Source organism: Spinacia oleracea, chromosome 6, assembly GCF_020520425.1.
Source record: "Spinacia oleracea cultivar Varoflay chromosome 6, BTI_SOV_V1, whole genome shotgun sequence".
Classification (NCBI taxonomy): domain Eukaryota; kingdom Viridiplantae; phylum Streptophyta; class Magnoliopsida; order Caryophyllales; family Amaranthaceae; genus Spinacia; species Spinacia oleracea.
In genome coordinates, this window is record NC_079492.1 from 103079311 (window position 1) to 103151399 (window position 72089).

Here is a 72089-nt window from a genome sequence, read left to right on the forward strand (position 1 = left end):
TTGTGCGTGCAACATTAATGAGCGTTTTTATAAAAATTTAAAATTTTTAATTCAAAATTAATCACAAATTAATAAAACATATTAATTTCATAATTTTAGGGCGAAAAATCGAAAATTTATTAATCAATTAATTTCCGATTAATATGGATTCAAATCTAGGTCATAAAAATTAAAATTTTAACATAAATTAACAATTTTTATGGTGGATTTTAATCATAGATACCTAATTAAATTATTAATTAATTATGAAAATCAAATTAAATCTAAATTGTTCGAATTTCAACAAATTAATCATAATTATAAATTAGGTTGTATATTTAACAAGGCTAGGCATTCAAACTTGTTAAACATATACTGTAGGTCAATCAAAAATCAAGATTTATCAACAAGAATCGCAAATATTTAATTTAACATCTTAAATTTACAAACTTTTGCGTTCGAAAAACTAAAACCTCCAAAAAATTTAGAATGCCTTTTACATGCGGAATTGACACAAAAATCACTCGATTTGGATGAGTAACGAAGAAACTGCCGAAAAACTGCGTACATATAATTAAATAAACGCAATTTGCAATTAATTAACAATTACGAAAATTAATCACCCCTTTTAATTACTTGCAAATTTGTGAAATTTAACCATGTTTATGCAATTTAGATTATGAAAATAATAAGAGGCTCGTGATACCACTGTTAGGTTATGACAAAACATAAATCATGCGGAAAAACCATAAAGCCAGGAAAGCATATTATTTACACATAATCATTTAGCATAGTTTAGATGCATACACTTTGTTGCGTGCCCTCCCTAGCTGCGCCCGAACCGAACAAGAACAAGTCTTTAGGACTCCAAGTGTCGTCCCTCCGTAGATAGTCCACAGCACGTCCGGATCCGCCTTAAGCTTGACCAACTAGATTCGCCCTTAAGGTACTTAGAATTTTCGGCTATTGTAGGCAAATATGTGACTGAATTTTTGCTCTCAAAAATCACTTTGAATACTTGAATACTCGATATAAATTATGAGCCCTTAACTCATATTTATAGGCCATGGAATAAGTAATCGAATCCTACTAGGATACGAATTAATTAAATTAGAATCCTAGTAGAATTCTTATTTAATTAACTTATCTTTTAGGATTAGGAATTTAATCATTAAACAAATCCTATACTCTTTAGGTTTCGTATGTGAACACAAACTCTACACGAGCATGACCCGCAAGCGTGTAGGCCATGCCCGCGCAGAGCCCACACGGCCGCTCGGCCCACGCGAGCTACAAGCCCACGCGAGCTGCAGCAATGCTCGCAGCCCACTGCTCGCAGCTGCGCGCGCTGCCACGGCATGCTGGGCCTGGCCTTGCGCTGGTCCTGGCGTGGCCTTGGCTGTTCGTGTGGCGCGCTTGGCTTGCTGGGCGATGGCCCGGCTTCGTGCTGGGCCTTTGTCTAGCAGGCCTCGTCCGATGCTAATTCGTACGATACGCTTCCGATTAAATTCCCGATTCCGGAACTTATTTCCGATACAAACAATATTTAATATTTTCGATTCCGGAATCAATTTCCGTTTCGAACAAATATTTAATATTTCCGTTTCCGGAATTATTTTCCGATTCCGATAATATTTCCGATTCTGACAATATTTCTGTTTCCGGCAATATTTCCGATTCCGGCAATATTTCCATTTCCGATAATATTTTCCGATACGTACCATGTTTCCGTTTCCGGCAACATCTACGACTTGGATAATATTTATATTTCCGATACGATCCATATTTTCGTTTCGGGCAATATCATCGTTTCCGGAGTATTCATTTCTTGCCTGTGACGATCTCAGCTCCCACTGAAACCAAGATCCGTCGATTCCGAATATCCATAGATGGATTATTTAATGCCATTAAATACTTGATCCGTTTACGTACTATTTGTGTGACCCTACGGGTTCAGTCAAGAGTAAGATGTGGATTAATATAATTAATTCCACTTGAACTGAAGCGGCCTCTAGTCAGGCATTCAGCTCACTTGATCTCACTGAATTATTAACTTGTTAATTAATACTGAACCGCATTTATTAGACTTAATATTATATGCATACTTGGACCAAGGGCACTATTTCCTTCAGTCTGGAAAATCATCTAGATTTGATTGAATTTTCTTACAAAAATAGTTACTATGCGAGCATTAAGATGACACCTTTTGAGGCACTGTATGGAAAGAAGTATAGAAATCCCACTTACTGGAATGATTTTCGTGAAAATGTTGTCTTGGGAACAGATTTCGTTCAAGTAGAAATATCCAGAGTTATTCCCTGAGATGAGTTACGAGGGCGTAACTCGTTTTCTTTAAGGGGGGGTAGAATACGATAGAAATTCGCGCTTTTGACCTATTTTTATGGCAATTTTATGCATTTTATGCTCATCTTTAGCAAATTATACATGTTGATGCAAAATAAATAGATTCTCCGGATAAGAAAAGGTTCCCAACTTAGTGAAAAGCTAAAAGGGAACAACAATCAATCGATCTGAATCAATATATATAAAATAATCTAGTGTTCCCAACCAACATGTTTGCATCAATCATCCATACTAACATGTTATAATTCTCATAACGAAATATATGTTCAAAATGTTCATCCAACAATATTAAACATGTAGATTTCAACATAACCAAGTTCATCGACCAATTCAACATGGTTTCAATAATCACACATATCACCAAGCACACAGGTATGTACGTACCTTGTGTAAACAAACTGATTGGCCACTTTAACACTTTCAAAAATCGCCTAAAGAGAATTCTCCGCCTAAAACAACCAACAAGTATTCCCAATCAACTTCTAATCATTCACACCTATAATAGAGCATTCTAAATACATCCTAAACATGTTCAGAACATTCCCCAATATCAAAACTTGAATGTTTAATTTCCTAGCATAACAATTATTGAATTAACTATTGAAATTCGTTGAAAAGTCTTCAAAGCATCATACTTTAAATTTCCAGCAATATAAACTTGTTTAAAACTTCGCCAATGCCAATTTGACATGCCTAGAACGTTGAAACAATAATTTTAATAATCCACAATCGTCCTACCATGATTTAACACCATTAAATCCTTAAAATTCGTACTTTAAATAATTCAGACTCTTATTTCAATCAAGTTATATAATCTGAAAATTAATAATTTAATTATGCAAAACATATAAATATGAAATTCATAATTAAATCATAAAACTATAAATTTAATTCAAGGAAACATAAATTTAATTAATAAAACATAGTTAAAACTCTAACTTAAACATGATTAACAAATCTGAAAATAAATTAGTTTATAATATCAACATATAATTTGAATTCTAAATATAAATTATCAAAACTAATAATTTAAATTATGAAATCCTTAATAAAATTATTAAAACATAAATATTACATTAATTAAATAAAAGGGTAAAGAATTAACCAAAAGAGAGGAGGGCGTCGGCCGGAGGGGGGAACGGCGGCGGTAGGGTCGCGGTTGCGCAGCAGGGGTGCGAAACTGGTGGTCGACACGGCTGGTTGCGGTGGCTGGGAGACGCGTGCCGAGCAAGGAAGAAATAGAGAGGAGGAAAAGGAAAAGCGACGCCTGACTGGGAAGCTACGACGGTGACGTACGGTGCAACAAGGCAGCGCTGCAGGGAGGGTGGCGAAGCGACAACGACCAGGTGGTGGTGGTGGTTGTGCGGGGCTGCCTCAACAAACAGAAACGAATGAGGATGAGAGCAAGGAAACGAAGGAGAAGTAAGAAAGAACGAAGCAAGAGAGAGAGGTTACCGGCGTAAAGGCTGCGGTGAGGGTGGTCGCCGGTGGGCAGTGGCGGCGGCATTGAACAACAACAGCCAGGGAAGCAACGTCGAAGGGAAGGAGGAGGGTTTGAGTTGGTTTGATTGCTTTCACGTGAACTTCGAGCAGGGGTTTTGATTTGTGTCTTTTGTTTTTACGTGAAATAGGAAGAGACGGAAGGGAAGAGTTTTGGGCTTATTATGATGGGCTTCATCCGGTTAGGCTAGCATTAGGTTTGAGGTTGTTTGAATCCAAAAATGGTTAGGATTATTTTTCCAAATTCAATCGAACGTGTTTTCGTAATTCGAATTCTTTTCAACGTAAAATTCTAAAATTATTTTTGATTTCATAAATCCTTAAAATATTTAAAATGCATTTGAATAAATAAATATACATTAAATATGTATGTTTATTAATAAAATTCACCAATATAATTTAAATATCATTAATTATACGTAAAACTATATTAATAAACTTTATAAATATACGGGGGATTACAGTGGTGGTCACGGTGGATGATGTGGTGTTTGTTGTGGTGGCTCGAAATTACAGGAAACAAAAGGGTGAAATTGGGTTTTTTTATTTTTGATTTTAAATTTTGGTGATTGAATTTCACATTCTGAAATGGATTTTGTAGATGAAGAAGAGGAGAAAGAAAACTTGGAGTTTTCCATGTACGTGGATCAATTTCAGGGAAGGAGAGAAGAAGTTAACTTCTTCTTCCTCTGGTTCACGTGAAAAGCGGGAAAAAGAAGGGGAAAAATGGAATTTTGTTCTTGAGGGCATTTCGGTCATTTCACAAGATTAGGCCAAAATTTCTGAAATTTGTTGCTATTTTTGGAAACTACTAAAAATAGAAATGTTTAGCTAAAATAATTTTTTATAAAAATATCGTTAACGAAACATAAATGAATTTTCGTTTATAAATTTATTATTTAAAATAAATCATAAAAACGTTTAAATTAACGAAATTCGATTATTCGTAATTATTTAAAACGAAATCAAGCTAATAAATATTTTTAATTTTAATAAATCAAGTTTAAAAATTTCGGGGTATTACAGGACTCGTCCATCGTAATCTCCATTAGACATGGTTTCTTGCTAGCTTTTTGTTTGAATCCCCACAGACGACGCCAAATTGTTTCGGTAAAAATACAGGGGATCCTTGACTAATGAGTCGTACGGTAAAGACGACGAGAGGTCTTCAAGAGTCTTCTTCCTAAACCGGAGTTAGACGGAGGTTCTGGGCTTAAGTTCCAGAATTAGGTTTAAGGTTTATTGATTGCGTGTCTTCTGATGTGTATCCGGGCCTTATATATAGGAATATAGGATAGAAACCCTAATCTGGTTCCTTGGTCAACACGAACTCTTTGCCTAGCCGACTTCTGTTAGGTTTGGGAGCACATCCATTCGGCGGAGTATACTTGGACGATCTTAATGACTACGGGCCGGCCGGCCCTTGTGGGCCTTCTCCCATGGGTCATCCCTAATATATGTATTTTACCCATGTTAATGTTCGTCAAGGCCTATTGTGTATGGCCCATGTGTCGACGTGTCGTGAGCCGTTTGTATTCCCAAACAAAGATAATAGTTGTTCTTTTTCTTTGAATGGAATGTTTTATGGTTTAGCACAACAAGAAAATGGTCTATATGTGCTAGATACAAGCAAACAAATCTATAACATAAATACTAAAAAGGCTAAAACTGGTGATTCGGATCTCACATATCTGTGGAATTATCGATTAGGCTATATAAACATAAAACGCATGGAAAGACTTCAAAAGAAGGGCATTCTAGAATCACACTACTACAAAAACACCTTATGGAGTCGGACTTTTCGAGTCGCCTCAAACAAGTAGGCGACACATAAGCTTTCAGAGTCCCTTGTTATAGAGCAGGCGACTCATAAGGCTCCATAAATCAAAATAAAAAATCAAATAAAAGGCTTACGTGTCGCCTGTAACGTATTAGGCGACACATAAGCTTTTCGAGTCGCCTTTTATTTAGTAGGCGACTCTAAAAGTAAACGTTTACGAGTCCCCTCCCCCATAAAGTGGGATGCGTATACTTTACGTGTCGCCTTATATGTTGCATGGGACGCATATAGTTTACGTATCGCCTTTGATATTATAGGCGACACTATAGAGTTAATCTTATGTGTCCCCTTCGAATTATAGGCGACTTGTTAGATATAAATTAAGTTTTTTTTTATCATGTTCCCGCCTCAAAGAGACTATTAAGCGCCTATTTTAAAAAAAATATTAAAAATACTTAAAACAAAAAAATTTCCCTCAAAAAAAAAGTCCTACACCTAAACTAATTCTGAGTTAGAAGTTCCCTCATAAAAACCCTCCATCCACCTAAATCTTTCTATCAGAGAAAACCTCCAGTCCTCCACCCACGAAATACTCCAAACCCCACCTCCATCAGCGAAAACCTCCACCCACGATACTCCAGAAATTGAAGCCCGACCTCCATCAAAAAATTGAGGACGAAATTGCTACGAAACTTTCAGACACAATCGGCACCGCACGACCGTCTTCGGTTCGTCCTCTTCCTCTTCTCTATTTGTAATTTGATTTGGTGATTTGGTTTAGTTTTCTAGGATTGTCTTTGTGTTAGTTTGTTAATTATTGCTTCTTATAGAATAGGAGCAATTTTATGATTTGTTGCTGAAAACTTTGAATTTTGAATTTGAATGGATTAATGAGAATTGAGGGGATTAATGACAGTTGATGGTAAACGGCAGTATACTCTAGTACGGACTCAGATTTCTGCTGTCAAACTCAAAACTGATTGCTTAACATCTTGAATAGTTGAATGTCTATATCCAGGCATGATCAGTAAAACAAATGGATTCATCTCAATTTGTTTGATTTGTTTCTTTTGCTTGTTATTTTCCACAGAACTGGTTGCATTTATCCCCAACTAAAATAGGCTTAGTCAACTAATAATTAGAGGTTTAGTTTATAATTAAAAGGTTGAAGATAATTCTCCATAATAACAACGAAACAAGAAGAAACATCTGTTGTATCATTCGTCCTGTGCAGTACTGTGATTGGTACATTATATCAGTTTGTCAGAAAATTGATTATTGGTCGTATTGGATTGTATCAAGTTTGTGGCCGGGTATGAACCTGATGAAATATTTATCACATTGGATCCTTGGACGGTATGAACCAGTGCATAGTTTTTTTTTTTTTGATGAACCAGTGCATAGTTGTCGTGTTGGATTATAGTCTGAGCTTCCTGGCCAGTGATGAACCGATGCATACAATCTGTTACAACTTCTGCAAACTGATATTTTCCTGGGCTGAGTACACTCTTAGGCAGTAGTATTTATTCGGTTGTTCAAAATGAAATTCCAGTACTTGACTAAGTCATTAACTAGGTGTCATACTCACAGTTTGATTTGTCATGTGCTGCAACAAACTGTTGCTTGAGTTTATTACTATGGTGTCATGTACTCAACATATCCCATTGGGCCTATAGGTAAATAACAAAGTTCATTACTTGTATCTTGCAACTGTATTATACTCTGGTACGGAATCAGATTTCTGCTGTCAAAACTGAGTATTTGAAATCTTGAATAGTTGTCAGAGGCGAAATCTCTATCCAGGCATGTTCAAGAAAACAAATGGATTCATCTCAATTTGTTTCTTTTGCATGTTATTTCAAAACTGAGTGCATTTATCCCCAAATAAAATAGGCTTAGTTAACTTATAATTAGAGAAGGTTGAAGATAATTCAACATAATAACAAAGAAAAGAGAAGAAACATCTGTTATATCAACCACCACTGCTAGAACAACCTTATAACTTATTGCTTGTATTCACATATCCAGGCACTCAATTGGTTATTTTTCTTGATGTCTTGCTTGTATTCACATATCCAGGCACTCAATTGGTTATTTTTCTTGATGTCTTGCTTGTATTCACATATCCAGGCACTCAATTGGTTGAAATCTTACTATTGGGATTCTCAGAAGAGTGCAATTCCATACCATAGTGCAAAAGTGAATTATTCGTTGTTGGCAGCCTAATCTGGTAAAGTTTCTTTTATTTTCTCTTCTCCTTTTATTTCTTCTCTTTTGATGATGGTGGTTATTTTACAAGTGTTATTTTAAATATCATTTTATTTAAAATAAAATTATATATCATAATCTCTTATATATGTTCATGATTGGAGTAATAAGGACCAATAAACTAAAAAGTCATGCATTTTGTATGTATGAATTGTTTTTGTGAAATAAGTATGGAGCTGATATATGTGAGATATGTATTTGGTTAGAGATGGACAGAAGTTGGATTTCACGAAAACGTACTACGCCTGAATTTCGTCAAGGGGTTGAGGAATTTATTCAATTTGCATTGAAACACAAAAAGGAGGGGGGTAAAATATGTTGCCCTTGTAGGAATTGTGGCAATATTACTACGGTGTCTACAGAAAGTCAATTACGAGATCATATATTTTGGAATGGGTTTTCTAAGAATTATACCGAATGGATATGGCATGGTGAAGGGATTTCAGGTAGGACAAACAATAACTATGAGGATCCTGTAGAGAATCTAAGTAACGATCATTTATCTTATGAAAATGATGAGTTAGATGATTTTGTGCATGATACGGAGGATAATTTAGAAGAGAGGTCGCATGTTCTTGATAGTTTTTTGAGTGATGCCGAAAAACCTTTGTATGAGGGTTGCACCAAGTATACTAAATTATCTAGTGTGCTAAGTCTGTTCCAGATAAAAGCAGAAGGTGGGTGGACTGATAAAAGTTTTACAAAGTTGATGGCAAAACTAAAAGACATGTTCCCCGAGAACAATGAGCTTGCAAGTTCTACATACCATACTAAAAAAATGTTGTGTCCGATGGGTTTGGATGCAGAGAGGATACACGCTTGCCCTAATGATTGTGTGTTGTATCGAAAAGAGTACAATGAGTTGCAAGAATGTCCAAGATGTGGGGAATCTCGATATAAGGTGAGTGACAATGGTGATGCTACCAATGAACCTGCCAAGGTACTATGGTATCTGCCTATAGTTCCGAGATTGAAACTCTTGTTCGCTAATGCCAAAGATGCTGAAAATTTAACATGGCATGCTGACAAGCGCACAAAAGATGAAATGATTCGACATGTAGCCGATTCCCCACAGTGGAAACATATTGATGATCAATTCGAGGAATTTGGTCGTGAATCAAGGAATTTGAGGTTAGGATTATGTACAGATGGGATCAACCCGTTTGGTAACATGAGTAGCCAACATAGCACATGGCCTGTTTCGCTCGTGATATACAATTTGCCACCTTGTCTAACCATGAAGCGGAAGTACATTATGTTGTCATTGTTGATATCAGGGCCTAAGCAACCTGGGAATGACATAGATGTGTACTTAGCACCACTAATTGAAGACTTAAAAATGTTGTGGGATGAAGGTGTGCCTGTGTTTGATGCATATCGACAAGAGACTTTTACATTGCGTGCCATGATATATTGCACAATTAATGATTTTCCTGCATATGGGAATTTATCCGGTCACGTCACAAAGGGTTATAAAGCATGCCCTATTTGTGAAAATGATACAAAAGCAATTCATTTAGAGAAATGTAATAAGCAGGTATACATGAGCACTAGGGTGTTTTTGCCTCGTAGTCATCCCTATCGCAAACTTCGAAAGGCATTTGATGGAAAACCTGAGCATAGATCTGCCCCTATTCCTCTAACAGGGAAGCAAGTCTATGAACAGGTTAAGGACATCAATTGTGTATTTGGAAAACCATACAAAGCTACGACTGGCCAAGCTTGTTACAAAAAGATGTCTATATTTTGGAGCCTTCCATACTGGGAACATTTGGATGTAAGACATTGTATTGACGTGATGCATGTTGAGAAGAACGTATTTGATAGTCTTATTGGCACGCTTCTAAACATACCAGGTAAAACAAAGGATGGAAAAAATGCAAGGGATGACATGGTTAAATTGGGAATTTGACCGGAGTTGGAAGCTGTAAAGAAGGGAAAACGCGATTATTTACCTCCAGCTTGTTACACTTTATCTAAAAAGGAGAAAAGGGTCTTATGTCGGTCCTTACATAGCGTGAAGGTTCCTCACGGGTATTCCTCCAATATCCAGAGGCTTGTTTCGATGAAAGACTTGAAATTAATAGGCTTCAAATCCCATGATTGTCACACTTTAATGCAAGAGATTTTGCCGATTGCAATTAGGTCTATTTTGCCAAAAAAAAGTAAGACACGCCATAATCCGTTTGTGTTTGTTTTTCAAAGCTTTATGCTCAAGGGTAATTGATCCTGGGAAGTTGGATTCATTGCAAGCGCAAGTAGTTGTCACTTTATGTGAACTTGAGATGTATTTTCCGCCTTCTTTTTTCGACATTATGGTGCATCTAGTAGTTCATTTGGTGAGAGAAGTTAAATTATGTGGCCCAGTTTACCTTAGGTACATGTATCCATTTGAGCGCAATATGAGTGATCTAAAAGGCTATGTGAGGAATCGATCCCGACCTGAAGGTAGCATAATTGAGGGTTACTTGAGTGATGAGGTCCTCGGATATTGTATCGAGCATTTGGCAGAGCTTGAAATGGTTGGGCTCCCTACGCCTCGCCATGATGAAGATACAACACAAGGAAAGGGCACAATTGGGCGTCGAGTCATCACCCTTAGCCCTGAAAAACTAGATCAAGCGTACTTATACATATTACAACAAAGTGCAGAGGTGCATCCTTATTTGGAAGATCATATGGAGACTATCAGATTGGAAAATCCTGGAAAAGGTGAAAAGGTTATAAGAGATGAACACAACCGCACATTCATTAAGTGGTTTCAAAAGAAGGTGACTGACCAGTTACGACATGCACCACATGATGTCACTGATGTCATTAATATGTTAGCATTCGGCCCAAACGCTAAAGTTATATCCTATGAGGGGTATGATATAAATGGGTATTGCTTCTACACCAAGAGAAAGGATAGTACTAGTACCATGCAGAACAGCGGTGTTTCTTTAGAAGCGTCCGGTCTGCATTTTGCGAGTGCCAAGGACACTAGACCACGACATGCGAAGATGTCATACTACGGAGTAATTGAAGACATATTCGAACTTGATTTCAGTGAGTTTAGAGTTCCTATGTTTCATTGCAAGTGGATGGAAATAGGCAAAGGGGTTAAAATGGATGAATTAGGATATACATCAGTAAATTTTGGTAAATTGGGTCACCATGATGAGCCATTCATAATGGCATCACAGGCAAAACAAGTATTTTACATGAGCAATCCATCTGAAAAATCATGGTCGGTAGTTATTCAAGGAAAGAGACATGGTGTTGCGGTTGCTGACCTTGTGCCTGACGAGACAGAATTTAATGAAGTTGATGAGATTCCTACTTTTACAATGTATCAAAATACACCAGTTAGTGTAGACGACTTAACTGGACATTATTTGCGTGATGATCATAATGAAGGCGAATGGGATACACTGAAATGAAATCTAGATAGGTACTTATGTGTTCAAGACATGTTATATGTATATTACATGTGTCTATTACCTTGATCGTATATTAACAAACATGTTACATCTGTCATTTCAGGTACTCTTTTTCTTCTTCTTTGGATTCATCTTAGTACCCGTGTGAAGGACTGATTTCTAAGAGGTAAGATTCCTTTGTCTTTTCCTTGATGAACATGAGCAATATGAGTGCTTATATTCTTCTCTTTTTGCATTCTTGTCTACTGCTTGTGTTTAGGCCAGCTCCCGAGGTTTGATTATCATATTTTCCACGTATAGACTATGCCTTAGTGTCTTATTACTCATAGTTAATTATGTTAGTTACCATTTATCAGTGAAATCACAGATCCTAGCATGAAATTTAAACTACATTACATGTTTATTAGAATAATGCTTGAAATTTGAACTTCCATCTGCCTATAAATGTTGCATTCTGATCTGGTTCAGTTATATTTATGTAGCTGCTGTTGGGTTTTGGGCTTCTGCCTAAGTGGATGCTGGTGAATTGAAGGCTATTAGGGCAGCTTCAGCTAATTTCGTTTACCTCGGTTGACTTAACTAGCTTATTTTTTGTGTTTAGTTTTCTGTTATTTTGAATAGATTTTAGGCTAGCTTTATTCTTTTAAGCTTGCAGCTTGTTGCAGGCCTAAGTGGCAGTTTGAGCTTGTACAAACTTGAAAGCGCTTTTGATTAATATTTTTTCTTATTTACCAAAAAATATTATGGTTATTTATTTTCCTATTTCAATTATGGTTATTTATTTTCCTATTTCATTTTAATACTTGAATTGTACTGTGACTCACCATAAACCAATTCTTTGTTAGGAATTATTAATTTTTATGGCTTCCGGAGAAGATCATCCTCCTTCTCAGGGGGATACACAGGAGAAGACGAAGAAAAGCACAAGTCACAAAAGGAGAGGGCCTACAACGGCGAAGTATATCATGGAAGATGATGATGGACCATATGCTCTTCAGTGGAGTGACGATGGTTCTGCTATTGGAGAATTCATGAATAGGTACATAGCCTATACTGGGTCAATTACTCGTTCAAAGGTGAAGATTCACATTACACACTGGAGCATGGTTGATGAGGAAATAAAGGAAAGATTATGGGTTTGTATCAAGGTACAATGCTTTTACTTTTGTGTTAGCACCCCTTTCCCACGTGTCATTCAATGTCTCCTGTGTACTCTAACATTAAAAAATCATGTTTTTGTAGAAATTATTCTTGTGTGATGACAACAAGAAAGAATTTATGCTGAGGGATTGCAATAAAAGGTGGAAGGATTTCAAGACCAGATTGACGAGCGCGTATTTCAATAAATGCACAAAAAATGAAGTGGACAACCCACCATGGAAGGAATATGCAGGCATTGATGAGGAAGATTGGAAAGTCTTTAAAGAGCAACGTGAATCAGATGAATTCAAGGTGATTAAACTTACTTAATGTGTTTGTTTTAAACTCGGGAACTGTTGCCCCGAAGCAAGAATCAGCCTTATTTGATACTTCATTGTTCTGTGAAGACTTATCTTCTGTTGCTCAGATAGGTGCTGTTACTTTTGAGAATGAGCAGTTTAGTCCACGTCTAGGTTGTGGCAAAGATCCTTTGTCCATGGATAGGTTGGGACTGATATTTGCATTTCTTCCAGTTTTACAGTGCATTCATGAATCTTAATGAATACTTTTAAAACGGAGTATATAATATTGGAAATCTGTCCCAAATCATAAGTTAATTGACTCATTAATGATTAGTGTGAATCTTATCTAACAAAACAACGATACATGCCATATGGTTTAGGACAAATGCGATCAATGAGAAAACGCTCTTCTGGAGAAACATATGGGACTGGCACTGACTTTACACACACAAAAACACACACCTTGTGAACCTCGAACTTTTTTGCACGATTCTTCTCTTTAACTGAAATACTTATGCTGGAAATTTTATTTCTTTTGGCAGGTTACCAGTGAAAGAAATCGAGCTAACCAGGCCAAGAATTTGTATCCCCATCACTTGGGTCGCGGTGGATATGGAAAACTAGAAGAACGATTTGTCCAAGAGCAACTGAAAAAGGCCATGTTGTTTGGTGCATCTTCTTCAAAGGGTGTTAAATCAGGTGAAACACCTGTAGTAACTCCAAGACCTCGTTATGAAAGGTGGATGGATGGAAGAAAGGACAAGAACGGGAATATCCCTAATGAGAAAACGAATTTGGTTGTAGAGAAGCTCGTAAGTATCCTTTTCATATTTCTCTTTATAATTTCTTAGTCTATTCTGTTAACTGAGGTGTGAATTGTGGCCCACCAATTAAATTTCCCTCCATTTTTTCCTAACATACGTTCATTTTTTGACTTCTTCTCTGCCATTCTTCTTCTTCTTTGATTTGCATGACTAATCTGTTGCTATTTGATCTGCATTTCCTGCTGCTGTTATCTGATCTGCAGTGTTTTTTTTACTGATCTGCACTAATCTGTTATGTGATCTGCACTGTTTTGCACTGATCTTCTATCTGATCTGCATTGTTCTGCACTTATCTGTTATCCGATCTGCACTGTTTTGCACTGATATGCTATCTGATCTGGACTATTTTGCACTGATCTGCACTAATCTCTTGACTGATTTGCACTGATCTGCACTGATCTGCACTGGCAGCACTGATCTACACTGACTGACCTGAATGATCTGTAGCTGTTGCTGACTCGTTTGTTTAATATAGTGCAGATCTGCCTGACTAATCTATTGCCCTGTAACTAGAAAGTTCCCCGTGCATTCGCACGGGATGTATAAAATGTTAGAATTAGAATAAAGTGTAGTCATTGTTTAAACTAATAGCAATTACTCCATACAAATAAACCTGCTAAAAGGGAAAATGAAATCATAGATCCTAAATAATTCAAAATTGCAAAAGACTATTCCTACTTCAAATAGTAGAATGTAAACCCCATAGAGTCATCCATAAACTAGTAAACCACATACCCATTTCCATTTGTCACTTTAGTTAATCTTCAATTTTAATAGTCGTTGCAATAAAACATTTACAAAGGAAAAATAAAATCATTCATCAAAATTTAAAAAACTTTCACAAAATCATATTTACCCTCCAAGATAAGTTATATAACCAATACCAAGTAAAACTCATTAGACTAAAAAAAACTATAATTGTAAAGTTATAAACTTGTAAATAACATTGACACCTCCACATAAATAGAGATATCATTAACAGTAACCAAAATCCACCAAATAACAAATTTTGGGAAGGTACATTTCTGTTGTCAACCGAGTCATGATCCATGCCATGCCACATTCACTATAAGTGCTATCTATTGGTTCTGTCTCCTGATCAAGTTAAGGCCTACCAAAGTCGACTTCACAAAAGTTCATGCGAAAATTATTTGCTAAGTATTGCGTACTTATACAAGCTTATGATATGACCTTGATGTTCTTGTGAAAATTTGATCTATAAACACGAATCATCCCTATTAGGTAAAAATTGTAAACTAAAACAAAAGGTCCTCAGTTCTATTTCTGTCTGATGTGATCTGACGAATGACGACTAACATTCAGCATGTAGCTACTTCATACTTGAGAAATTGAAGTACATGCACCAACAATAATTAGTGCCATTTTTCCTATATGGGGTGAAACGACCAATATGTATTAAACAACTCTAGCATGATCCATTAACCAAAATTTGGTCCACATAGGTCCTTTTTCCCTTATGGAATAAGCAAAAGATTAAGCCGTTAGGCGGGAAGAAGCGAGGAATATATTGAATAAATAGAGATATCTTGACTGATTTGCACTGATCTGCACTGATCTGCACTGGTCTGCACTGGCAGCACTGATCTGCACTGGCAACACTGATCTTCTATCTGATCTGCACTGTTCTGCACTTATCTGTTATCTGATCTGCACTGTTTTGCACTGATATGCTATCTGATCTGGACTATTTTGCACTGTTCTGCACTAATCTCTTGACTGATTTGCACTGATCTGCACTGGCAGCACTGATCTGCACTGACTGACCTGAATGATCTGTAGCTGTTGCTGACTCGTCTGTTTGATATGCACTGATCTTCTATCTAATCTGCCTGACTGATCTGTTGCCCTGTAATATTCAAATAAAATTTCACAAACATTAGCTAATCTAAGTTAAGACTCCTTGAACGTTTAAACTTTCCCCAAACCCAATTCATTTGCAGGATTCCTTTATTCAAATCAACTAAAGTTATTAAGTGTTTAGTTAGTGAATTCATAGATTACATAATTCACTTTATTAAAATCTTTTGTCTGATTATATTATTCCGTTTGCAAACAGAATGAGCTAAGGGAAAAGGAAAAATCAGGGGAGTTTGTTTCTCATGGAAGCCATGACATTTTAACTGAAGCGCTTGGAAATCCTGAGCATGGAGGCCATGTAAGGGGAGTGGGCGGAAAAGCAACGCTTACATCAGTTTTTAAAAGAAAGAGGCGTTGTAATCAAACAGAGGGTATGCTTACAATTAAACAAGTGGAAGAAATTATAAATTTCCTCACTCAACAAGTATGGGAGCAGACAAGGGCTAAAATGAGAGTTGTTACCCTTGATGTCTTGAAATCTTGTGGTATACAAGTACCTAAAGATTTGGAGGTTAATATGATTGATGTTCCCACTCGTAGTAGTTGTCAGTCTGTTGATCCCGATCCTTTCGCGAATGGCTCTAAGGTTCTTATCTCCCTACCATTATTTGCTTTTCGTACTGTTTTTGCAAGAAAGTAAGAGTATTGCAAGCAACTAGGTTATTTGTGTCAACCTTGTTCATGTATTTTTTTTTTACTTTACAGGAGTCAATTCCTTGTGATATATTAGTACTTGAAGAAAGCTCTGGAAATCGAGTTGTGGCAACAGGTACATTGTTGAAAAGCGTACCAGGGGAGCTTGTTCATGGCGTTCCATTACTTGAAGATCATGTCAAGGTGAAAATCCTACATGTTGTTGAAGGTGAAGAGAATACACCTCTACCCTTGCCTTTTTTTGGGCACGAGTCCCTTGGTGAGATAAAAGGAAGTTGGGCTCAGTGGCCTCGTTCACAAGTCAGATTATCCATTGAGGTGACATTAATTATACTTATTGATTTCATCTTATCAATTAACACTTATTGATTTTGATTGACACTAATCTTGTTTTTTTCATAAAAATGTGTATAGAACTTGATCGATCAACCACCACCACCAAAGAAGATTAGAAATAATCTAATGGAGGGTAAGAAACTAGTTGACACCGGTTCAGCTGTTGAATCTCGTTTTAATGATAATGAAGAAGAACTCGCCCCCTTCTTTATTGGCAAGGACATGTTTTTGGCATTGCCAAATAGCTGCAAGCAATTATACAACTTGTATAAGAATCGAGATGTTGATTTCAGCGTTGATGTTGATTTCGAAGAGGATATCTTATACTATCCTGATAAAGTTTCTTTTACTGCTTACGTGTTTGGTGATGATATTAAGAAATTACTGAACATGGAATACATACGTACATCTTGTGTGGATATCTGGATAAGGTAAAAAAATGTGATCTCTAAAGTTTGTTGAACTTTAGCTAGATATGATTAATACAGGTTAACTAATACTTGTTGATTTGGTTAAGGTTTTTGCAAAACGAGATCACGAAAAACAAGCTCCAAGAAGAAGTTGGATTTTTTTGTCCGCATAAGCTAGGGCTGGTTAAACTTCGTCCAAGTATCCACACAAAATATGTGAATCATTCAATTACCAAGCAAAGTACGAAAAAATATATACTTGCCCCGATCCGTCAAGAGTAAGTACATTTATACTACTTATTGATTATAATGCTTTAAATCAGTCCATTTTTTTCCTTTAAAACTAATATCTTCCTTGTTTATGCAGTAAATATCATTGGATGTTGGTTGTGATTTGCCTTGAAAGAGGGTAAGCCTTTTTCTTTGATTCCATGGCTGATGGGTCGTTAGAGAATTTGCATACCAAAGGCTCCTTGTCTGTGTAAGTACTCTAGCTTCCTTACCTCACACACTTCTCTCTTTCTCTCTCCTCTTTCTTACTCTTCACTACCGACATATCTTCGAGATTCAATCTGCAACTATAAGCCATTCATCGAACCAATAATTCCTTCTTTACTTGCTGCATTGTGGCATTTGTATAAATGTATAATTGTAGATGGCCTTGACTATGTTGGATATCTGATCATTTATCTAAAGTTTTACATTTGCGGCTGGAACTAATCAACTACTTATTAACTGCAATTATACTAGTATGTGCCTGAAGAAATAGAACTCTGTCTTCCAGTGTTCTCCAGAAGCCAATGGCTATTTTAGGCTTTTGCTTTCCGTTTTACCTTGACATCCAAACTCCTCTAATTTGAATCCTTGCATCTTGGATTTTGTTACCTGTAGACCAAATAGGAGTTAGGTTTATTTGAGACAGAGGATACTAATTCGATTTCTGCTGTCTCGTGGTAGTCCAAGCTTATTGATGCCTTCTAGTCTATATTGATTTGTTCCCTTGCTGTAACATCTTGGATTTTGTTACCTGTAAACCACTTATTGCTATATTGATTTGTTCCCTTGCTGTAACATAATCTTATAAAACAAACCAGTTAACCCATCATCAGTAAATCAAACATATTTGTACACCAATTGGGAAGCAAAAAATGAGATACAACCTTGGATACTTTGGCACCACAAGAGGCAGCCAACATAGAGGCGCATGTAAAGATATTTACAGTGTTTGCGCCATCACCACCGGTACCGACAATGTCATTTATATAGAATGTGGCAAAAACATAAGCTAAAATGAGTATAGAATTATCAGCTCGATCTGCTGCAAGAGTAGCCTGTAGCAGAAACAAGCCAACAGAAACACAAGCTAAAATGAGTATATAATAACCATAGCAAACACCAGAATCAAAGAAGTCTCAGCACAAGGAGTAAGGACCAAATATCCAGATGACAGAAACGGCACAGGAACAGTTTCTTTTTTCTTTCTGCTCCACTAATCAAGTATAACATGATTAACATCTATGATAGACTTAATCTCACAGTTACTGTGGTTCTTAGCTTTTTTTGCACCCTGTAGCTTCATTATGTTTGTTAATGTCTACAAGTTAACTAAGGGATTGGCTGATTTTGCAGTTGCAAAATAGTTTGGGTTGTGCTGTAGTTGCTATGGGAGCTGAAAATGTTCTAAGGCTTGTGCCATTTCATCCAACCTCTTCTCAGCTTGAACACATAAGCTGGATTTAGCTCAAGAAACCATAATTTCATTGTGAATCAAGTTTCACAAACTGAATATTTGCATGTTCCCTTGGCAATCTTTGTGCTAGCTTGTTCCCTAGATATTATGGCTTTCCCCTTTAACAGTATGAACAAAAGCAACATTAAATTATGTGGATTTTTTTCCTTTGATGTTCAGCGCATATAGGACTTTAATGAACATGGACAAAGGATCTCGGAAAACGAAGCTAACGTGGAAGGTGGTTAAGGTAAATTTTTATTATATTATATTTTTTGTTGTGAGAATAAAGACCTTATTTATTTATGTGTTGACATCATTTTTATCTTATATTATACGTGGTGAAGTGTCCTCGTGCTCAACAAGTTGGGCTAGTTGAGTCCGGCTATTATGTCATGAAGTATATGGATCAAATAGTATCTCTTGTATCGAAAAAGGAACGTGATTTTCAAAAGGTAATTAACGTATCAAATTTTTTAACTTTAAATTTGCACTTGCTTAATTGTTTGAGTGTACTTGCGTCGATTCTAATATATCTATGCATTTGGTTTTGTTTATGTAGAATTTCACTCTGGAGGCATATACTCAAGAAATTATCGATGATGTTCGTGAAAGATGGTGTAGATTTTTCATTGATAATTGTTTATAGTTAATTAATTTCAATTTGACACTTAGTTGACATAAACTTCTCAAATTCGTGTCCAGGATTTTCTAATATGTAAAAGTACAATCAAAAGTATTATGTATGACTTTTATCAATTTTTGAGATTATATTGCAGTGGTTTGAATTTTTATTTATGCCATTTAATTTTGATCGGTCTGAATGTGGCCATTTAGAAAAAAAATGTGGCGCATCTACAACATCGTCGACGTCCATTTTCGTCGTCGCTTCTCATGCGTACGGAAATACCGTAAATTACTATATACATCGCCTCTTAAAAAACAGGCGACACCATAGCGTACCATATACATCACCTCAAATGAAGTAGGCGACACTATAAAGTATCATATACATCGCCTCCAATAAAGGAGGCGACACCATAGAGTATCATATACATCCCCTCGCACTATGGAGGCGACACCATAGAGTACATTTGAATCGCCTCAACTTAAGCAGGCGACACCTTAGAGTCCCTTTGAATCGCCTCAAACGAAGTAGGCGACACGATAGGGCACCATATGCGTCGCCTAAAACGAATTAGGAGACTCAGAAAAGTACATACAAATCCATAAATTTCCTATTCAGAGTCGCCTCTAACATAAGAGGCGACACATAAACTGACCTACTGTAATACCCCATATTTTACTAACATTTATAACCTTATACAAATAACATTAGTTTTTCTTTATAAAAATAAAATAAAATAAAGTCCTATCACTATTTGGATAGTCCTCACCATATCACAATTTACTCCTTACTAACCTCACGTGTTTATTTATTGTTTTTAAAATAAAAATGATTTTGAAACAACCTTATCATTTGCAACTTATTTTCGTATCAAGCTAAATTCAAGGGAGGATAGACTTCTCATCAAACCAACTCTAACTAATTTATCTAAGACTATCTTTCTAGAGCTTAACCGTGAAATCTTATCTCCGTAGAATCTCTAACTACTCAAATTGATAACCCTATTGTGTGCCTCCCCTATAAATATAGAAATATACCTCATACCTCAAGCTTTTTGCAATCCCTCAAGCACTCGTGAAAAACTAGAGAAAATAGAACGGCAATCGCCAAGGTTGGTTCCCATCTACTTTCGGCTTCACCGAGACACCATCAAACAACCTCGATCACCACTGCGAAGATAAACCCTTTACAGCCCTCACAACCCTCTACAACTACGGCCTTTCGGTTCCCAAAACCGCCAACTAACGAAGGTAAAATGGGTAGTTAAAAACTGATACTATCTCACGCTCAACTTCGAACAATACTCTGTTTTATACCGTAGCCATGGTTTTGAGCAATTTGGATTTCATCTTACGTTCTTTATTTTGTCCTATGATTTTGAATATCACTTGGCTAATTATTCTACTATATAAAAGTATTATATTTCTACTAATTAATGGCCTCTAATTTCTCTACGTATTAATGTTTATTTTCCCCAAAATCACCATTTTCTACAAAGAGTTTTTGTATTTAAATTTTTTGCACTAATTCAAATATATCATACGCATAGGATGAAAATAAGATGGCCATGTTTTATAAGAGTATCCACTAAGAACACTAAGAACATGATATTACCAACATCACTAATATTAGTTTATCTTATACATTCTCTAGAGTACGTAGAAGGCTGAAGGAAGGTTTACTAGTACTTGTGTGCGGTTGTGAGACTAAGCTTAATAAGGTAAGTTACTATGTTCATCGCCTTGTTAAATCCTGTGAAAACTCTGTTTTAATATGTGGATTATATGACGTACCTGGTTATGAATTTGGAACATAATTGTGTAATACTGGGAAACGGTCGTACCTGTACGCATTATATTTGAGTAATGAGTACCGACAAATACTTAAGCCATATGTACGTGCTTGCATGCCTTATGATGTATAATCATTGATCTCTTGTTAATTAGTTGGATTTCATTATATATATGTGGATTTGGAAGCTACGTGTACCACCTATGTAGATCTTACTAATAGGAAATTGTTGGGTGTGAATAAATGAGAGTTCTACACTATTTAAATGTTTAGTGATTGTATGGTGGGTCGCCAAATTTATAGGTGATGCGTGCAGTGAATTAAACCAAGTAATAACTCTAATTATATGCGGCCTATATGCTAAAATACATGGTTGTAAGCTATCTTCTTATATGGTTTGGATCACGAACTTAAAATATAATCATGTAAAGATAAATATTCTTGGTTGGTAAGACATCTTAGGCAGGATCCCCTAAGGTGATGAACACATTGGTGGAACGACACAACGTGTCTTAATATTTTGTCGGAGCTAACTAGCACAACCTAGGCTTATTCTACTCCTTTGAGTTAAAAACACTCACTGGGGGGTGTGCACACTTAAGGACTAAGACCTACTTTGGTGGTTACACCCATTAGGGTGGTAGTCTCGAACTACATTTATGGTGGAATTATCTTGTTCTCTTACCTCTAAGTAATCAATTAACTATTAAATCATGGACTGTGTGCGTGTGCTTGCTATGTGCTATTTGTGCGTGAAACGTTTTAAAATAAAATGTTTTCCAAGGTAAGGAAAAAGGTTTTCGAAAATGTTTTACGGGGTAAAATAGTACTTACTCAATTTCCACTGATTTGTGGTTTCCTTTCTGTATATGTTTTTCAATTTACAGGTATGCGTGGCACGTCATGAGCGACCGTTTCACAACAACTAGTAGCAAGTTATTAATAACGTAGATCACCTAAAGACAATCAGTTGGGTTTTATTCAATTCAGTTTGTAACGACATTTTGGGTAGTTGGTTTAAGTTATTTAATTATGACAATGTTGGTTTATTTATAAAGGTTGGATTATTGATGGATAATATAGCCTTACATATTGTAGCCCAAATGTGGCGGTAATACCCTTAATTCATTATTTTATGCTTCCGCTATAAGTCTTAAACAGGTATGGAAATAGGTTTGCACCTACCATGGTCCCTGATGAGAGAGCTAAGGCAAACAAATTCATTCGAGGTTTGAACTTTGACACCCAGAAGGTTGTGATTGTTTTGAGATGCCGAACCTTGCAAGAAGCTTATGTTAGCGCAGCGAGTCACTACAGAGTTGAGAAGCTAGAGGAGGAAATCAAGTCTTGGGGTAAGAGAAAGGAGGGAGATTCGAGGAACAACAATCAGAATGGGGGAAATTCTGGAGGCTATGGGGATAAAAGGGCTAGGTACAACAATGGTGATCAGGGTTCGGGTAGAGGATACCATGGAAATAACAACAATTATCGAGGAAATAATGGAGGGAAACCCCAAAACCAAGGGCAGAACCAGAAGTATGGGAATGGGAACGGAAAAAGAAATGAGAGACACTACTATTGCAAGCAGTGTAGTAAGAACCACCCAGGAGTTGATTGTAAGGGAAATGCTGTGCAGTGCTTTGGTTGCAAGAAGATGGGACATCGTGAGTTCGAGTGTTATGCTAAGAAAAATGGTGGTCAGCATCAACAAGGGAGGCAGAACAATTTCAGGAATAACAACAACCAAGGGAACCCTTCAGGGAGCCAATCTGCTCAAAATGGCCCTAACAAGACCTTGTCTACCCCGAATAACAACAATGGGAATGTGAATGGTGGCAACAAGGGAAGGATTTTTGTGATGAACCAAGCTCAGGCTAATGGAGAGGCTAATGTGGTGACTGGTACTTTTCTTATAAACTCTATTCCTGCATATGTACTTTTTGATTCTGAAGCTTCACATTCATTCATATCATCTGCCCTAGTTAAGAAGTTAGGTCTAGAACCTTCTTCTCAAATTTCTGCTCAAATTTCTATTCCAACTGGGGAGGTATTGTCATGTAGAAAACTTTATAAGGATGTTTCAATAAATAAACATTAGCGGGACTATACTACCAGGAGACCTTATAGAGTTCAATCTTGATGATTTGGATGTCATATTGGGAATGGATTGGTTGGGAAAATATAGGGCCCGGATAGAGTGTCATGATCAAAAGGTTGTTCTGAAAGGTCCAAATGGGAATAGAATATCCTACCAGGGCATTGTAACCAAACCTGGGGTGAAGATCATATCAGCCTTAGCTATGCATAAGTACCTTAGAAAAGGACAAGAAGCCTACCTGTGTCAGATTCAAGATTTGGGGAGAGAAGATAGTGAATTAAGTGATATTCTTGTTGTTAAGGAGTTTCCTGATGTATTTCCTGAAGATATTCCAGATATGCCCCCGAATAGAGAGGTTGAGTTCACCATAGAGTTGATTCCAGGAACTGCACCAATTTCTAAAGCACCTTATCGTATGGCCCCTGCTGAGATGAAGGAATTGAAGGATCAGATAGAAGATTTATTGAATAAGGGATATATTAGGCCAAGCGTGTCACCATGGGGAGCCCCTGTGCTCTTCGTGAAGAAGAAGGATGGAAGCCTGAGGTTATGTATAGATTATAGGGAGCTAAATCAAGTCACGATCAAAAACAAGTATCCATTGCCTCGTATAGATGACCTTTTTGACCAGTTGAAGGGTGCTGGAACCTTCTCTAAGATTGACTTGAGATCTAGGTACCATCAGTTGAAAATTGCGGAAAAAAACGTGGCAAAGACTGCTTTTAGAACAAGGTATGGCCATTATGAGTTCACAGTTATGCCATTTGGGTTAACCAATGCCCCAGCCGTTTTTATGGACCTCATGAATCGTGTATTTAGACCCTACCTTGATCAATTTGTGGTAGTATTCATTGATGATATTTTGATATACTCTAAAACCCCTGAAGATCATGAACAACACCTGCGTGTGATTTTAGAGACCTTGAGAGAGAAAAGATTGTATGCAAAACTATCTAAGTGTGAATTCTGGAAGAAGGAAGTAGCTTTCCTAGGTCATATCATATCAAAAGAAGGAGTTTCTGTAGACCCCTCAAAGGTTCAAGCTGTAATGAGTTGGCCTAAACCAACTAATGTGACTGAGATTCGTAGCTTTTTGGGTTTAGCTGGTTATTACTGTATATTTGTGAAAGACTTTTCGAGAATTGCGAGACCCCTTACCAACCTTATGAAGAAAACTGTGAAGTTTCAATGGGATGATAAATGTGAAGAATCTTTTCAAGAGTTGAAAACAAGGTTAACCACAGCCCCGGTGCTGACATTGCCATCTGGAGATGAAGGATTTGATGTTTATAGTGATGCTTCAAAGAAAGGTTTAGGGTGTGTTCTTATGCAAAATGGTAAAGTTGTGGCTTATGCTTCTAGACAATTGAAACCGTTTAAGGAAAATTACCCTACTCATGACCTGGAGTTAGCTGCAGTCGTTTTTGCACTCAAGATATGGAGACACTATTTGTATGGGGTAACCTGCAAGATATTCACAGACCATAAAATCCTTAAGTATATTTTCACACAGAAAGAGCTGAATATGAGGCAAAGGAGATGGCTAGAACTTATCAAAGATTATGACCTTGAGATACAATACCATGAGGGAAAAGCCAATGTAGTGGCGGATGCGTTGAGCAGGAAATCCAGTCATTCAGTCAATTCTATGTGGGTACTCCCAGATAAGTTGTGTGAAGAATTCTCGAGGTTGAACTTGGAGGTTAAGGAGTATGGAGAGGTGGAATCTGAAATAAAACTTTATTCTATGACTATTACCCCTACCATATTTGAGAAGATTAGAAGTGGTCAACCTGATGATGTCAAGCTAAAAAGGGTGATATCTAAAATGGAGAACGGTGAAATAGGACCTTTTAAGATGCATGATGATGGTAGCATTCGCTATGAGGGTCGGTGGTGTGTTCCAATGAAGTGTGACGAAATAAAGAACCAGTTGATGAAAGAAGGACACTTCACGCCCTATTCGGTACACCCCGGAGGCGACAAGCTTTATAAGGATCTCAAGCAACACTTCTGGTGGCCTGGAATGAAGAGGGAAGTCGTTGAATTTGTCTCTAGATGTATGACATGCCAGAAGGTAAAACCTGAGAGAAGCAAACCTAAGGGATTACTTCAGCCATTAGATGTTCCAAAATGGAAGTGGGATTCGATATCTATGGATTTTGTGACTGCCTTACCTCTGACTAAAACCGGAAAGAACACTATTTGGGTCGTAGTAGATCGTTTGACCAAGACTGCTAGGTTCATTCCAATGAAAGATACATGGTCGATGGAGAAAATGGCAGCTGCGTATGTAAAGAATATTGTGAAGCACCATGGTGTACCTGAAAGCATTGTTTCTGATAGAGATGCAAGATTTCTTTCGAATTTTTGGGAGAAAGTACATTTGGCATTTGGAACGCAATTGAAGTATAGTACTGCATTTCACCCAGCAACAGACGGTCAGACTGAGAGAACCATTCAGACCTTAGAAGACATGCTTAGAGCCTGCGCCATCGATTTTAAAGGTTCGTGGGAAGAGCAATTGGACTTAGTAGAATTTTCCTATAATAATAGCCACCATGCAAGTATAGGAATGGCTCCTTATGAAGCTCTCTATGGAAAAAAATGTAGAAGCCCGTTATGTTGGAGTGATGTGACTGACCAAGTGGTGCTAGGCCCTGAGTATTTGCATGACACAGTTGAGAAAGTACGAATTATTCAAGAGAGGATGAAAGCGGCACAAGATAGACAGAAATCATATGCTGATCAGGATCGTCGCCAAGCTGTCTTTGAAGTAGGAGAAAAGGTGTTGTTGAAAGTTTCACCAACCAAAGGTGTTATGAGATTTGGTAAAAAGGGAAAACTTAGCCCGAGGTATATTGGCCCCTGTGAAGTATTAGAAAGAGTTGGAGAAGTTGCTTATAGACTCGCCATGCCAACCGAGTTGTCTAAGGTGCATGACGTTTTTCACATTTCACAACTCAACAGGTATATCCATGACCCGTCGCATGTGATTGAGCCAGAAATAGTAGAATTGGACGAGACGTTGACTTATGAGGAGAAACCCATAAAAATATTAGATGAGAAAGTGAGAAAAACAAGAAACAAGGAGGTGAAAATAGTAAAGGTCTTATGGTCGAACCATCAAACCGAAGAAGTTACTTGGGAAGCAGAAGATACCATGAGGCAGAGATACCCTGAATTATTCCCCCAGGTATTTATTTAGAGTTACAGGGACGTAACTCCCTTTAAGGAGGGTAGATTTTAGCATGTCCAAAATAAGTCGTAATTCACGACCTTACTTAATAGTATTGCTATTAGTACTATTACGGAAAATTAGGTATTTAAAATTGATTTAGGATTTATTTAAGATTCGAGGATGAATCATTCTTTAAGGGGGGTAGATTGTAATACCCCATATTTTACTAACATTTATAACCTTATACAAATAACATTAGTTTTTCTTTATAAAAATAAAATAAAATAAAGTCCTATCACTATTTGGATAGTCCTCACCATATCACAATTTACTCCTTACTAACCTCACGTGTTTATTTATTGTTTTTAAAATAAAAATGATTTTGAAACAACCTTATCATTTGCAACTTATTTTCGTATCAAGCTAAATTCAAGGGAGGATAGACTTCTCATCAAACCAACTCTAACTAATTTATCTAAGACTATCTTTCTAGAGCTTAACCGTGAAATCTTATCTCCGTAGAATCTCTAACTACTCAAATTGATAACCCTATTGTGTGTCTCCCCTATAAATATAGACATATACCTCATACCTCAAGCTTTTTGCAATCCCTCAAACACTCGTGAAAAACTAGAGAAAATAGAACGGCAATCGCCAAGGTTGGTTCCCATCTACTTTCGGCTTCACCGAGACACCATCAAACAACCTCGATCACCACTGCGAAGATAAACCCTTTACAGCCCTCACAACCCTCTACAACTACGGCCTTTCGGTTCCCAAAACCGCCAACTAACGAAGGTAAAATGGGTAGTTAAAAACTGATACTATCTCACGCTCAACTTCGAACAATACTCTGTTTTATATCGTAGCCATGGTTTTGAGCAATTTGGATTTCATCTTACGTTCTTTATTTTGTCCTATAATTTTGAATATCACTTGGCTAATTATTCTACTATATAAAAGTATTATATTTCTACTAATTAATGGCCTCTAATTTCTCTACGTATTAATGTTTATTTTCCCAAAAATCACCATTTTCTACAAAGAGTTTTTGTATTTGAATTTTGTGCACTAATTCAAATATATCATACGCATAGGATGAAAATAAGATGGCCATGTTTTATAAGAGTATCCACTAAGAACACTAAGAACATGATATTACCAACATCACTAATATTAGTTTATCTTATACATTCTCTAGAGTACGTAGAAGGCTGAAGGAAGGTTTACTAGTACTTGTGTGCGGTTGTGAGACTAAGCTTAATAAGGTAAGTTACTATGTTCATCGCCTTGTTAAATCCTGTGAAAACCCTGTTTTAATATGTGGATTATATGACGTACCTGGTTATGAATTTGGAACATAATTGTGTAATACTGGGAAACGGTCGTACATGTACGCATTATATTTGAGTAATGATCTAGTACCGACAAATACTTAAGCCATATGTACGTGCTTGCATGCCTTATGATGTATAATCATTGATCTCTTGTTGATTAGTTGGATTTCATTATATATATGTGGATTTGGAAGCTACGTGTACCACCTATGTAGATCTTACTAATAGGAAATTGTTGGGTGTGAATAAATGAGAGTTCTACACTATTTAAATGTTTAGTGATTGTATGGTGGGTCGCCAAATTTATAGGTGATGCGTGCAGTGAATTAAACCAAGTAATAACTCTAATTATATGCGGCCTATATGCTAAAATACATGGTTGTAAGCTATCTTCTTATATGGTTTGGATCACGAACTTAAAATATAATCATGTAAAGAGAAATATTCTTGGTTGGTAAGACATCTTAGGCAGGATCCCCTAAGGTGATGAACACATTGGTGGAACGACACAACGTGTCTTAATATTTTGTCGGAGCTAACTAGCACGACCTAGGCTTATTCTACTCCTTTGAGTTAAAAACACTCACTGGGGGGTGTGCACACTTAAGGACTAAGACCTACTTTGGTGGTTACACCCATTAGGGTGGTAGTCTCGAACTACATTTATGGTGGAATTATCTTGTTCTCTTACCTCTAAGTAATCAATTAACTATTAAATCATGGACTGTGTGCGTGTGCTTGCTATGTGCTATTTGTGCGTGAAACGTTTTAAAATAAAAAATTTTCCAAGGTAAGGAAAAAGGTTTTCGAAAATGTTTTACGGGGTGAAATAGTACTTACTCAATTTCCACTGATTTGTGGTTTCCTTTCTGTATATGTTTTTCAATTTACAGGTATGCGTGGCACGTCATGAGCGACCGTTTCACAACAACTAGTAGCAAGTTATTAATAACGTAGATCACCTAAAGACAATCAGTTGGGTTTTATTCAATTCAGTTTGTAACGATATTTTGGGTAGTTGGTTTAAGTTATTTAATTATGACAATGTTGGTTTATTTATAAAGGTTGGATTATTGATGGATAATATAGCCTTACATTTGGGTTGTAGCTCAAATGTGGCGGTAATACCCTTAATTCATTATTTTATGCTTCCGCTATAAGTTTTAAACAGGTATGGAAATTAGGGGTGTTACACCTACAGTGTCGGTTCATAGGCGACACATAAAGGGGGTACCTATAGAATCGCCCCCTCTGGAGTCGCCCGTGAAGCGACTCTATAGGTGGTTAAGAGGCGACTCCAAAAGGTGTTTTTGTAGTAGTGTCATTCAACTTAGAGATGATTGATCAATGCCAATCTTGTTTACTTGGCAAAATGACAAAGCGACCTTTCTCAAAGGTGGGAGAAAGAGCAAGCGAACTACTAGAGCTAATACATACAGACGTATGTGGGCCTATGAGTACGAAATCTAGAGGTGATTTCAGCTATTTCATAACATTTATAGACGATTTCAGTAGATACGACTATATTTACTTAATGAAACACAAGTCTGAATTGTTTGAGAAATTCCGAGAATTTCAAAATGAAGTAGAGAATCAACATGGCAAGAAAATCAAAGCTCTAAGATCAGATTGAGGAGGTGAATATCTTAGCAATGAGTTTTGATGACCATCTAAAAGAATGCGGTATTCTTTCTGAATTGACTGCTCCAGGGACACCTCAAGGGAATAGAGTGTCGGAACGGAGGAACATGACCTTACTTGATATGGCCTGGTCAATGATGGGTCAAGCCGAGCTTCCTTTACAATTTTGGGGACATGCATTGCAAACAGCAGTACTCACACTGAATCGTGCTCCGTCAAAAGCTGTTGAAAAGACTCCATATGAATTATGGACTGGGAAACTTCCAAGTTGTCTTTTCTAAAGATTTGGGGTTGCGAAGCATATGTCAAGTGATTAATTTCGGACAAGCTTGCACCAAAATCTGACAAATGTTTCTTCGTTGGTTATCCAAAAGAAACTAAGGGGTATTACTCCTACAACAAGTCAGAGAACAAAGTATTCGTAGCTCGTGACAATGTCTTTTTGGAAAGAAATCACATTTCTAAATTGACAAGTGGGAGAATAATAGACCTCGAAGAGATTCGAGACAAACAAAGAACCAATAACTCTTTAGAAGTAGTTAAAGGTGAAGAACCTCCAAGGCCTTCAGAAGAGCAAGTGGGAGTAGTTCCTCAAGACGTTGTTGCCCCTCATAGATCACATAGAACTAAGGTCCAGCTGTATAGATGGACAGGTGTCCTCTTGATTGAAAACTTAGAAGTTCTCGTATTAGATAGTAATGAACCTATGTCCTACAAGCAAGCTATGAAGCTCCCAAGCTCCTTAAAATGTTTAGAGGCCATGAAATCTGAAATAGACTCCATGTCTGAAAATCAAGTATGGGATCTTGTTGATTTGCCGGATGGGTTTACACCTATAGGAAGCAAATGGGTGTTCAAATTTAAGAAAGACAAAGATGGAATTGTAAATATACACAAGGCTAGATTGGTAGCAAAAGGTTACTGGCAAGTTCATGGCGTTGACTACGATGAAACCTTTTCTCCAGTCGCTATGCTTAAGTCTATTCGGATTATCCTTGCAATTACCGCGTTTCATGACTATGAAATATGGCAAATGGATGTCAAAAATGCCTTCTTGAATGGTGTTCTTGAAGAGACTGTGTTCATGACACAACCGGAGGGTTTTGTTGAACCAAAGAATCAAGGAAAGGTGTGCAAGCTTAAGAAATCCATTTATGGATTAAAGCAAGCATCGAGGATTTGGAATATACGATTTGATGAAGAAGTAAATGAATTTGGCTTCATCAAGAATCAGGACGAATCTTGTGTATACAAGAAAGTCAGTGGGAGTAAAATTGCATTCCTAGTCTTGTATGTTGACGATATACTGCTTATTGGAAACGACATTCATATGCTGTAGTCTGTGAAGACTTTGCTTGGAAAGTGTTTCTCAATGAAAGACTTAGGAGAGGCATAGTACATATTGGGAATCAAGATCTATAGGGATAGATCTAAGAGGATGATTGGATTAAGCCAAAGCACTTACATTGACAAAGTGCTAGCTAGGTTCAGTATGATGGAAGCCAAGAGGGGCCATCTACCTATGTCATATGGCATATATCTAAGCAAGACTCAGTGTCCCAAGACATCTGATGAGCGTAGAAAGATGAGTGGAATTCCATATACTTCGGCTATTGGATCTATTATGTATGCTATGATTTGTACAAGGCTGGATGTTTCCTTCGCACTCAGTGCAACGAGCAGGTACCAGTCAGACCCAGATAAGGCGCATTGGACTGCTGCCAAGAATATCCTAAAGTACCTGAAAAGGATAAAGGATCAATTTTTGGTCTATGGTGGTATAGATGAGTTGATTGTTAAAGGTTATACGGACGCAAGCTTTCAAACCGACAGAGATGATTTCAGATCACAGTTTGGTTTTGTGTTCTACCTTATTGGCGGAGCAGTAAGCTGGAAAAGTGCTAAGCAAATCACTATTGCAGATTCTACAACTGAAGCCGAGTACATTGCTGCCATAGAAGCAACAAAGGAAGCTGTTTGGATTCGAAAGTTCATCGAGGAACTTGGTGTTTTCCCCTCCATTAAAGGACCAATGGCTTTGTATTGCGACAATAGTGGAGCCATTGCCCAGGTAAAGGAGCCTATGAGCCACCAGGAGTCCAAGCACGTACTGCGGCGATTTCAAATACTTCGAGAAATCGTTGAACGAAAAGAAATCGAGATTCGCAAGGTTGGAACCGACGACAACGTCGCGGATCCATTGACTAAACCGTTGCCACAAGTGAAACACAACGCACATGTAGCAACCATGGGAATCAAGCATGTTGGAGAATTTCTTTGATTTTCTAAGTTTTATTTTGGAACATATGTTAGATCTATGTTTAAAACAATTGGTTTAACCATTTCATATTTATGAAATTCTTTATTTCATATTCATTTAATTTTGGTTTAGTATTAAATGAAAAGTCCAAGTGATTCAAAACATTCAAATGGGATGTCAAGATGGATTCTTTGACAAAGAAACACCCATAAGTGAACTTGAATATTAAAGTCGCAAAGGATCCCCAATCCAGGTCATTGAAAGGTTGGACGACCAATGACTAATGAAGATTAAATTCCAAGTAGCTTTATAGTTCAGTTTCTTGAACTAGATGGACATGTTATGTCAGAAATATTTTGCATAGATACTTATTGGATCTTGTATCGGATTGACCATGAGAACACTTTAAGAGATTAAAGTCATGTCATAAGTAGTTCTCATTAATGGTGATTAGAACCATTCCTCAAAACATGAGTAATTATGATTGCTCGTTTGAAGATTAGTTCTCTTTGATGCTCGCTAAACGTCGCACCGTAAAAGGAGACTATAAAAACAGTTATTTGGCGTACTATGAATCAAAGTGAGTGTTCATAGATTGCAAGACTAGATTGTCCTCCTATCTTTGATAGATATGGTGTTGTTGTGTAACAAGGCCTCTCGGAGAGTTAGATACTGTGAAAATGCATGGTCATGCTCAGAATAGTTAAGGCTTAACCTTCTGTAAAAGTTTAACAGTTGAACTCAGTAATCCAAGAAACACTTCTAGACCTAATAAGGATGGCTTGGATCTTACCTTATGTTCAGCAAGTAACACTAAGTGACAAAGGAATGTGAATGCACACTTGTCTGAATGACAAGTGGGAGACTGGAGGAAATATGTCCTTCACCCAATGTGAATTAGTCTAATACCAAAGGTTCAGATTAATTACGAATAATTAATTCAGTGAGATCAAGTGATCGGAACAGTTGGCTGGAGAATTACTTCCGATCAGTGAGTTCCAATCTATATTAGGATCACTTACTCTTGACCGAACCTATAAGGTCACACCATTGGCATTTAACAGGTCATCGGATTAAATGAATCGGAAATTCATTTAATAGCTTTTTGGGAATATAGTTTGGAAAACATAAATATACGATATGACGTTGGATGAGAATCGTATATCGTATTGCGTATATTCGTAAGCTAGGCGAAACGAATAATCGTATATGCACAACATTGGATCGTCAAAGTACTATACAATAAATAATCTCCGGAAGGCATTAGACGCAAATACGAGAAGACAACACTGCCGGCCCAACGAGTCAAGCACGCAAGAATGCAAGGCCCGTCGAGGCGCAGCAGCATGCCAACGCCAAGCAAGGCCCATGCACTCGGCTGGGCGCACGCGTGGACAAGCAGCAACAACAACGCACACGACAAGGCCCATGGCCCAGCTCGTGAGGCTCTGTGCTCGTAGGCTTGTGCGAGTAATGCTGGCTAGTTCTTGCCTTTGTGGCTTGGCCGGTTGGTGTTATAACCTTAGGGTTATAACACCAATCCACCTTATGTTTTTCCACACACTTTTTCCTAATCATTTTTAACCTAAACAAGAGAGAAAACTTAAAGTCTCTTTGTGCCTCCGTTACAAACTGTCTTTCCCAAATTAAAAGCAAATATCTAGAGTGACTTCTAAGCCATTGATCTCAAGACGGATCTGAACGTGTCGGTGAACCAAGTAGAGGAACGACATCTGGAGTTCTTGTTCATGTTCGTGACATGTTGAGTGTAGGAAAAACACGCTACAAACGTAAGTTTGCTTGATCTGTACTTTATACATGATTCCTGGCTTTGGGGTTGTTCCGCTATTATGGTATGTATTTAACTGTAAACCTATACACAATTTACTGGACATGACTCGAAGGTAGGTTCGACATAATTGTAATGCTAGAGGGCACTAGAGGTGTACCGAGAGTTAGAGGAGACGGTAAAAGGAGGAGGGATGGGTCCGTATCACTAGAATTTGTTGACGACGAAGGACGAGAAGACACTAAAGATATATACGGGAATACCGACTCGTGGAATTTCATATTCCGACTCACATAAACACGACCCGACTGTGGTTCATAACAACGATAACCCTTATAACCCGGAGCATACCCAATAAAAACACATTGAACTAACCTCGAAGTTAACTTTTTTAACGGTTTCGCAATAAAATTTGGAAAACACTCACAACCAAACACACGTAAAAACGAATAATCCGGTTGTTTTGAAAATAATTTTTGAAAAGGAGACGTACCTTGCAACACTGGGGTAGGCAACCGATTAGTTATATATGTTGTCGTATACGCATCATCAACCCACAATTGACCAGGAAGCTATGACTCAATGAGAATCGTTTGAGCTAGTTCGATTACATGTCGATGCTTTCGTTCAGCAACAGCATTTTGTTGTTGAGTGTCTGGGCAAGATTTTCTAAACGATATTCTACATTTTCAAAAATGATCAAGCAAAGGAGAATTATCAAATTCCCGACCCCATCACTTTGGTAATATTTAATTTTGCAATCAAATAAATTCTCAACTAATTTTTGAAAATCCATAAAGCGATCATGCACATCCGATTTTCGTTTTAAAGGATAAATCCAAGTATAGCGAGAATAATCATCCACAAAGCAAACATAATATTTAAAACCAAGATTTGACCAAATATTCGACTGCCATAAATCAGAATGAACTAATTGCAAAGGTTTATCAAAAGAGTGTATTACATCCTAGAAGGGTAGTCTATGAGACTTTCCTAAGCAACACGAAACAATCAAAAGTATGACTACTGGCGCAAACAATGGCCTTATTTTTCTTAATAGCACCTAATACTCTATCACCACAATGACCAAGACGAGGATGCCATGTAGGACCGAGAGTTGTGATTGACAAAAGTGCAACTGGCCTCCTAGGTGTATTGGTGAGGGTGCTGGGATAGACATTGCCTTGACTAGAAGATTTGAGAAGCCCCTCCCCCGATTGGTTGTCCTTTACAAAAACATGAGAACTATTAAAACTCACAATACAGTTGTTATCCTTAGCTAATTTTTGCACCAACGTTAGATTGAATTAATATTGGGACAATGATAAAAGTTGTTTAAAATCAAAGGACGATTGTATGAGTTTAATGTGACCTTGCCAACATGTTTAATCGAGATTTTAGTACCATTCGCTACTTCAACATGAACAGGACCAGTATAAATAGATTTTTCAGATAACATACCTTGGTCGTTAGTCATGTGAGAAGATGCTTCGGAATCAGGAAACCAAGTGGTTTCATTATGCTCTCCTGTGGGAAGACTAGCAAGAGCGGCATTTGAAGTCGAGGGTAACGAGAAGGGCAAGAAATTGCGGAATGACCTGGATGGAAAAAAATTTGACAGACTATGTTTGTGGGACTAGGACCAAACACACCCTCAACGTTAGAGTTCCCTGCAAACGAATTGTTAGTATCGCAGGAAACAAGAGCAACAATATCACTATTAGATGACAAAACAGAATTACATAAAGTTGTACCTCCTGAACTTTGTGTTTGGGCTTGTGTTTAGTTTTGGTTTGCACCCCCACCACGTCCTTTTCCATGACCACCACGGCCTTTACCATGACCTTTACCACCTCCACGACCCCCATTATTGTTCCGGGATCCTTTAAAATTTCTCCATGTAGTAGACTTCGAAGATTGAGTCTCGGACTTTGTCAAGACTGTATGAGTACTTGCCATGAACGCCTGATGGGTTGCAAAACCCTGTTCCTAGCCTAACGTCCTTTAACAATCCGTGCTTGACTCGTTAGTGCCCTACTAACCTCTTCAAAGGTCAAACGAACAGTAAAATGGATAAATTGTGTCGTCAATGCGTCATAATCTCTATCGAGACCCATCATAGTGCGTAGAATTAAATCATGGGTAGAAACAGGAGCATTAATTGCAGCAAGGGAATCAACAATAATTTTTATGTCACGTAAATAAGATTCCATCGCTTGTGATTCTTGCTTAGCAACATTCTGCAACATACTTTTCAACTCCATAGAACGAGCCATACTATCATTCATAAAACGAGATTGTAATCTCTCCCACACCAATGCAGAAAACTTAACCTCATATGTATCAACAAGTATATCTCTAGACCCAGTAGCAAATAACCATGAACGAACATTTTGATCAATTCTTAACCAATGATAATAATCTGGATTCACGATTTCTCTCTCTCTCTCTCTCTCTATGTATATATATATATATATATATATTTTACACTCTCCATGTTCTAAATTTGTTCAACCATGTTCAAAATTTTCAAGCTCATGTTCTAAATTTATTCAACCATGTTCTAAATTTATTCAACCATGTTCTAAATTTTCAAGTTCATGTTCTAAATTTATCTAACCATGTTCTAAATTTATTCAACGATGTTCTAAATTTGTTCAACCATGTTCTAAATTTATTCAAGTATGTTTTAATTTTAGTCAACTATGTTCTAAATTTTTAAGCACGTGTTCTAAATTAATTCAAGCATGTTCTAAAATTATTCAACCATGTTCTAAATTTTCAAGCTCATGTTCTAAATTTATTCAACGATGTTCTAAATTTGTTCAACCATGTTCTAAATTTTTTCAAGTATGTTCTAAATTTATTCAACAATGTTCTAAATTTAGAACATGAGAACCTAGTCAACACATATACATATATACATGTTCTAAAATTTCAAGCTTATGTTCTAAATTAATTCAAGCATGTTCTAAAATTATTAAACATATTATAAATTTATTAAACCATGTTCTAAATTTATTCAATCATGTTCTAAATCCATTCAAGCATATTCTAAATTTATTCAAGCATGTTCTATATTTATTCAAGCTTTCAGCATGTTCTAAATTTATTCAATCATGTTCTAAATCCATTCAAGCATATTCTAAATTTATTCAAGCATGTTCTATATTTATTCAAGCTTTCAGCATGTTCTAACTTTATTCTACCGTGTTTCGAAATTAATTCAAGCATGTTCTAAAATTATTAAACATGTTCTAAATTTATACAACAATGTTCTAAATTTATTCAAGCATGTTCTAAATCCATTCAAGCATGTTCTAAATTTATTCAAACATGTTCTAAATTTATTCAAGCTTTCTAAATTATCCAAGCATGTTCTAACTTTATTCAAGTATTTCTAACTTTATTCAAATATGTTTTAAATTTATTCAAGCATGTACTAACTTTATTCAATAGTGTTCAAATGTTATTCAAGCATGTTCTAAAATATATTCAAGTATGTTCTAAATTTATTAAAGTATGTTCGAATTTTTGCATTTTCAATATCCGAGTACATTTTCCAGAAATGTCTTTCAACTGCAAACAACCAGCAAACCTAGTCCTTCAATTCATCCACGAAAACCGAACCTCGCAACCTCAGACCAGCTCAACCACGAAATCACAAAATATTTGAACAATCAATTGAGAACGTCGATTGAAAATTCGATTTCGAACAATGGATTGAAGTTACTACCGCGAGCAGCGATTCGATTGAATATTTCCGATTGCAATTGATTTCGAATTGAGAATTGGAGGAGGAAGGAGGAGATCGAACAAACTTATCGAAATTGCTCAATTGAAATCGATTTTGATTTCGAACACCAGCTGAAAACGATTCCTGATTTCGAATTGAGATTTGGCGATTGAATTGCTGCGGCGGCGAGAGGCAAGCAGCGGCTATTGGTGGTGTTCGAAAAGCAGAGAGAGAGAGGAATTGAAGAGAGAGAATGAGCGCTGAAATAATGAAAATCGGCGCCGGTGGTTGAATTTTGGTTTGAATTCGTTTGATTTCGTTCGATTTGTTCGAATGCCGATTTTGGTTTGAACCACAACCACCACGGCGAGCAGCGGCCGGCGAGAATGGACCGTCGAGCAGCGACCGTCTAGCGTTGGTGGCGATGGACGACGGGAGAATTGGAGAGAGAGAGGGAGGAATTGGAGAGAGAGAGAGAGTGGAATCTGAATCTGAAATGAAAAAATAAATGGCGTGAAATAAAAATGGGGGTATTTGTTAATTATAATTACGAAAATTCCATTACCAGTAGCGTTCTTACCGAGAGAAGTGTTTTTACCGAGTAAAGTGTTCTTACGGGAGCCTTTCTATATATATATATATATATATATATATATATGGACAAATACCCCAATTTTATTATTCTTTCACGTCATTATTTCATATTTTTTTCTCTCTCCACTTCATCTTTCTCTCTCTCCACATCCGGCAATTCAAAAATTCTCAATCGAAATCGGCAATTTAGCAATCGGCAATCGAAATCCAGCAATTCTCATTTCTTGATTTCTCAATTCGAAGTCAATTCAAATTGGAAATTTTTGATCTCTTTCTCAATCGATTGTTCAAACGATTCTTTGAAATCTCAATTGATTTCTTAATTCAAAAATTAAAATTGATTTGTACCGATTTCTCAATTCTAAAATCGAACAAAATCGAACCATAGTTTTAACGAAATCGTTGGTATTATTCCTAGATTTCCCGATCCAGTAGTGGTGGCGGCAGCGGCGGAGTCGGAATCGAACAAGAAATCTGGCATAATCGAACCAGAAGTATACGCCAGTATTCAAGCGACTGATTTCGCCGGTGTTGGTGCTGAGCGTCGGTGTTGCGATCAATTATCCGGCGAATCCTTATGTCGCTCCTCCTTCCTTCGATCATGTATCCGGATGTTGCTCCTCCTTCCTTCTTAAAAAAACCAGTACCGCGAATCAGTGCTGGTGGCGACAGCGGCAACGGTTCCGGTTGCGGTGGAGGAAACTGGTTCGTGGTCTGTGGTGGTGTTGAGCGAGCGGCTTGCCACCAACATTCAAGCTAGTAATTCGGCATTTTTCTCTCCATATTCGTCTTTATCATCCTTGGCAGGGTCATCTTTTCTCATCTTCCTTGGCAGGCTCAATTCAGAACATGCTATAGCAAATTTTAGAACATGCTTAAATCAATTTAGGAAACTATTGAATAAAGTTAAAACATGCTTGAATAAATTTACAACACTATTAGATGAATTTAGAACATGCTTGAATAATTTTAGAACATGCTTGAATAAATTTTGAACATTGTTGAATAAATTTAGAACATGCATGAATAAATTCAGACCATGCTTGAATAAATTTTGAACATGGTTGAATAAAGTCAGAACATGCTTCGATAAATTTAGAAAGATTTAATAATTTTAGAACATGCTTGAATGGATTAAGAACATGGTTGAATAAATTTATAACATGTTTAATAATTTTAAAACATGCTTGAATTAATTTAGAACATGAGCTTGAAATTTTAGAACATAGGGTTTTTCGTTGAATTAAGGTTTAACACTTATGGTCCAGAACCTTTTCTCTGATACCAAACTATAACGCCCCGACTTCTAAACACCATTAATTAGCTTAATTATCTTTAATTAGCAGCGGAAAATCCTAGCTTAGTCGGAGCGTCACATGCCGTATCTCCCTCGTGGGAAATACAAGGCGACATAACCTATTTAAATCACTAAATAAACTTTAATAATACATACTCCTAACATTGATTAAAGATTAATATAAAAGTCTAACTCAATTCTTGAAATTAAACTAGAGTTTAATTAATACATCCATTATTACTAGTGAGACATAGTTATCTTTACTAAACAACGATCGTGAATTTGATGGTTGCATCCTCACTCTAAGGCATCCCATGATCTTCTTCGTACCTAAAACAAAAGCAACATCGTGAGCCGAGGCCCAGTAACATACTACCCTAACAACGTAAACTCGTTTCAATTCATTTTATTTAATTTATAACTCATTGCAGTAAAACATCATTTATATCTTGAAACTTTAATAGTTCCCATTATCCTTCATAAAACATCCATTTTACTTGGTAACTGACAAGTTAGCCTTGCGGGACGTCTCCCACCTTGCGATAGTCCTCAAGGAGCACTCTCCCTTGTTGGACATACGCCCGTACCTAATTAGTTTCTCTTTTAGCTTGCGGTAACCCTCAAAGAGCACTCTCCCTTGTTGGGTGTCCCGCGGTACGGCGGTACGTGCACGACCTAAAAATAGTAACCCCACTAACTGCAAGAACCGGTTACGATTTTATTTATCATGTTCCATATCTTATTAATAACTCATAAAGCATCATTCTTATAAAATCATACATAAACATGTTTGAATATAATCATCATACAACACACTTTATAAACACATTCCATATCCCACAATCCATTAAAACATATCATTATAAACATATTTCATAAAACACGTTTCATAAGGGGACTGTGGGTGTTAGCAATAGATGTTACCTCAACTGTAGTTTATAATTCCTGTTCGATGGATCGTTCATCCTGAGATCCAAGTCCGATTTCTTTTAGAATAATAAATCATTGAATTAGTTATTAAAACGATAATATTCTTAAATCGATATTTTATAAATAATAAATTTTATAAGTAATGAATTTATAAATAACGAATTTTAATAAAAATATAATTTCATAAATCGGTTTACATGAAAATATTATTTAAATTCCCTTTTTGATAAATAAAGCTAGTAATTTATTTTATTAAAATTGGTAATTAAACCTGAAAAATAATAAGCAATTTATTAGTAAATAATTATATTATTAAACTTTATTATCAAAATATGAGTTTAATTTGGTAAAATAGGTGCAAAAATTCTGGATCTTAAAATTCATATGGGAAGTGCATCTTACCCAAAAGCCCAAATAAAGATGGCCCAATTTAAGTTGGGTTTAGGAGAATAAATCAAGTTTCAAATTGAAACTTGATATTTGGTTTTCTAGAAAGGGAAAACACGGACCAAGAAAAAAGGAGGGCACGAAGGAGGGAGAAGGAAAGGGAAGAGGGTGGCTGGCGGCACGGCTGTGCAGCCGAGAGAAACCGCGCCAAAGGCGACGGTGGGAGGTGATTTGCGGCGGCAGAGCACGAGGGAAGGGAGGGGTAATACACGAACAGGGGCGAAAACAGGGGAGGGGGTGCGAACCGAGGAGGAGACCGGGGAGCTTGAGGGAGGAAATGGGTGGTTCTAGGCGGCGGATCGCCGGGGATTGGGGCGGATATTGTTTGATGAAGGTGGTTGGAGTGTGGTGGTGTGGCGTCGGTGGTGCAGCAAGGGGCAAAAAAAGAGAGAGGCAGGGAAGGTGGGTGACCGAGAAGCAGGGGAAGTATGGTGGTGGACGGTGGTCGTGGTGGTGTTAGGCGACAGTGGTGGTGATGATAGGGTGGTAGGCAGTGGCGGGTAATGAGGGTGGTGGTTATAGTGGCGGCAACCACGGAAAATGGTGGTGGTTCGAACAAAGCAGGAAAAAAAGGGGGTGGTTTCCAATTTGTTAACTGATTTTTGGTTGAGAAAAAGGGAAAGAAAATGGCTGATTATAATGACAAGTAAAGTGAGTGAGAAGCTGAAATCCTTGGGGAACAAGGCAAATGAATCAAGACTGAATTGAGGGAAGGAGAGGAATGGAAATTTCTTCATTCTTGCTTTGTACGTGGAGAGCAAAGAGAAGAAAGGGAAATGGAATCTTGGTGCTCCAAGGGCATTTTCGTAATTTCACATGGTTGACTAAAATTCAGAATTTTTGTTTCCATTTTTGTAAACTACTAAAAATAGAAATGTTTAGCTAAAATAATTCTTTATAAAAATATCGTTAACGAAAAATTAAATAAATTTTCGTTTATAAATTTATCGTTTAAAGTAAATCGTAAAAACGTTTAAAAATAACGAAATTTGATTATTCATAATTATTTAAAACGAAATCAAGCTAATAAATATTTTTAATTTTAATAAATCAAGTTTAAAAATTTCGGGATATTACACTAAGGCTCTATTTGTTCAACTTACTTTAGTAAAAATAAGTTCATATCATTAAGTCAAGGCTCTGTTCACCTTATTTCTATTTATTTCAGGAAAAAAAAAAGTTCAGAAAAGTTCAGATAAGATTTTTTCAGGTAAAACAAGGGTTACCCAATTATAATTTATAACTAAAATAAAAATTCAGGAAAAATAAGTGACAATCAGATGAATAACGCATTCTAAATTCAAATAAGTTAATTCATTGAAATTCAGGTTTACCAAAAAGTTTAACATATTGCAACTTTGCAAGCTATCAGTTGGCCAATACTTCGTACCAAGCTTTCAATTACAAACTTTTATATAAGGCGGTCTTACACAAAATACCACCTTAATGTCATATAAGTTAAGCAATAGAACCAATTAGTTAAGTAATGAAACCAATTAGTTAAGCAATTGAACCAATTAGTTAAGAAATTAAACCAATTAGTTAAGTAACATAGCCAATTAGTTAAACATTGGAACTAATTAGTTAAGCACCGAAACTAATTAGTTAAGCAATTGAACTAATTAATTAATCAACGAAACCTGATTAGTTAAGAAATTGCACCAATTAGTTAAACACTGGAACTAATTAATTAATCAATGAAACCAATTAGCTAAGGGCATGTTCGGTATCATTTTCTGTTTTGAGTTTTACTGATTTCGGTTTTGATTTTATGGTTTTTCAAATCTATTATAAAACACACATTTTTTTTTTAAAATGTAGTAGGACTGTAGGAGTAAAACACCTTTACTATTTCGTAAACAAAAACGAATCATCTCCTCCACTTTCTACCTCACCAAATAAGAACCGCCATACCTGAACTCCAAAAAAATTTCTTTCAATCTTCCATAGGCTTTTAATCATCCTAATTAAACTAGTAATCTTAAAGTATTTAAATCAAAGAATTAACTAATATCATTATCAAAGATTTTTTTTTTAAAAAGTTTGTTTCCATCTTCAAGATCTTATGGAATTTACATGGGTTTCATCTTTAGCTTCTGAGTTATTAATGGAGTGTTGGTCGAATTAAGTCGATGGTAACGAAGAACTTTAAGCATACTCTCTAGGGTTACAAGATCGAGATCTATGGAAAAACAAGAATTAGAAGAGAAAGAACTACAGAAAAAAGGGTATGCTTGATGAACGAATCAGGAGGTCTATTGAGAGATGAATCAGGAAGTCTATTAGAGAAGAAGGGAGATGCAAATAAAAGGGTTGAAGAAGTAGATAGAAAGTGACCACGAGGAAGACATGAAATTAAACGATTTTTAAAACAAATTTCCCAAAACCACTTTTAGTGATTTGTACTTTTCCGTTGCTGTTTCCTCAAAACTATTCAAAACTTGTTTTATTAAATAATTTTACCGAACACGGTTTTGCTATTTTTTAGATGAAGAAAACAGAAAAATTGGAAACCACAACGTCTCCAAACATACTCTAAGCAATGAAGCCGATTAGTTAAATCATCAAAGTGGTTTTTTCGATAAGTCGGTATAACCCAATAATTGTCGACTTTCAATAACCCAACTACGCGCCCATCATGTTCCCAGCAACTTTTTTTTAGCGACACGCTGAAACCAAAAAAAATAACGCACAAATTTACCTTCCCCCCCCCCCTCTTTCCCACCCTCCTGCCTTCACTCCTCTCAAACCCTAGTTCTTCGCTTCACTGAAAACAGGTAAAAATGTACCAAATTAGCTATGTTGCGAAATAATCTGAAGCTCAAATTGAAGCAATTTGTTTTTGAATTTCGATTTCAAGCAGAGGAGCGACTTTCTTTAACTAATTGGATTTTTTCCGGCGCCTCAAACACCGCGTACTATAATTTTTCTGTAAGATTTTTACCTTCATCACCGTTTCGTGATTTCTCTCTCTTGTTCTTGCGTTCTGTGCTATTTGCTTGTCTAATTTTGATTTTATTTCGATTTCTGATTTATTTGATTGTCAGCATTTCAATTTTTTCTTTTGAGGAATGTCAATTGAGTTGATGCATGTTATTCATGCAACGGTTTTTGCTTTCATTTTAGTTGTTACTGTTTATTTTTTGGCTGGGAGGATGGCGGTTGATACATGTTAATCTCAATTGAATCGATTTTGTCACTTTATTATGTTGATTACTCGTTTCACATTCGGTGGAATTTGTATGTATACTATTGCTTTGATGAACTTGGTGGGATGTGTGGGATGAGATTGAGGTGAATGTCCGGTGCCTGGTTTTTGTTCCCATCTATCCCGAAAAAGAACTTCATGCTTGAGCTTGGCTTGGTGCTTAGAATTATTGTTGCACAATAACACGTATAACATAAAATGGTGGTAGTGGATGGAGAGAGGGGAGAGGCTAATGGGATGGTGTGAGGGGATAAATGAAGTTTAAATTATAAACCTTGAAGTTCTTTTTGGATACCCCGCAATAGTAAGTGTGAAGTTCTTTTTGGGACGAAGGGATTAACATTTGTCGAAGTCTTCTTTTTATGTTGCAAGGTATCAACCACAGTATAACTTGCATATAACATATAAGACAGAACTTTTGGCTGATTTGTTTTTTAGGGGTTCTGGACTGGTGAGTGTTGTAAATAGGGAGTGCCCATCTCTTACTAGTTAGGTTTTATGGGCTCTTTTTCGCTTTGAATGCTGTACATACAACACCTTGTTTTGTTTGGTGAATAAGAGGTGTTACTCGTGAATGATCCAATTCTATGTTTTGATATGGCCCCTCCAAAGATCCCAAAATTCCGACCAATCATGTGCAGAAGTATAAGGCCATTTATGTGCCTTTGCACCTTTATGTATTATTTACAATCTTATTATAGTAGTTGGTGATGTAATGCTTGTTTCAGAGATTGAATTTTCTGTGTAGCATTACCTTTAATTGTTCATTAATGCAAGTCATTGACCTCAGATTTTTTTGTTCGATGCATAACAGGTACTTTCACGGAGTTTCTTAAGGTCAATATGGGTTTTGACAATGATTGCATTTTAAATATTCAATCACTTGCTGGAGAATATTTCTGTCCTGTATGTCACCTTCTTGTGTACCCAAACGAGGCTTTGCAAGCGCAATGCACTCACCTTTACTGCAAACCTTGTCTGACTTATGTTGTTAGCTCCACACATGCCTGCCCCTATGATGGATACAGGGTGACTGAAGCCGATTGCAAGGTGTTATGCTTTCCTTATATTAACGGTGCTCGGTTTCTTACTGATTTTGTGATAATTTTGTCATGTTCTTATGATGGAATTTTTTCTTCTCCTGTCACAGCCACTTTTGGAGTCAAACAAAGCATTGGCAGACACAATCGGAAAAATACAAGTTCATTGCCTCTATTATAGGACTGGATGTACATGGCAAGGTCCTTTTACCGACTGCATAACTCATTGCTCTACATGTTCATTCGGGGAGTCTCCAGTTCTATGCAACAGATGTGGAGTTCAAATTGTGCACCGCCAGGTGCAGGAACACGCACAAAGCTGTCCTGTAAGTTGAGATGCATTTGCTTCTCTATTATATTATGTACTGGGTGTCTCTGTCGAGTTTATCCTATTGCATTGCTTTGTAATCTTACACTCTAAGCTGCCCCAAATTAGGGTGTGCAATCTCAGGTGCAACAACCGGGCACTGTCCAGGACAGCACATCCACAGGAGCCGTTGCTGCTGTAGAGCAAAGCCAGACTGCAGCTCAGAATGGGTTACCTGTTTCTCAAGCACAGACATCACAAGCTTCTGCCCCGCTTGTATCCAGCCAAGATATCCAACTAGCCAGTTCAGTTGGGCAACCACAAGCTGCACAAGTTGCCATGCCAAATGCAGAACAGTGGTATCAGCAACAGCAACAGCAACAGCAACAGTACCAGCAGCAATACCAACAGTACTATCAGCAGTATCCTGGATATGATCCTTACCAACAGAACTATCAATATTACTATCAATATCAACAAGGAGCTCAACAGTATCCACAACAGCCCATGCAAGGTTACCCTCCTCAGGTTTCTGGTCAAGCTCAGACTCAACCCCAACAACAGGTCCAGCCTCATGCTCAGCCCCAGGCACAACAGCAGCCCCAAGCTCAGACCCAGCCACAACAGCAGCCTCAACCTCAACCCCAGCCACAGCAGCAGCCACAGCAGCAGCCCCAAGCTCCACCCCGAACTGCACCGCCTCCACCACAAACAACTGCACAACCAGCATCGAATGCACAGTCCCAAGTCCAGTCAGTGGGTCAAGCGCAACCTCAAATTCAGACTCAGGGTCAAGCACCTCCATCTCATGCCCTTCCATATAATCAATCTCAGCCATTACCCCAGGCTCAACCCTACACTCAGCCACAGCCTATTTCTCAACAGCAGACACAGCTGCCTCAGTACCAACAAACTAATCCTTATGCCCAATCTTATCCACCATCACAAACCCAAACCCAGCATTACCCCTATCCACATCCTCAATCACACCCCCAGCCCCAGCCCCAGCCCCATTCCCAACCGATTATGCAGGCGCCTGTTCACCCACCTTCCCAACAGAACCAGCTTATGAATCCCAATGCCCAGCCTCAGACTCAGAATTCTGTAACTGGTTACCAATCGTACCCGCAGCCACAGCCTCATCCGCAAGCACAAGTGGGAGCTGCGCATCCAATGCATTCTTCGGGTGTCCAGCCGCAGCCTCAGTACCCTGCACAAGCACAGGGGAAATATCCTTCACAACCTTCTCAGATGTATCCTCCTCAACCTTATTCGAACGTGGCAAATCAACAACAGCATATGTCGTCTGCACAAGGTCAGGCTCCGCCGAGTGGGCCTTCTGCACAACAGCTCCCTGTTTATCCTCATTCCCAGCAACCTGGGTATCCATTTCAGCATCGTCCCGGTGTTCAGGCTGCACAGCAAGCTGCACCACAGCAGTATGGACAACAGCAATCGTTCCCTGGGCACGGTCCATATACACAGCCACAGCCACCTATGACAGCTCAATTACATGCCCAGGGACCCCCTCAAACGACACAGCAACCTCAGCAGAATTATGCACCAGGGTATGGTGCTCAGCCTAATACTGCTCAAAATTATGCAGCTAGACCAGTTGCAATGCAAGGAGCTGGATCCCAGCCATATGCCCAAGCTGCGGGACCTGCTGCTATTGGTCAGGTTAGGCCTCCACAGCTAAATCAGACTTACCCCATGAGAACTGACAACCAGTTATCTGCTACTTCTGAACAGCAGGCTGGTCATCCCCAACAATCTTCAAGAGCAACAGGCGGTGGGAAGCCTCGTGATCAAATTGAATCTAACAAGGAGTCTGTTGTAGGGACTCAGGTGAATGAAGTTAAAATAAAATCAGAAAATTCCATGGACGGTAATGTGAACGGAAATGAAAGCAAACTACCTGGTGCAGGGTCCAAGCAATTAGAAAGTGATGTTCAAGAATTCCAACAAAGGATAAAGGAAGATCCTTCAGAGGGTGCATCAAAAGCATCACATGTTAATATCACTGCTAAAAATGTTGCTGAGAATCATAAAGATGCTCGAAAGAAGGCTGAAGTACAGGATTTGAAGCATGCATCTAATTCACATTTAGTCCCACAAGTTCATGGTGCAAATTCATTTCCTTCTGTTGACCAGGGAAGAAATCAGCTGCAGCCAATGCACTACGGGACTTCAGCTCAACACAGACCTGGCAATGTGTCTGCGCCGCAATCAACACCTCAACCATTAAACTCTCAGCAGCCTGGATTGGGTCACCCTCATGGTCAATTTAGGCCACAAGGACCTGGACAAGCTCCCCAAAGACCGCCTTTCAGTGCAGCCGAAAATTCCCAGGCATCTATTCCTAAGCATCCCCATGGTCCTATTCCTCCCGAAAATGCATCTGGAGGAAATTTAGGCCCTGGCTCATCAGGATCTTTTGCTAGACCGGGTAATATGGGTTATCATCAAGGAAATATGCCACCTTATCAAGCTGGACAACCTCATAATCCTTCAGGGGAGCCTTCTGTTGGGCCCTCATTTGCTGGTCCGAGGCCTGGTGCATTTGATTCTCATGTTGGTATAGGCGGGAGAGAACGCACTGATGCTGAGAAGCGTCCTCCACATCCAATGGAGAGTGAAAAGTTTCAGGGTCACAGGCCTGATTATTTTGATGGTAGAAAACCAGAAGCACTTTCTCATGCCCAGCCTGGTATACATCCCGGTATTATGAAATTCGGTGGTCCTTCAGCTCATGATTCTGCTTCCGCTCCTGGTTCAAGGGATGAAAGGGTTAAGCTATTTCCCGAGGAGCGTTTGAAACCCTTTCCTCACAGGGACTTTGAAGAAGATTTGAGGAAATTCCCAAGACCCTCTCATTTTGAAACCGGGCCTTCATCAAGATTTGGTTCTCATTTTTCATCATCTGGGCCACTTGATCATGGTCCTCATATGTTTGGTGGAGAAGGAATGCCGAGGCCCTTTGACAAGGCGCCACATGGATTTGACCATGATTCAGGACTGAAAATGGATTCTGGTCCTTCAAGATTTTTGCCACCATTCCATGCAAACGATGCTGGTGAAAGGAGCCGACCTGCAGGTTTTCCTGATGATAACATGGGCAGAGGGGATTTTGGGCACCGTCCTGATTTTCCTGGACCGGCTCCTGGTCCTGGATTTGGCCGGCCCAGATTGGATGGTTTGCCGCCTAGAAGTCCGGGTAGGGACTTTCCAGGTTTTTCTTCTCGTCCGTTTGGTGCCTATGCGGAAGATGGTGGAAATGAGTCACGGCCTTTTGAAGGTTCCAGACCCTACAATTTTCCTGCGGAATCATTTGGGAAATCAATCCGTGACAACAGGTTTCCAGTTCCACCTAACCATTTGCAAAGAGGTGAGCTTGATGTTCCTGGAAATTTGCACGCGGGTGAACATTTCATCGGGGGCCCTCGTAATCAAGATACACTGCCTCCTTTTTTACGAAGAGAACATATGGGTCCTCGGAATTCGCATACTGGTGAAGTGACTGCTTTTGGTCCTTCAGGTGGTCATCCACGGATGGGAGAACCTCCCCTGACAGGAAATTTTCCACAGCATCTACCTTTTGGTGAATCCTTTGGAGGTGAGAAGCCAGGGCACCCTCTGGTAGGAGAGCATGGATTCAGGGGTAGCTCTGGTTTTCAGCGATATGGACGTGAAGGTGGATTTTTTCCAGTAAGTACTTGTTTGTGTTTCTCATGTTGGTTCTAGATTATTGCTTCGAATGCTTCCTAGATGTATATTTCAATTTTTTGTAACTCATTTCTCTGGTGAACTTTACTAGGAGGAGATGGAGCCTTTTGATAACCCAAGAATGCGTGGACCTAGAAGCATTATGTGTCGCATTTGTAAAGTTGAGTGTGGAACCGTGGAAGGTTTGGACTTGCATTCACAATCAAGAGAACATCAAAGAAAGGCTAGGGAAATGGTCTTAGGCATCAAACAGTCCAATAAAAAGAAGCAAAAGTAAGTTTCAGCTGGAATGCTACTCCAGCTGCTGTTTGATTGGATTAAATGGGGTGCTGTTTTTTGGGTAGTATAGTGTAGTGACTCAACTAATCTACTTGTAGAGTGCATGTTGAGGGTTGAGAAGGGAGGCAGAAGCTCCTGTTGTTGGGCATAATTTTTTAATTTTCTTTGTTGCTTAGGTTATCGAAAGATCAAGCTTCAGTTGAAGGAAGAAATGGAGGGAGGCCAAAGAATTCCAATTTTCAAGGCCGTGGAAATAAGCGTTAAAGGCTTGATGGTTGTATTGGCTGACAAGCAATCCCGTGGTTTTGTAGCTGACAGGCTGCGTTTGTTCCTTCAGTATTTTGCATTTAGTGAAATAGGTGATGCAGCTTTCTGTATCTCTTTCTTTTGCTGGTTGGTTTATGCCAGTTTTGTCATTTCAGGTTGCTGCTATGTTAGGGGAGATGGTATTTTGGGACTGAAGTATATCAGTGGCAGTTAAGTTACTTTGTTTGACTTTGTGCTTAAATATTTTGGAGTTGGAATATGTTTAGCGTGAATGTATACGTTCCCTCTTGTTTAACTGATAATTGCTATCTCTTAACTGATGAAGTTTCCTTCCATATAAGTACGTGGCGTTTTGCTACTGCGATTATTAGGTAATCTGAAAAGCGTAGTTATCCGAAGGGGATACTCTCTTTTGTAGTAGTCTTCTTTGTTTCTTTCTTTTATCCTCTTTTTTCCCTTCAATTTGTTTACATGCTTGTTCATATCCTCTATGTCCATCTCCTCCTGCTACTTCAAAAAAGTTTAGTTTATGTAAGATGGTTTCACTGCAGGCTTCCAAGTTCCCACTACCTCTTAATGTTCCCTTGTGTTGTTAAAATGCCTTGGTAATCAGTATCATATTGTATGACCATATATTTCTCTTCTGTTGTAAACTCCATACTCCACTCCGCCTAAAAATGATGTCTTTATTCCCTATAAATAGAGATCATGACACTAGTGTCAGAAAATTTCAGAAACTTTCTGAATTTGTAATCCAGCAGAAAATTTGGGGAGATACAATGTTTAGTCATCTGGATGTTATTTTGGATATATGTCTTAAGTTGTAGCTCTTGGAGGTTCGAGGATTAACACCTTATATAATAATCAAGGATTCCTTATGCCTCGGTAAGTTGGTATTCTTCGATAAAGTACTACAAGAAAAGGATTCTTGACGCACAATGCTGGATTCAGCAAAAATAGGCTGACTTATTCCCTCAGGATTTGTGCCATAAGTCTTGGTGATAATCCAAGCTGATTTTGGGAGCCTCAATATTTTATCTTAATAAAGTCAAAGTTAGATATTCAAAGCCTACATGATGATAGTGTGAACCCTTTTCCAGTGACTTTCCAAGAGGATTAGTCCATCAGTGGGATTTGTATCTGTGTGGTTGAGGCTTGATTCGTTAAGATGTAAAATGTTCACCTGTTCCAAGGAGTAGATGGCCAATAGGAATTTTTCCCCACTGAAGTAGTCCACTGGCGTACTTGTGCTAGCATTGTAGGATAGTAATTTGGAGCTAAATATGTGGTACAATCTTTTTGCCTCTTTCACTATACTGTTTGAAAGATCGCAGTAATATAACTTATTTGGTTCAGGGTTTACGTCTTTGTGGACAGTTGTAATATTAATGAGAAACTATCTGGAGAAGCTATAGAAGTTTGGGTGCGAGTTAGTACAGTAGGTTGATGATATGTCTTTTTAAGAACCTTGCTATGGGAAATTGTCTTTGTATCTTGGTAAAAAGGCTTCACATTCTTTTGTCAGTGTTGTTTTGTGGTCAAATAAGTTAAACTGTGAGGATTTTTTTTTACAATAGTAGCTTTCAGTGACAATCTGGATTACGTGTGAGGATATTTGTATCTGACCTTTGATGTATGTAATAATAAATTAACATAAGCCATTCTTGTCCAGCTTCTTTCTGTTGTCAACATGAGCAATGTGTAGTGTTTGAGCTTGTCTCTACTAAGTTTTAAATATTAGGAATTTATATTTGGTATTAACATCTGAAGGCCATTCTTTTTTAGCCGTCTATTCTTTGGTGGAACTTCCCTTGAATATCTGGATTTAGATCTAAGTTGCACTTTAGGGAGCTTGTTATATGTTTAGCTTTGATTCTGGGCTGTTTTTTGAGTAATGGACAATCATATTGCTAAACTCTGTCTATCATTTCTTATGTCACAACACGCCAACACTTCTTAAATTTGTAAATCATGTTTTTTTGGTTGCCTACATTCTTTGGGAATTGTATTTGTATCAGGAGACCTTTGGCATTGTTCTGACTTCTGAGATCTTTCTCCAAACAATAATGAGATATTTGTCTTTAGTTTTATCATCAAGAGTCAAGGGGTGGAGGGGGTTGATATTGCCCACCTTGTATTCATGATGACTCAAACACAGTGCACTTGCTCGAATCACTTCAACTACTTTGCTCTTGAGCAATGCGCTTTGAACAAAGTCTACTGATATTGTTGAACTCTTTTTGGTCCAGATTTCACATCCTAGGCTCCGTGCTTCTTAATTAGTTTGTTTTAGAACTTTCCGATTTTCTTTTATAGGTAAGACTTGATGGGATATCTCATGTTAACATTATATCCTGTAGTTCTATCACAAAAGAACTTGTAAACAAAAATTGTAGGTTATTCTCAGTCTGGACTGCTAGCTGTCCGCAGAAAAAAGAAGTTCTAATTGTCTGCTTCTGGGCCTAGTAAGTGTGGTTTTATCACACTGTTGAATTCTGGAGAGGGAATGTCGTATATTATTGTTCTGCGAGTAAATCTAGGAAGCAGACACTATATGAAGGAGTTTCAAGAAAAGTGGAGGAGTAAATTTATTACTAAATGAGTATGTGGTAGTAGGCCCCTTTCTATGCATATTCTTGATTGATTCTTGTTTTCTGAGGGAATGATGTGATGGTTAGTATGGCGTTTGGCATCCTTACGTGTATAACTATCAATTGGCTTTTTATGATTCTGAAAATGAGCTGATGATAATAAGGCTTAGTGGTTCGAAGCGTAGGTGTGTGCTTTTATATATAAAAAAATAATATAGACTGATTTTTTTTTGTTTACTTTACTGTTATAAGGAATTTTTTACCTAGATGCTATAGATCAAATCCTAAAAGCAAGTCTCTCCTGAAGTAGTTAAATTGACATGAGACAATCCAGAACTCAAGCCACCAGCCTTACACTGAAGGGAGATAGTCTCCAGACACTCCCTGTGACATAACATCAAGTAGTTTTGGGCTCATTTGGAGAGCAGATTTATAGATCTAGGTTATAGGTTGAAAGCAGTGTTACCTAATCCTCCAATCACCCCACGAACCGCGATCGAAAAAGCGAATTACAACATGAAAATGGTATAATTTTGGTCTAATCCAACAAATTAGGTAGCAAATTGCGAACCCGTACCCAGTCTCATACTAGCGAACCAGGTAACGGTGGTTGAAAGTATTAGCAGTATGCAAGGGTGAAGTACTTGAAAAACATTGGGAGATGGAAGTTAGAAAGCATGCAAGGTTTGTAAGCAGTATTTTTTTTTCTGAAAATCTGGATTTTTAGTGTTCCTTTGACTTCCTTCTCTGATAAATTGTTTTATAGTACATTCAGCACTTCCTTTCCTATATATTTACTCCCATATTCACTAGTTGTCTTTTTAAAAATCATTTTACCTAGGTTTGTAATAAATGAATGTCAAGTGCAATATAGATAAACATCCAAATCCCTGGTGGATCAATGTTTGAAATTACTCCCGCCATCCCAGGTTTTTTAGGGTTTGACAAAATTATTAAGGGTAGAATATTGTTGGAGTTTAGGTTTTGGGAGGTGTTCGATTTAAAAGATGAGAGGATGGTAGAGAAAATTGAAAGGTGAAGAACATACTGGAAGAACCTTCTAAAGGAAGTGTTAAAATTACTGTGGGGCGGAGGGAGTAATAGACAAGGAAATGGAGAGTTTGAAGGCTTTTGCTCTTCATAAATGCAAAAACTGGGAGGTTAGTAATTTTCTATAGCACCGCTTGTGACTTGTGAGAGATGTGTTTTTTAGGAGTCTTTATATCTTTTTTATGATTCTGTTTCCTCTGCGTCCTTTGCGAGTTTGCGGCCTACGATAATAAGTTTACCTCAAAAAAGTCTCTTTTAGTTTTTATTTTGTATTTCAAAAAAATATAAATGCGTTTTCTCAAAAAGGCTAAAGATATTTGTCACCCAGCGAGTTGGAGATTTATTTCCTTTGCCAAGGGGCTGAGAAGATTGGAGAACAAAATGCAAAGCAGGTGGACACTCCAGGAAAGCGGCAAATGATACTAAAATATGAGATTAGTTTCTCTTGCCTTTTAGCTGGAGGGTATTTTCGTTTGTTAAAAAATAAACCTAGAGGCTTAAAATACTTAAGACAAAGTGGTGTGACAAATGATTATTTTCTTGAATAAACAGAGAGTAGATTTTTTATTTTATTTTTTCCTTTTGAAAATGCATCACCTTTCCTTTTGACATAGTAGAAGATTTGTTTACTTTTGGAGATTTTGTTTCCTTCATATGAAGCTTGAAGTTGAACTCACTTTAGAGTTTAGATGGATCGGAGAGTCGAATTTTTATCACGGGAGTATATATAAAATGAGGGAAACGATAGAAATGAACAATTGTAGTACATGATTATTGTGTTGTGCAGTTGCTTTTCTAGTGAGGAAACGAGAGAAAAATAATGTGTATTGAAAACCCAAGTCAGTTGTAGTGGGTGATGATATACGTTGTGTAGTTCTGCTGATTGGAGAAACTGCAGCAGGATTTTATGCACTAAAACTGAAATTGCTGCTCGACTGATTCTTGATTTGGGTTAGATATGACGTAAAAGGGTGGCTCCTTTTTCAAAAAAATTATGGTTCTCTTGTTTCCTCTCGCAAATAATAAAGCTCAAAATTAAATGTTTTCACTTCTTAGGCAGAGACGGGATTCAAACCTGTAACTTCATGACACGGGGGCCTGATGTGTTTTCCAATAACTTTACTCTGCTTCTTTCCCTGTCTGACTTGCATGCGTTCATTAAGAATCAGCAGGCCCACAAAATAATCGGCTCCCCTGGTTGGACCAATTTGAGATATAGAAAGTAAGGGGAAATGATTTTTGGTCACTCAACTGTGCTCTACTCACAGAGAGATGTGCCAAAATTAGTTTCCCAGATGGTGTAAATACTGATTTTCAAATCTGATTAGATAGAACATCTGTCATCTCTAGTTGCTGAAATGGAACTCGGGCGTTAGATTTTTCAGGTTTGATATTAAGTTTCAGTTGATGAAATTAGAGTTTTCTTTTTTTTTTGTTATTTCTTCGAGGGAGGACTTGATTTTGTTGGTACAGATTTTTTTTTTTCAGTTTTATTTGCCTCTTAGGTTTGATGATCCCATTGTAGCATTTTACATTTTATGAGGCCAGTGCTTAAGTTGATTTATTCTTTCTGGCTGAATTTTTTTGCCACCATAGATATTTTCACTGAACCCGTCTTTTTCGGCGATGCTGACAAGGAAAAGGCTGAAAAGCAGAATGGTTTACCTTGCAGTCGTCTTTAGAGTGTGGTAAGATCATGTCCAAACCACAGGTTTTAAAGTGAAAATTCTGCTTATTTTATTTCCCATTATCTTTTGTTGTATCTAAGGTTTATTGTTAATCTTGATCTAGCTTGTAACTTTGCTTGGAGTTCTGAATTTAAGGGTAGCCTAACTTAAGACGTTCAGATGCTGTTCAGTAAATTCAAGTTCTGAATTTTAGGCAATTAATATAAGCTTTTGTGAGTGGGAGATTAAACACAAAGTGGTCATGCAACGGGCTGTTTATGGTTTTGGTTCTATCATTTACATGTTTACTATGGAATCTCAGCTCTGGGGATTTTAGATAATGAATTGCCTGTATTGGAGTACTGCGATTACTCTTTAAAGCTGTTTTAAGGGTAAAGATGAATCGCGCTTTAAGTGACGCAGTTAATTGTGAGATATATTTTTTTAAAAGTGGAGTGTTAATATCCTTGTGTAGGGTATGGGCACACCAATGGTATTTTTGTACTCGGCTTCATAATGTCTAGAACTTGTTCTATAATATAATAAAAGATTTAGCGTAGTTTATTTTACAGGTCTTTTGTTTTCTTGATTCGCCAAGATTTGAATTGGCCTGTTGTGTTATGTAACTTCAATCAATTAAGATCTCTCTTTCTTTGGCAAGAACATGTGACCTTTTTGGTCTGTAGGATACGCCCGTGTAATTATTTTAATAGAGTTATGCATTATACCGTTGGGGCAGGCTCTATAGGATTTTTTTGGACCCTGATAGGTTTGGATTATTTCTGATTTTTTTGATTTCAGAGGATTTTTTTGGGATTGGGAACGAGGAAAGAGAAACTTAATTTTTAACTGCAGAACACCCAGAGAAATCCTGGTTTGAGGTCAAGATGTATGCTGTTTCTGAAGGAATTGGAAAGAGCAGTAAAGATGGATAGTATCTGTAGTAAAATTAATTGATGATAGGCGAATAATAGTGGGCTGTTACTTGAGTGCATGCCGGTTATTGAACTGATGGAAAACAATAGACATATGGAAAATCTATCCAATTATGAAATGTTTCAAAGCTGCTCTTAGATGATATGGAATAGAAAAGGTTGTCGTACTTGCACAGAAGCTGCACAGTCTCTGTAATGTGTTGGTTCTTTTATGCCTTCTATTTGCAGTTTTTAGATAGATAGCTGGAGGGAAATTTTCCAAGGTCAGCAGTACCAGGGTTCAAAGATTGTATGTCCTGAGAAGTTTGTTACTATGATAGTTTTGTTTGCTAGCAAACTAATGCCGGATAGAGGAGATAGAAACAGGAGGCTTGTTCTGCTGATCATTAACTGGATATGGATGTGTCGGCCTTTTTTATTCCTGTTGCTGTACTGCAGGTTATTTGTTGAGGTTAATTTGAGATGCTCCAAATCTCCAAATCCTAGAATTCAGGATGCTTTTCGAGTGGCCGGGCTCTTAGCTTCATATGCTGCTTGTTGCCTTTGTCTGTATCCTTGTCTAACAATTTCTTTTAGAAGTTCTGCATGCAATCTTGAATAGCCACTGAGGATGACTATATCTCTTATTTTGAGTTGTATGATGTGGCTGATGAGATAAGGAGTACATATAAATAAACAATATGCCAAAAGCTTTTTATTTGTCCATCTTCCCCAAAGTAGATAAACACTTATATTATTTTTTAATTCTATAGTTTTTGATAACTTTCATTTAGGCGGGACCATTTACTTTTCAGGAAACCCTTTGGTAAAGCTTCTGTCAATTCTGATTTGTGTCGTTATTTTGATATTGTATGCTTTAGCAATTATTCTCTTGAGATGGAGTTTAGAACCTAGTTGTCAACTTGTCATCTTGATAATCACTAGGAAAATTGGAATGTGACTTGAAAAGTTGAAGTAGTCATTTTTTGCATCGCTTGAAACATCTCAGCGGGGATGAGCTTACGACACATAAATGGAAGAGAAAGCGGAAGAGGTGATTTAAGATACAAGCAGACATCAGTACTATCCTGTGTCGGGATTCGTATGAACACTAGGGATTCTTTGATCGTGATTAGGCTATAATCTTACAATAAGTATGCTTGAGAAAAGGCAGTTGTCTCCATATTGGTACTTGCTCAGTTGCTTGGTAGTACTGTTTGAACACTTTTTATCTTACCTTCCAATTTCCCCAAGTTTTGTAATCTCAAACACTGATCATAATTTCTCAATCACTAGGCTAGACAATGTGGTGCGGGATTGTGTTTCATTCTGTTAAAGATTTGTGTATTCGTGTCTGGCTTGAAGCACCAATAAACTGATGCAGACGCAGCTTTGGAACCCCCCTTTGTCCCTAAGTGCGCTAAGAGAATCTTATGAGGACCCTTGAAGTGTGTCGTATTTTGTATCTTTGTCACCTGACAAAATACAGAAGGTATGTCCGCATGTGTGCTTCATAAGGTGCTTTATTGTCATTTTCCATCTTCTCTGGAAGTAATGTTGTCCTAGGTGTCTAGGCCTTATATTACTTTGGGCAGCCATGGAAGATAAAATGGATTTTTTTTATTAGCTCACTGTTTCACCATGGCGTACTATCACGTCTTCTGATTTATCAGCTTATTTCAGTAAGGGTGTTTGACTTCATGGTTATTGATGAATGTAACTGTATACAGGGTAGCTACAAGTGACTTGATCCTAGTGAATTGATTTGACATCAGTTCCTAATTTAGAGGCTGAAGATTTTTATTTATCTATTTCTCTGTTTTGGAATTGAAATACAATTTGTTCATTTTTTTGTCTTGAGCTAGATCAGAATTAGAAATGCTGTTGGACCTTATATGCTACCTGTTTTACTGGTTGTTTCATCTGTCTGTGCTCAAAATTAGAAATAGAAAACAAAAAAAAGAAGCAAAAGAATTCCTTTCAGCTTTGTCTCCTTAACAGTTGGCTTCTTTAAAGCATTTTTTTCCTGGTGAGAATTCCCTGAATGTCTGAGATTCTTCCTAGATACCCTCTGGTCTTGTGGCGATTCTTGCTGTCTTGATCTTTGTTTTTACTACTTGTCAAAGTTCATACTATTATGAGCATTGAACGAGTATCTTGTGAGTTCTCATACTCTCCAGGTCTCAGTTTTCTGACTCTCAGTAGTTGAAGACTATGACTTGTCATGGTAGAAAAGTAATTTCTCTTTTAAGGGATTGAACTGTTGAAGGAGGCATTTAGACCACTGAACTGTTTCCCTATAAAATAAGTACGTATTGTGGATTTTTAGGAATACAGGTACGTGCCTTGATGTTAAGGAAGTAGAGAGCACAAACCAGTTTGTTGGGGATGTGGTTCCTTAAAGTTTCTTTCGTTCTTGTTGGTAAGTAGGAATTGCTTTTTCTAAGGCAGCTCTCCCAGACTCTTTAGATGATTTGAGCATTTGCTTGCTGAAAATCCCGTCATTTGTCCTAAATGTTTGGTGATGCTAACACTAACAGTTATTTTGCAGTGTGAATGTGTATTATTTTTTTTTGCTAGGTGTAGACAACTGAAACCCAGCACTTCTTTGTGGAGAGACTTCTTGGTTTTCTTGATCACCAGCACTTTTAATCTTATGTGCAAGTTGCAATAATACTCTCATTTGCTCGGCCTCTTTTTATTTCTTTTACTGCTCTCTATGCTGTTTGTATACATTAGAAAGTGTACCGAAGGCTGTGGAAATTTGGTGGTAAACTTTATTTTTTTCCTTCTTTGGTTGATGTATTCTCTTATTTTTAGCTGATGGTTGTATTAGCAGTTCCAGGCAAGGTTTGTGTGTGTTTGTGCTTGTGTTTGTGCTTGTGCGTGTTTGTGCGTGTTTTATGTGTTTTTAGTCATGTCTTTGTAGGTTTTGCATGTGTTCTTTTTACTAGAGAATTTGAAACAATACTAATTATGGGAGTAACAAATATATTAGGAAAAAAGAATTTATGTTACTATTTGTGTTTTGAGAACCTATTAAGTGTAAATTGAGTGTTTTTTAAGTGTTGTGGCAACAATTCATGAGATAGAAAAGATATACGAAGCACACTCTTTAAGTCCACTCTTGGATTATTGTCACATTATCTTAAGAGCATATTGCTTCAGGTCCACCTACCTAATAATTTGGTTTGGAAAACTTATTAGGTGTACATAATGCTTTCGAGTAATATTCTAACTATACAAAAGAAAAAGAATACATATTTAATACGAAGTAGGTATTTTCAATAATTTTACTTTTTAAGAGCTTATTAGGTGTATTCGAGTGCTCATGTAATGAGGCAACAAAATTAATGAAAAATGGCCTGTTAATTTTATTCTTGAATTATATCTATTACTATATATTAAAAGAGACACCAGGAATACATGTCAATTCTTGGTGCGATTTTTTCCCGTCAAAAATCATTTTTCCAAAAAAGTGTATCTATTTTATTTTATTTTTATTTTCTATTTTTTTTTATAAACTATTTATGTATGGAAACAAAATTTAGTTTATAAATTATGTCAATAATAGATACGACGTAATAATAATTATTCTAAATTGGTAATATTTTAGTCAAATCTCTATATTAATAAAGGAAATATATCACTCAATATTTTGGTCAAATTACCATATTAGCATTTTAAATATGCATATTAGATGAATAAACTTTAAATGAGTATGTTAACAATATTATAACTATGCAGTAGTTTGGTAGATATTCAGTTAAATATTTTGTGAAAAAAATGATCAAAATTCGTGCATGCACGGGATCTAATCTAGTAGTCCACTATATAAGAGTGCACTTAATAATTTGATTGTAGGTACTAGTTATTAGGAGTATCCAATTGCATGTGCTCATATATAATGTGGCAACCGCCCAAGAGAGAAGGAAAAGTTCTCTCATAACATCTATTCTTGGATTGTTGTCACATTATTTGAGAGTAGGTAACTTTGGTTAATTTAGTAATTTAATTTGAAGCTTATTGGGAGTACATGAGAATATTGTGAGGTAGAGTGGGAAAAAAAGTTACCCCTAATATTCTTTCCTTGTTTGTTTTCCCGTGTGCAAGGACTAATATGTATTAAATTATGTGCATGTGAAAACCTTGAAGGTTTATACGGGAGCATATCGTAATAGGAGACATTGGTGACAACCATGAGAGAAAATGTTCTTCCTAATATCCAACTTTTGATTGATGTCTCAACATATGAGACCAGAGTCACCCAACTACAATAAGTCAAAAACCAATGCTGTTTTGACCTAATGGTTAAATCTTCTTCTCTCAATTTGTATTTCCCTTGTGTACTAGAAGCATTTTAATTTTCAAGAGAGTCTATTCGATTAGATAGTCATATTTTGTAAGCACATTGACTTCTGTGCAATTAGAAAGAATAGTATGTTACTTTTGTTATCTCAAAATATGAGCATCTGAGAGCAATTGCTAATTGTTTGTAAAAGCCAATATCCAACATCGAACTCATTATTAAACAAATTTGATTATAAAACTTCAATTTTATGTTCACAGCCATATTCAATCACAATACGATCACATTGAGCCACTTTTCCCATAAAACTATTTTTTGGTTGTTACCTAGCGAGTCTTGAGCTCCGTTTGATAGGGCGTAAGATATTTTTCTGGAAAACAATTTTTCTCTATTTCAATTTTACATTGTTTGGTTTGCAAAGGAGTGTAAAACTATTTTCCCTACTAGTAAAAGTGCTCTCCCAATGATGAAGGGAAAACTATTTTCCTTCCTTTTCGTTATCTCTCTTGTATAATTTTTTCACTACCTGCTTACTTTCCCTTTCGTTTCAACATTTTTCTTACATGGAACCAAACAACGGAAAACTAATTTTGAAATTATGTTTTCCATGAAAATTTTTACACTGAATATGTTTTACCCACAACCAAACGTGTGGTTCGGTGGTATTGTGGTGGTAAAAGGGTGGTAGACTGGTATTGGGGTGTTACAGTGATGGAGTCGTCGCCTCATCGATATTTAGTGGTGATTGGTGGGAGTGTAGAGTAATTTCGGCGATTCCTTCTCTTTGTTAAAGACTATACCATCTAAACCAAGTATCAATAAAGCTCAAAAGTAGTACAAAAATTAGGAAGAAAAATAAATCATCTTGCCACTAAAAAACTACCTTATTGGAAGCCGGTGGTGTAGCAAAAGTGGTGATCGGTGAGAATATACGAGTTGTTTGGGTAATCCTCTTACCAAAAGGGACCAAAAGTGTCCAAAAGATTCGAAAGGAAAAAGAAATTCATAATTTTTAGGAAAACACTCATTAGTACACTTGTATTAATTAATGACTTCCGTAAACTGTACACTTACTTTTAATTACTACTAGTAATAATATTAACTACATTGAACTATCGATCAATCAATAATCAATACCTAGTATTTAAAAAACACAACCATCACCATTTTAATGACAAACAACAGCATTTTGAGTACACGTGTCCCAATTTTATTTTTCTTTATCTTTAGTTTTTGGTATAAAAAAGTAATGGTCATTCATTATTCCACTTTATTGTCATTATTTATTACGTAGTATACTACTAATCTCCGTCTCTTTAATTACTAGAATTGTACCCCCACTGCCCCATATTTATATTTCCGTTTGACTAAAAACACGAGTTTTAAGAAAAGTGGGTACACGGGAAATTAGAATATAGTAAATTGATAATTGATTTGTATGAGAAAGTGGAATATAGTACATGGGGAAGTTTTGTTGGATTTTCAATGCATTTTTAATTCACATAGTACATGGGAAAGTGGAAAACTTAATATCCAAAAATAGAAACAGGATTATAATTTTGGGACGCTCAAAATAGAAACATGACTATAAAAATGGAACAGAGGGAGTACCAAAAATTAGGATCGACACTCAACTTGATTATGCTTAAACAACCGTCCCCTATTTCATCTTCCCCATTCTTCACCATCCCATTAACTCTCCAATCTTAATTATTTTTAATGTCAATTTAATTAAATCCCCAAATCTTCTACCCTTCTCCTGTAGCATTCATTCAACATTTAACCTCCTACTAATAGACTTTTTGACTGATCCTTTTTGAAACGGTGGGAGATTATAGGATGTTTTAATTCAACATTTCAATTGTTTAATTTCATGCATGCAATTCAAGTTGTATACCATCTCCCCCTCCCCCCTAAGCACGTTGTTCTTTATTTTTCTTAAGCATATTGGAAGTATGTTGTTTTTTTTTCTTGCTTAATTAGTTGCAATTCATTTTGCAGAGAAGGAGAGCCTTATAATGTATGTTTTCCATGCAAATGATTAAAAGGTGGATAAATCGTAATCGACATGTTGAGACTTTTAGGTGGTTTTATTTGTATATTTTTGTTGTTAGGGAACTTACAATTAGTTTAAGTTCTCCTATAAGGAAAGTTTGTCAGTATAGTTCAATAGGTAAAATTTGTTAAGCCTTTCCCTTAATTGCATATCATGAGTATAGTCGTAAACTGTAACAATTGCAAATTTGTTTGATCTTTGTACAAATGATATGTTATTGGTGGTAATAGGTGATATAAAATGGATTTATTTTTTCAGGGGAGATGAACATAAGAAGAAAAATGTAATGCTTAAAAGGACAGTAAAGTTTTATTAATGACATTTGGTTTAAACACCTTCTAACACCTGCTTAAGAACAACATCACTTCTAGACTCATTACACGACCAACATATAACCAATCCGTTTGTCGAACGGGCCCAAAAATTAGTTATATACTAAAAGATACATCAGGAATGACACATGTCATTTCTTGGTGAATCTTGCAATTTTTTTATTTTTTATATTATTCTGGCAAAATAATTTTGTTCAATATTCGATATGCTATAATATTTCCTTCCAATTTAATTATCATATATTTTTGTTATGAATTAAACTAGAATGTTTTTCCTAATATGTTATAATTTTTTACAATTACTACAATTTCATATCTTTGTAAAAAAAATATTTGGAAAACAGTCACATTATTAACAACAGTAAAACACATTTTTTTTTAAATACAGAAAAATATCAATAATTATATAAGCAATATATCAATAATCAATAACTATAAGTTATCTTCCGATGTGTTCTTAGTTTTATATAAAAAAATTAATATCTAAGTAAAAAGCTTTTTAAAATGTCAAAAAAAGTTGATTATATTACAATACACGAGATTATAATTGGAAACATATAACAAAATTTATCTAAATCTTAAAATTGCACACAATTGATGTTTGGAGCGGTAGGAAAAAGTCACAAGCTAAGAAAAAAAAAAGAAAATGGTGTAATAAAAATATTTAATGTATTTTAACACTAAAACCTAATGATACGATGTTGATATGTAAAAGTAATCTTTTTCACAATATCTTATGACGTACTATTAAAACAATATTAAAATCTAAAATTATTGAATTCTACCAACAAATTTATCGACAATATTATTAACATGAACCAAGATATTAATTGCCACAAAGTATAAAAATAAACAATTTAATAACTTGCTCATATTCGTATATTTTCCCTTTTTCTGTTTGTAGATTTTTTTTGCATGTTTAAACCGGTTTTTTTTATGTTTATTAATTGGGGAGGACAATAAAAACATCTATGATAAAAATGCTGATGATATTTTTTCTCTTAAAGTTTAATTTAGGAAAACAATAATCATATTTTTTTTAATAATTAGCTTAGGTGTAGTCATAACCGTGTGGTGCACGAGCCCTTGATGCAGGAGGCTAAAGCTCGACTGCTTGTTGAACAACCAACAATGCTATTCAGTTAGTTAGAACAGAATTGAGAGGAAGAAGAAGATCACAATAGAAGAAGAATGCTTAAGAGAGGGAGAGATCGAGAGAATAAGAGAGGATTTTGTATTAATGTTTTTGATACTGATTACAATTGTGATGCCACATTATTTATACAACACACATGCAACAACTTGTAACAAACAACTTGCCAGCTCAACCATTCAGTTACAACCTGTAACTGAATACTTTGGCGCCAATTAACTACAATTCAAAAGGCTAAAGTCAAAGCTATTATTGACTTAATTAATCTACCTTAACATTCCTCCCCCTTATAAAAACTTGTCCACAAGTTTAAGGCAAAGCAAAGTCAGGGTATTTGTTCTCAAAATCAACAACATTTTCCTAAGAAGATTCATGGTTAGGAAAACCTTCGCACTGAACCAAAAACTGTACCAATGGTTTGTTCTGAAAATTGACCACCCTCCTATCAAGTATAGTGTAGAAACCTAACTTGTTTCTCCCCTTAGGGCTGATGACGAGCCTAATCAACCTACCTTCAAGTTGGTGCAACTCCGTGGGAAAGTCCCAATTGCTAAAAACTCAATGAACTTACCAAGTCCAAAAATCCAAAATCCAATTCACAAGTCCGTTCCCATCCCGGAACTTGGTACAAAATTCAATTCCAAACACAATTAAAAAACCAAAACACAATCTCTCAAAACGGATGCCACGGTCAGTCTCCGAGGCACATTTCCAATAAAAATGCCATCAAGCAATCCAAATTCGGGCACCTACCTACAAAATCGAGCATCCGTTGGGTGGAGGCGCCTTGTTTCGAACTCCCCTCTTAGTCAAAGACCCTTTTTGACACCCTAAACCGACCATTGTATCATCCAAAGCTTAGACCGACCTTAGGTTGAGACTTTGCATGTCGCATTCATATCCATGTAAGTGTGACAACGTGCTTATATGTGCATATTGTGCGGGTGTGAATGGCTAATCCCGAGTTCTATCTTTGCCAAAAAACCTTTAGACTCCAACTAGGAAAACCAAACCTCCTAGGAGCATTGTAGACGCCTACATTTGACCCCAGGCCAGAGGCGATAAATTCAGTGACGAAACAAAACATCCACTTGTCAACGTATTCCTAATTAAGCAACGAACGTTCTAAGACTAACTGACTCATTTCCCAAACCCATATTTTCATTTATAGTAACTGCTATTATAGTAGCTTCCATTTATCTGCTAAATATAGTAAACTGTCCGATTTATGTCAAAGGGGCAGAGTTGCACTGCAACTAAAACCCTAAAAGAGATTGAAAAGCATAAAAAGAGTTTTAGTTGAAAATAAATCGGAATAAGATTGAAAAGCGTAAAAAAGAGTTTTAATCCGGAATAAGATGGATAAAACGCGTGGATAAGAAACGTGCGCAAGACTTTTCTTGCGCACATGGCCCAACATAATAACATATTCGCGCCAACATCCACGCACAAGAATTATTTTCACCCCCTTGCTTCAGTCTAATCCAAATAAAAACTCTGAAGCTTATCTGACGCCAAGCAGGAGAAATATGGCGCCTGTAACTCAGCGCGAGAAAATTTCTTGTGCACATAAGTGTTTTAGCAGTTTTGGAACTGCGAAAATCTATCTTTCACGACACTTTTCACTATAAATAGAGCCTTAAACCATCCTAATTAGAGGCACCAAATCAGAATCCTAAGTCTAATCCTTCAATACGTCCCTATAATCGTCTTGTATTCATCGTAGTTCCGCCGTATTAACTCTAGTTAAGCGGAATTATGTCCGTATAATAACTAAAACTAAGCCTGGATCTTTCCCAAGAGTCTAGTCAAGTCAAGGAAAGTACGTTGCGTAAAGGAAAATGAGTAAAGACAAGTGGTTAGTTTCTGAGAACCTTATTAATAGCCTAAACTATATTGTAACATGTCATAATCTGTTTTATTGCTTTTATCACCATTGTAAATCTACTAACTTTAATCTGGTTATTTATAACGCCTAATAAGACATTCTTTGGACAATCCGGATTATTTCTATGTACCTTAAATCAATACAAATCATCCTATTGACGTTTGTTAGTTATTATTTGTGCATTAAAATCAATCCATATTAGTAATGTAGTTTAACGCATGTCCCATCATCATTACATTGAACTAGTAAAGACCGTCATATGGGCTAATGATGGGCACTCCCCGTATTAGTTAATGTCCCCCGAACCCTCAATTTCTACTCCGCTGGATGTATGTTGAGCAATCTCCACACCAGGGATCACAAGGGAACCTAAGGCCGTTGTGGTCAAATACGTGATCCTGAGTTTCGGTTGTTACTCTCATATCACAATAACTAAGTTTTGTCAGTTTTCCTCATTGTCGCTGAAAACTGAATGGCAACTCCAAGGTCTAGTAAACAGGAGGTTGTGGCCACCCAGTTAGTCCCCGTTTACTTAATATTGCTTGCCACACATCCGCGAGGGAAGAGGACGAAGAGATCATAAACACGTCTTTTCCGCCCCCCCCCCCCTCACAGTGACGACTTCTCTAGGGAGTATATTCAAATAATTGCGCGAGTAGTAGATGAACCTAGCCCAAGGGAAAAATCTAACGCTACGCCGCTTTATTTTCTTATTAAGTTGGGACGACCAGAAAATTGTTTGACCGGACAGAACCGCAGGTAATCTTAGCTTCCTTGGCATGTTTCATCTTGGAAGTTGGGAATAAGGACACCTACTAACCCCGAGGGGTGTATACACTTCGGATGTTGTCCATTCGGCACTTTCGCTGTAGTCCACCTACCCCAAACCAAATAGTTTATCTCATGGGTCCATTCTCGGTACACGCCACTCCATCGTGTACCGGATAGGCCTTGATAAAATTCGTTTATGAACCCGGCTACTTCGAACGATTCATGTCGGGGAATTGGAGATAGGTTTGGTACCTTTTTGACACCCAACCTATTATGCCGTAGAGACTTTACATAAACTAAGTGGGCATATTTTAATTCAAAATCCTGCTTGTTGTTAGTTCCGTGTAGAGATTACATGCTATGTGGGAATTAACTAACTAAACGCAAAAGTTTAAAGTTAACAATATCTAAAAGTTAATAAAAATGATTAAAACGCAAAAAGAATAAATAATTAGCTAAAGAATCGAAACAAAGAAAACTACGTGTTCCGCAAACTGGGGGGAGTGCAAGAAATTTGTAGCGCAGCTCGGGATGGCGTGAGAAATTCCAACGCGCCAGACAACGCGCAAGAATATTTTCACGCAAGAACACATGATTCTGCTGCGAAAACAAAAAGTGAAAAATTGCCCCTGGGCGCGAGAAGTTACTCGCACCCAGCAGGCTGGTGCAACCTATCTCTTGCGCACATCTTTGAGCGTGATAAATTATTAACGACCAGTTGGGATTTTTGCAAAATAATTATGTATGTTTTTAAAGTAAAAAAAAATGTAATGTTCGTGCAACTAATTGAAACGACCAAAACGCATTCGTGCTAAACAATACATTGGTCTAGTTAAAAATAACCACTTTGAAAAGTGCAAATTCAAAATTGCGCCCAAGGTACTTTTATGGCATTATGTTAACCGAACGAGTCATGAAACTAACCCACGCAGTGTTTACGAATTACCCCAAAGGCCAGTACGCGCACAAATTATACTTTTGTGCTGGAACGCTGAATGTTTGAGTGCACGCATGCCCAAACAAAGGGCCTTATTCAGTTAAAAAAACTACGGAAAGTTGGAATGACAAAAAAATAAACTATACGAATAAGCGAAAACGGGCCTGCAGACGCAAGAACTTTCTCACGCCCCACAGACCAGCGCGACAAATTTCCTGCACACATATCCTTGGCGCAAGAAATTTGTCACGCCTCGCACTCCTTTCGTGCAACTGACTTCTTAAAACGTACGCAATAACTAAAATCGATTCGTAAGTCGTTATTAGCTTTCTAATGACACTAATGTTCGGCCTAATACCATTCATGCTAACAAAATAACCTTAACATTCACAAAGCAAAAGTTTTCGAAAACCATTTCCGAAAGAAATAATTCCGAGTCTAGACTAAGTTATTCCCAAATAAAATATGAAGTCCTCAATATAGCGTGTCTTATACATAGGGCCAATTCTACTATTTGGCACCGTTCTACAAACCAACGACTAATGCGTCTTGAGTCTTCCACCCAGTGCAAGAGTCAATAACACCCATCTCAGTCCATCATTCTCCTTTTCCAGGATCTCCCGTCTTCCAACCTCAGTTCGACCCTATACCAACTAGAGTCATGTCACTCGAAGATCTACAAGCGTAATTGGCAAAAATGGTTGTCGCTATGGAACAACCGCCCTACAAGTCCAAAACGAGCTTGATAACAAAAACAAGATTAAGAAAACGGTCCTTCAACAAACCATGGGAAGCAAATACTTCTCCCTCGATCAAAAACCCTTTTTTGGAAAACTCCTAGAAAAGTTCAATTCATGGGGCTTACCTAAGTTTAAGGTGACGGATAACCCCTGTAATCACCTATTAAGCTTTGTAAAAGCCATGAACCTCAAAGGGGTGAACAAGTCAATGTACCTACCCATCTTCCCCATGTCCCTGGAACCAACTCCACTTCAGTGGTGTTATCACCAGGACCCCAAAAACTTCCCCACCTAGGAAGACTTTGTTAATATCTTCATCCAACAATACTCGTCTAACATGGACTTCCAAATGACCATGCGCGAGCTAGTAGTTCTTTCTCAAAAGAAGAACGAAGGTTTCACAACCTACTTTTCTAGATGGACAGACCACACGACCTAGTTAATCCGGACGCCTCCTGAATCTGAGTTTGTCCAAAAATTCATTGAAAACTTGGACCCAGCATACAAACAACACTTTAGATACTCGGAACTGGATTCCTTTAAAAGAATCTATGACGTAGGTATCAAAATAGAGGACGACCTCTTCAAGAGAACCCAAGATAACGCTGCTAAGCCTACCTACGCGCCTAGAAATAACGCATACAAAAAGGGTGAATCTTCCCAAGCACAGGAAGTTCATGTCGTGAGGACAATCCTTCTCAAAGGGTCAAAATATGGACCAAAGATAAAAAGTTTGCCCCACTCGGGTCAAATCTCACTCATGGCCTATGAAAGGCTAATCTCCCAAGGCAAAATGGCTCCAATCGGACCAACACGTGACCCCGCAGTCAAGAATAGATTATGGGTTGACGGAGCCTACTACTGTAGACGCTTACATTTTTCCCTAGGCCTGAAGCGGTGATTTCAATGATGAAACCAAACAATGCTTGTCAAACACTTTCCTAAGTATGCAACGAACGAACAGTTGTAGACACCTAAATCGTGTCTCCCCATTGGGATGATGACGATACCATTAGCCTTATTAGGCGGTTGGAGAAACTTCGTGTGGAAGTCCCAATTGCTAAGAACATTTCCAAAATCCAAGAGCCAAAATCCAATCCCCGAGGTCGTTCCCATTCCGGAACTTAGTACAAAATACAATTTCCAAAAATCAATTTCAAAATCCAAGTACAATCTCACCCAATGGACTATCCCATTGGTTTTACAAGGCCTTTTCCAGTCGAAATGACACTAAGCAATCCAAATTCGGGCGCCGACCTACAAAACCGAGCAAGCCGGGCCAGGTCCCGTAAAACCGAATTCAAAAACCCGAAACGGCTTGTTTTTAGACGCAAACCAAGCCTTAATCATCAAGCAAACACTACATGCCAACTTCATACAATTAGTACAAAGGTACACCATTACAAGCCAGAAGCAAGGACGACATCTTTCGTCCTTGTTTGGCAGCTTCTGCGCCACGTCAGCAGCGCCTGACGCTGGCAGCTGCGCTGGACGCTGGCGTGAGCTGGCGTTTAGCAGCAAATTTTCCTATTTAAACCCCTAATTCTGAGCATTATGAGGAGGCAAAATCGAAAACACAACGTCGTAATACAAAAATTGCCACTCAAATCAAAATACAAAAATCCTCCAAAATCACATACAATTTCCAAGTTCTAAGCAATTGGGAGCTCTAAAAGGAATTCTTGCCTAAACCTAAATAGGTAATTCCGAATCCCAACCCTAATCTATCTTGTTTCCTTGATTTTCTCTTTAAAAAATGATTAGTAAGTTGGCACTTTTAATCTTAAAAGTGTCACTTACAACAATCATACATTTCTTACAAAATCCAAACTTTATGTTATACAAAAATGCAAACTTTCAAGATTTAATGATGTTCAAGGTTGTTTGTAATCACTTCCTTGAACTAGAATCATCTTCAAAACATGGAGTAATCAAAGATGATGCTTTTCTAATGTTTAAAGGTTTAATCTTTGAGATTCAAGACTCCACTTTTCAAATTTCAAGATCAAGTTTCAAGATCCAATAATGTTTAGGGTTGTTTGTAATCACTTCCCTAAACTAGGATCATTTCAAAATAAGATCATATCAAATTTCAAACCTTATCAACATTAAAAGGTCCAATCTTTGAGATTCAAGACTCTTAAGTTCAATATTTCAAGTTCAAGTTCAATATTTCAAAGTTCAACATTTCAAGTTCAATATTTCAAGTCCAATATTTCAAGCTTCAAACTTTTCAAGTTCAAGTTCTATGTTCAAAATCCAAGACACTTTAGGTCGAGCAACTTGACCTAAAGTAGAGATTTTTGCTTTGAATCCGTGTCGGGCGCACTTATTCTTAAGGAGTCGCTTGGCATTCGGATCTCATGTGCTAAAATTCAAGTTCAATACCGCACTTTCAATTATGCAAGTTCAATACCGCACTTTCAATTATGCAAGTTCAATACCGCACTTTCAATTATGCAATTTCAATTCTGCACTTTCAATTATGCAAATTCAATTCCGCACTTTCAATTATGCAATTTCAATTCCGCAACTTTACTTGCCTAGTCCTTATAGGCAATGTGGTTTCACCTCCTAGTCCATTTCTAGGTGGTCTTGTACTTTACTAATTTTGCACCTATTTTCCATTGTGATGTTGCTTTACTTGTTTATTGCTTTCATCACCTCACATGCTAAATACAACAAATACAAGGTTACACCACACTTAACAAAGATAATTTCTTGGACAAACCGATCTTAGGTTCCCTTAAATTAACTTTAAAGGAAAGTGGTCATAATACAAAGTAGAAATTCTATTTGTTCTAAATTAACTTTATTCCAAATGTGCCAATTCAAAGCAAAGCATGTTTAAGCGGAATTTAACACAATAACTATTTATTTGGCTCTAAGCCTTCAAAGCTAATTCAAAAACAAGGTTGGAATCAAGTGAAGCAAAGTTCAAAGCCTTTTTCACTTCCACGAAACGCACTTCCTAAACACATTCTTAAACACAATTCCTTCTAGTACAAATTCAAACACAATTAGCCTACAAAGATCTAAGGTCAGGCGACTATGCTCTTGAGTCTTGGCACCTTGAGTACTATCCCCTGGCTCCTCCCGCAATCATTCATCAATCTTCCCTTTGCCCAAGCGGCGGGAGAAGGAACTTGCTAGTCTTCCAAGACGGGAGGATGACGAACCTCCTTTAGACTCAGAACGGTCAAGCACCGGACGGGTAACACTCCCATCACCTTCCTCATAATCAGTTGATGTAGGGCGCCTAGCTCTAGAACCTCGGACTCTAGCTGGTCTGGAGAGAGAAATGTCCCTCTGGCTTGGGCCGTTCATCCACACAATGTACCCCGCAGGCAGAGAATTGATATGTTCATATTTTATAGTGTTTTTACCCCCGTCCCTTAGTACTTTTTGATCTCAAATGAGCTCTTCGGAGCGATTTTTAGTACTAATGTGCTCCTTGTAGTGTGTTTGTAGTTTCAGGTTCATCGTTGTAGGAATTAGCATATTTTTGTGCATTTCCTACTCATTTGAATCAATACAAAAGATTATGTACTTTCGAGAGCACACACATTGAGTTGGAAGAGTTTTCGAGCAAAGCGGATTGTGAAAGAAGTAGAAAACCGACACTCGTCTACTCTTTTGATCATAACTTACGTTCTACAACTCCATATTAAGTGATTCAAATTGGGTTGGATTTCACACTTCAATAGATTTCCAACGAGTGCTCACTCGCCTAATTCCAACGAATAACGAAGGAGATATGGCGTTTTAAAGATAGAGGATCGTGCAGTTTGTACGCGCGCCCGGCGGGCGAATGGCTCCCCGACGGGCGAACTTCTGCCCGACGGGCGGGAGCTGCCCAACCGGGCGCGTGCCGATGATTTCCAGAATTTCTCCCTCCGCCCGGCGGGCAGACCTGCGCCCGACGGGCGGGTTACGAGCTGGTCGTCCGACGGGCGGAAGGCTGCCCGACCGGGCGACGACAACCCAGGGCCCTTTTTCCGCGGTTTTCTTCCGGTTTTTCCTTATGTTTATGGGCAAACTATAAATACTAGGCTTAGTTATTTTAGTGGAAAATCTTATTTCCTAGTATTAGACCCTTAGTTCATTTCCTTAGTTTAAATTCTCTCTAGATTTATGCAAACACTTAGTTTTCAATTTCAATAAAAAATTCAAGCTTTCTATTTCTCTTGTTCTTCAATTAAGGTATTGTTCTTTATTTCAATTCTTTGTTTAGCTTTAATTATGTTTTCAATCATGCTAATTTCTTTGTTTAAATATGCTTGAGTAGTCTAATTTCTAGGGTTTGGGGATCCATGAATGATATGAAGGGATATTAAATAATCATGATTGTTGGCATTGCAATTGATTCCTATTGATTGGTTTATTTCACTATACAATTAGATTTGCGCAGGTTTAATTGTGGTAGTTATGCAATATCAAATTAAGATTCGAGAGATGCAATTTGATGTTTAGGCTTGTGTCAATAGGTGGAATTAGAGTTAATACGTAGCGAGAGCCCGTTAATTCTAAGTCTATGAC

General features: G+C 37.3%; 3 protein-coding genes and 2 long non-coding RNA genes across 13 annotated transcripts; all 5 read left to right on the forward strand.

The window, feature by feature from the left end:
- Window positions 1–5896: 5896 nt before the first annotated feature.
- LOC110801854 (uncharacterized) lies at window positions 5897–19384 on the forward strand. Of its 3 annotated transcripts, XM_056833687.1 has the most exons (15): window positions 5897–6351; window positions 7754–7853; window positions 11417–11479; window positions 11796–11882; window positions 12159–12461; window positions 12556–12765; window positions 13298–13567; window positions 15657–16043; window positions 16163–16429; window positions 16526–16878; window positions 16965–17135; window positions 17225–17338; window positions 18767–18836; window positions 18934–19041; window positions 19149–19384. In XM_056833687.1, the coding sequence occupies exons 5-12, from the start codon at window positions 12174–12176 to the stop codon at window positions 17268–17270; spliced, it is 1992 nt and encodes a 663-aa protein (XP_056689665.1). In that variant the 5' UTR covers window positions 5897–6351; window positions 7754–7853; window positions 11417–11479; window positions 11796–11882; window positions 12159–12173; the 3' UTR covers window positions 17271–17338; window positions 18767–18836; window positions 18934–19041; window positions 19149–19384. The 3 variants fall into 3 exon arrangements, with proteins under 3 accessions (XP_056689665.1, XP_056689664.1, XP_056689666.1); XM_056833686.1 differs by having other exon boundaries at window positions 11796–12461; XM_056833688.1 differs by lacking the exon at window positions 11796–11882.
- LOC130463424 (uncharacterized) lies at window positions 8100–9803 on the forward strand. The gene has a single exon (XM_056832554.1). The coding sequence runs from the start codon at window positions 8100–8102 to the stop codon at window positions 9801–9803; it is 1704 nt and encodes a 567-aa protein (XP_056688532.1).
- A 933-nt stretch (window positions 19385–20317) lies between the features above and the next one.
- On the forward strand, window positions 20318–22024 carry LOC130462530 (uncharacterized). The gene is made up of 3 exons (XR_008922940.1): window positions 20318–20464; window positions 20868–20934; window positions 21893–22024. It is a non-coding gene; the product is annotated as an uncharacterized lncRNA (long non-coding RNA).
- A 4750-nt stretch (window positions 22025–26774) lies between these two features.
- On the forward strand, window positions 26775–28640 carry LOC130462476 (uncharacterized). Its single transcript, XR_008922717.1, has 3 exons — window positions 26775–27082; window positions 27486–27552; window positions 28515–28640. It is a non-coding gene; the product is annotated as an uncharacterized lncRNA (long non-coding RNA).
- A 14329-nt stretch (window positions 28641–42969) lies between these two features.
- LOC110794198 (uncharacterized) lies at window positions 42970–58221 on the forward strand. 7 transcript variants are annotated; one of them, XR_008922534.1, is made up of 9 exons: window positions 43015–43246; window positions 44338–44573; window positions 44674–44889; window positions 45000–48578; window positions 48688–48869; window positions 49052–49351; window positions 54380–54471; window positions 56374–56571; window positions 56661–58221. XR_008922534.1 is itself a non-coding variant. In XM_021999143.2 (6 exons), the coding sequence occupies exons 2-6, from the start codon at window positions 44367–44369 to the stop codon at window positions 49137–49139; spliced, it is 4272 nt and encodes a 1423-aa protein (XP_021854835.2). In that variant the 5' UTR covers window positions 42970–43246; window positions 44338–44366; the 3' UTR covers window positions 49140–49444. The 7 variants fall into 7 exon arrangements, 1 of the variants encoding a protein (XP_021854835.2); XR_008922535.1 differs by having other exon boundaries at window positions 56374–56552; XR_008922537.1 differs by lacking the exon at window positions 56374–56571.
- Window positions 58222–72089: the final 13868 nt, after the last annotated feature.

Bases quoted from the DNA above. Each gene is read 5' to 3' on its own strand.
- LOC110794198 (XM_021999143.2), top strand. From the start codon at position 44,367: ATGGGTTTTGACAATGATTGCATTTTAAATATTCAATCACTTGCTGGA. The intron at 44,890-44,999 runs GTAAGTTGAGAT...GCCCCAAATTAG, and splicing joins AACACGCACAAAGCTGTCCT to GGTGTGCAATCTCAGGTGCA. The intron at 48,579-48,687 runs GTAAGTACTTGT...GAACTTTACTAG, and splicing joins GTGAAGGTGGATTTTTTCCA to GAGGAGATGGAGCCTTTTGA.
- LOC130463424 (XM_056832554.1), top strand. From the start codon at position 8,100: ATGGACAGAAGTTGGATTTCACGAAAACGTACTACGCCTGAATTTCGT.
- LOC110801854 (XM_056833686.1), top strand. From the start codon at position 12,174: ATGGCTTCCGGAGAAGATCATCCTCCTTCTCAGGGGGATACACAGGAG. The intron at 13,568-15,656 runs GTAAGTATCCTT...GTTTGCAAACAG, and splicing joins ATTTGGTTGTAGAGAAGCTC to AATGAGCTAAGGGAAAAGGA. The intron at 16,879-16,964 runs GTAAAAAAATGT...GATTTGGTTAAG, and splicing joins TGTGTGGATATCTGGATAAG to GTTTTTGCAAAACGAGATCA.